This window comes from Cibotium barometz, chromosome 43 (genome assembly GCF_041138505.1).
Source record: "Cibotium barometz isolate CiBa-2024 chromosome 43, ASM4113850v1, whole genome shotgun sequence".
In the NCBI taxonomy this organism is placed as follows: Eukaryota; Viridiplantae; Streptophyta; class Polypodiopsida; order Cyatheales; family Cibotiaceae; genus Cibotium; species Cibotium barometz.
Genome location: NC_141088.1, coordinates 47,064,090 through 47,136,178, shown reverse-complemented (window position 1 = coordinate 47,136,178; position 72,089 = coordinate 47,064,090). Strand labels below are relative to the sequence as shown.

Here is a 72,089-nt window from a genome sequence, read left to right as displayed (position 1 = left end):
TCTCGGTAAGGATTTTTGGTAGGCAAGCATGAGCTTATGCTAGTTGAGGAGCAACACTTCAGTAATACAATATTCTTCCAAAGAGTTTTTAAAGTTTTGTGCTATGAAAGATCTTACTTCTTGTGAGTGTTCTCTTATATACACCGCATGTATTCTGTTATAGGGTGATGTAAGAATGGGTAATGTAACATTGCATGGGAATGTAAGAGTGTGCATGGTGATGTAAGAGGGTGCTTGCTAGTGTGCATGGTGATGTAAGGATGGGAGAGTGCATGGTGAAGTAAGAGGGTGCATGGGAATTTAGGAGTATGCACTAGCCATGGTTATGTAAGAGGGTGCATGGGAATTTAAGGGGATGGGCACAAAGCGGGCATCTCAGAGGGCTTTTCTTGACAACCAATCTCTCTCTATACCCATGTATTCTATCTCTTCTCCCTGCTCCTCCTCCCTAATCCCACCTCAGCCCAACCTAGCCCATCTTGGCCGTGCCAGGCCACCTCCTCCCCTGTCCAACCCACTACAACAAACTCCTCTCTCTCTCTCTCTCTCTCTCTCTCTCTCTCTCTCTCAAACATAGCTTTATTTATGCACAAATACTCAAAATCTTAAATTCAAGGAGAGGAGAACTATTAAAGGAAAAAAACAAATAATACAACTTCATGTACACAATTAAGTATCCTATAGCAGCAGTCTAAGTTTACAAAAAAACACATTTATTAGGAACAAAAAAGTCCATACAAATGAGAGATTTCTAATCAAAATGACCAAGTCCACATATTTACATCTTCTAGTTACCATGATTATTCTCTTTTATTCAATTTGTGGCAGCACTATATGGTTTATTTTACCACTTCTAAACTAGGTTTCTTTTTCTTACACTTTCTTCCCAAGCTCCTCTCGAAGAACATATTCTTCATGTTGTCTCTTATGTAACCATATGCACACCACTCCCTATTGTAGTACTCAATTTCATATTCCATTGATATGCGTCTCCATCTGCAAACGGACCATCTTCATTCAGTTTGTTCCATAGCTTTTTCACTTCTAGATTCCACTACATACGCTCCAACACTTCACATCCATTCTAGCTCTTATCGTTCATCTACACCCTTTACTTAGACGAGACTATGAAGATGGCTTCTTTGATGTTCAGCATAGTGCATCTCGATCTAGACATGTTGGATGATAGAGGTATGGGGTTGATGTGAGAGAGAGACAAAGAGGGAGAGAGGAACAGCTTGTTGAGGGAATATGCATTCAAAGAGAGGGATTATGGTAGATCTAATGAACTCCAAGGCATACATTTATATAGTTTTAAGTTAGTCTAATTATAGTCTCCTCATTTCACTTTCAATAGGGACCTTTCCTTTTTTTTTGTTGCATGCAAAAAGTAGTGATTAAAGGAACACCTATCATTTTTTGGTGCATGCCAAAAAAAAAGTGATTAAAGAAACACCTCTTCTTTTTTTGGTGCTTTCAAACTAGGAGAGAGTGCGGGGGGGAGAGAGAGAGAGAGAGAGAGAGAGAGAGAGAGAGAGAGAGAGAGAGCACGAGTGCGCATGATCCCCCTTATTTTTGACCTAAACACTTGTTATTTCAAAAAGAAAAAGTGAATTCTATTAATATGGTTAATTTAATGAAAGTCAATTATCAATACACTGTTCACAAGGTCGTTTTTGAAAGACATACATTCCCTAATTGTTAGCTTCAAGGTAAAATATTTCAAAAATATTCATTTTTATTTTTTATTTTTTAATCAAAGAACACTTTATAAGTTTTGGATAGTGTGCGAACACATGCATGTCAAGAAATCCAAAACCTTTAAAAAACTTGACATAAACATAAATACAACAAAACCATCCCTGATCGGTTTTGATCATGACACCACAAGCCCTCCCATCATGCCACTCTATGGCATTTTCAAAAAGATATAGACACAACACTTCCCTAGGCATACCATTCTTACATTGACATTGACCTTTTTGCACCCAAAATCTTGTCCATATCTTCCTTTTTGAGATGTAGCTGGTGTATAAACATGTTATTGTTTACATCAAGCCCAAGTACACGTAGATAGACAAAATACATGTGCTTACATGCAACAAACAAACATGTGCTTACACGTAGATAGACAAAATACATGTGCTTACATGCAACAAACAAACATCCGGCACCTGCTCTCATCTGAAAATCTAAACATATTTGTGACATTATACCTCTCACCTTGCATCCTTGAAGAATCAGTATCTACTATAAACACCTCATGTTCCCTTTTCTTCACGACCCTTTCTGCAATGATTGAAGCTAACAAAGTGAAGCATTGTCTATCCTCTTTGCTACTATCTATGACATTCGTATCCTATACCTCAGGGTTATGGTTCTTGTTGTGTTCTCTTCTTGTAAACTCTCCTTCTACTACAGAACAAACCCAACACCTAGAGCTTGCACCTTATCACTCGTAAGGTTAGTGACCTTCTGGACTTACCAAACACTTGGAGGCCGCACAGGTGCATTTGTGATTGTTGAGCATATGGACCATGTGTGGTCCATGCTAGTACTGCAAAACCACATAAACTATCTGCACTACTGACCTATCCAATCATGCATTCTGTAAAAAAGCTCGATGCCAGGACCCATTTTCCTTGACTGTTTGATTTGTTTTCTACATTTCCTTGCTTGGCCACCTGTTAACCCGTAGTTTTATCCTTAGTCATTTAATACTTATCTGCTAAATAGCTATGAGAATCTAACTGACATACTAAATGTATATGTGACGTTTTGTACCACACCTTTTAGCATCTTAAGGTACAAAGCGCTCTACTTATGTATTCACTTATTCATTCATTCAGAGTAGCAGTAATATACGCAGTCACACTGATGGTTTGCCGATTACCTATTCTTCATTTACTTATTTGTACTGTTATCTTTTAATGTTATGTATCTATTGTATGTTAACATGAGTAATTGTCTACATTGGCTTTCTGCCAACACTTTGGCGACCCTGTTGTGTTTGCTTTATGTTTAATTCTCTTTGTTCTTATTGTTTGTTAGCATGTTCTTTTCCATGCATGGATCTTTTACTAGTTGAGAAATTACCTCCCAACAAAACACACAATCATTTTTGGAATTTTAGAGACTGGCAATGTTGAAATTATCCATCACAATGTGGCATCATCGGGTCTGAATGTCCAGTCTGGAAGCACCATCAAGGGGAGTTACAACAAAATCAAGTGGAGGGGTCTACTTCTCAGGCTCTAACAATTAATATGGTTCAAATTGAGCCTTTTTCGGTGGAAGACTATTATAAAGCCCTAGGGCACCGTAAGTCTGAATGTCCAGTCTGGAAGCACCATCAAGGGGAGTTACAGCAAAATCAAGTGGAGGGGGTCTACTTCTCAGGCTCTAACAATTAATATGGTCCAAATTGAGCCTTTTTCGGTGGAAGATGGTCCACCAATGGCTGTACTGGCGATGACACATTCACAAGAGTCAGTGTGACAAAAGAAAAGAATGTTTTGCCAAGGGCAAAGAACAAACCCGCAGATTGTGTGGACCAAAAGCATGTCCCGAGACCAAGTTACAAAGCTAGTGCAAAAAGTACAAGGGGCAGTTTGGAACGATCAGTAGGTCCCATCCCAGATTCCAGTGGCAAGTCTGAATTTGCCGTTAAAGAATGTCGTTCCTTCTTCTGGAAATCATTATGAAGGCCAAAGTAAGAACCCAATTACCAAACATAGTTAATTTGAGAGCTTGTCGAAGAAGATTGTCTTGTTGAGGTTCCAACCACAATGGTCCGTACTCCGAAAGACAAAGATGATCACAGTCTATTTTCAAAGTCTAGCCAACGGATTGGGACGAGGCGGCTCCTGAAGTGATAGTTCAGATATAGGGGAAGACCATCAAAGGTGTGGTTCTGGGGTAAATATTACTACAGATAAAACCCGCCAAGAACTGGACATCCTGGAGAAAGAATTAGAACCAGCTCCATTTCTCATCTTAATGGCAGATCAATGAAGAGTGAAGCCACTTGGGTTAATCTCAAACTTTGAAATCCAGATAGTAGGATCTTACCCCATGATGCGGGTGTACCAGAGGAAGTTCAAGATCTTATCTAGGCAGAAGAAAATCACGAGAGAGCCATGAAACACAGCCCACAGGGTCAATGAGCTGAAACACATAAATTTGGGTGATGTGAAGGATCCAAAGATAGTTTGCATCAGTAGTAGTAAGCTTGATTAAGAATTTAAACAAAAACTCCAGAAATTATTAACATCATATGTGGATGTATTTGCTTGGAGTTATAAAGATATGAAGGGAGTTAATCCTCAATTTTATCAACATCATATCAATCGTAAGGAGGATCACATCAAGCAACAGCGGTACCAAATGAACCTGAATTATGCAAAGCAGGTTAAGGAGGAAATTGATAAACTCTTGAAAGTAGGGTTCATATATCCAGTGGATAGGGTGACTTGGTTGTCACCAATAGTGATTGTACCAAAAAAGAATAGAAAGCTCCATGTTTGTGTGGATTACCGAAATCTCAATGCTACAACACAGACATATCCTTTTTCGCTTTTGTTCACAGATTCAGTGTTAGATGCTGTCATCTTGCATGCCATGAAATGTACACCAATGGACACACTACTAAAATCCGAAATATCCAACAACGTTCGGACATGCCATAGACATAGGTAGAGTGGAAAGTTAAACACAATCTTGCATGCAACAAGTGTCACCACAAAGGTAAGACATGGATGACAAGTTGCTCCAAAATGCACATAGGTTGTTTGAAAAAGAACACACAATAGGGTTAAAGCATGTATTGGTGGTACCACTATTTCCCCTTTTTGGTGTTACCACTTGTGCAACTTTGGAGGGAATTTCAAGTACATTTGGTTTTTCAAATGTCAATAATAAGGACACATTCAACTATGCATGATGGTGTGATGAGGAGTCGAGTAAGTTATGACTAGGAGTGGGGGTATTCATGCATGCGGATTGGTAAAAACGATTGGTGGCTCGCCCCATTCTGTGGTTTGGAGCAACCGAAGAGGAAAACGAGCCGAGAGCTCCCTCACATTCCTTCCTGCCACATTTCCTTTTCCAAGCAAAGCGCAAGCATCCTTCTAGTTGGTTCTCACCACCTTCCTCCCCTCAACACACAACCCGTAGTAGGATGAAGACGACTCCTCGAAAGTCTATGGCCAAGACTGGAGAAGACGACACTGCAGCAGCTGGGAAAACTTCCCCTCAAAAGGTCATGGGAGAAGAACCAAGTGCATCTGCGAAAACAAAACCATCGCCTTCCCCGCCACACATAGCCTACAACAGGATGAAGATGACTCCTCGTAAGTCTCTGGCCAAGACTGGAGAAGACCAAACTTCAACTGGGAACATTCCCCCTCAAAAGTCCATGGCAGGAGAACCAAGTGCATCTCTAGAAACAAAACTACCGCCTCCCACAGCAAAATCTTCCATCAAAGGTGAGCACCCTTTAAGCTTCTAGTTCTCTACGCCCTCTTGCTATATGGATTAAGATGTTCAGTAAAGTGGCAGATTGCATTTGTCTTGCCAGCTCATGTTTGTGATCGTGCAAACCCAAAGTTAATACCGTTTTGTCATTCAATAGAGGAGCTCCATGCAAAGTACGAGCTTAGTCTTGAGGGCAAGTTGCCCATGGATTTGATCAATGACGACGTCCCTAAAGAACAGTGATTGTCAGTTTTCAGGAGTCGCTACCAAAAGAAGATGAAGATATACGTTAACATGGTCAGGTGAGAACTACTTGATGAATGATGACTCCTCTACCAAAAGGTTTATCAACAAGCAGCCCCTTCTAATGGTGAGCTAACAGCAAAGTTTGCACAGGGCTTTGCCTATGAAAAATGTGTAGCAGCTTTAGCTGATCCAGCCAAGCACCGCATTACGTGGGTAAAATTTGGTGGAAATGTCTTGGAGAATTGCAAAACGTAGAAAGGAGGGCTTTAACGAAAGTTTAACAAATTTCGAGCGGACTACAGGCAGAGAATCGTCACTCTTGGATGGTGTAACATCTGTACATACAATGTCGACAACAATGACAAGGCCCTTCAATGGGACTGAAAACCCCCTCTACATGGAGTTGGTAGAGCGGTTGGCAAGAAAAGTCTATGCTAGGGCAGATGCAAAGAAAGAAAAGCTTGATCACTACAAAAGAAGAGGGCCATGTGGCTACACATGAAGGATTGTTTTTTGCCTTCAATGTACTACACAACGAGCTCGAGCAACTGAGCGCACAATTAGCAGAAATGAAGGGAATGGAAAACCCTGATGAAGCAAAGGTATTGAAGATGGAGGTAAAAATAAGTGCAGTTCGCAGACTACTTTCCAGAGTTAGTGTGAATGGATGTGGTGCAGCTAAAGAAGGACGTGCAGTCATTGTAAGCAAGCACTGAAGATGTTGTCAAGTGCCTAAAATGCTTTTTAGAGCTTAGTCACAACCACTTTTCAGAGTGCTTGGTGGTTTCCTAGGCCTAAAGTTTATATTGCAAGCACTTTAAAGTAGTGAAGTTTTTTAAAGTACTTTTTAGGACTTTACTACAAAGTACTTCAAAGTACTTTAAAGCACTTTAAAATAGTTCAAAGTACTTTAAAGTAGTTCAAAGCACTTTAAAGTAGTTCAAAGTACTTCACCATATTAAAGTACACTACTTTAAAGTGGTAAAGTCCTTTAAAGTACTTTCTGTTACTCTCAAGTACTTTCTAGTACTTTAAAGTCCAAGTGTTTTCTGGTACTTTAAAGTCCTTTAAGTGTTTTTTGGTATGGCAAGCACTTTCAAAAGTGCTTGGCACTCCAAGTGCTTTCTGGTGCTAGCAAGCACTTTCAAAAGTTCTCTCTAGTACTTTTTGAGCACTTTCTAAGCACTACTCAAGAACTTTTGGGTACTTTTCAAGTACTCCAAGTGCTCCAAGTGCATTTTGGTACTGTACATGCACTTTTCAAGCACTCTTCAAGTGTTTTTTAATATTCTTCAAGTCATAAGTTGTGTTATGTCGTAAATGATACCCACTTACATTGCTCTCTTCCCTAATTTGTGTAACTTTGGTTGGTGTTTGGTATAACAGGAAAAAAAGATCTTGTAGAATCTAAAGTTGAGGAATTGCCAAACCATAGTACATTTGTTGGAATGGCAATTCAATTCATACGTGAGGAGAGGGCTCTCTTGGTACCCTCACCCACTGCAAGAAGTGCATCTGGTTACAAGTCTGTCTGCGTTGCTAGTGACTGTGCTACGTGTGGGGAATCCTTGTCAAGTGACCACATGACATGACTTTTTATTCTGGCCTGTAGACACAAGTACCACCCTTTTTGCTTTTCGGTACTGTGTATGACAAAATCGATGTGCACTCATAGCAAGTGTAGGGAGGAAATTCTTGAAATTGCGAAGTGCTGGGCGCCCGTATATGTGGTCGCTGAGGGTGAGTTTTTTATTTCTAGTCTTTGCCTCTATGAAGCTACAATGAATTGGTATGTCATGTGACTTATGTGCACACATCCTTTGACTTGTACCACATGCACGAATGTAAATGAAAATGCTCATGAGGAATCGAAAACCACATCTGAGTATCCATGAACTACTAAGTGGAGATGAGATACTCAAAGTTAATAAAGAGCTTGACAAGATTGCAGAAGTTGGTCATAAACAATAGCATGAAGGTATATACTGAACACCTCAGCGGCATTGATGTAGACTGATAACATGCTGAAAAATTGATTGCGTTGTCATGTCAAAAAATGCCCCTGGACATGTGGAAACGACAAGCACAACAAAGGACAAAGATGATGATCAAGTGGAAGAGACCCTATTTGACATTGCTATGCAATATAAGAAGAAGCGTAAGGGTGCACCTGGACAAGTTGAAGGATCACAACCGGCAAAAACCAAAAAAAGTACATCTATTGACCCTCCTAAACCCCATGCATGCAAGAAGCTTTAAGCTACTCCTAACATCTATTGACCCTCCTAAACCCCATGCATGCAAGAAGCTTTAAGCTACTCCTAAACCCTTTTATGCTCCGTTAGTACTTGCATGTTGTACTATTTATGATTGTAAAATTTTTTTCAAGGACCAAGTGCGCATGCATGCAAGAATCTTTAAGCTTCTTACACAATGTACTCCTAAACCCTTTTATTCTCCATTAGTACCTGCATGTTGTACTATTTATGACTGTAAAAAAATTTTCAAGGCATTTGACCAAGTGCCTTTGTTGTTGTAGTTAAAATTCGAGTGATTGGTAGAAAACCTAACCCACCCGTCCAAGAACATGTGCATATCGAAAGGGTGCTACCTAAACCTCAGCCTAAGAACCTTGCAGCAAAAAATGTAGGAAAGCCAGATCTTCCTGCATTGATCTTAGATTTGAACGGTGTTGTAATAGTCACCCATAGCATTCGCAAAAGCAAAGAGCCACCCGACTTATCATATGCCGATTTCGATGTGAGGCAGGACTCCAATGTGGTTCACTATGTGAGGAAGGATGTTGCATTCTTCATCTTGGCTCTGCGAGCCAAACAGAAAAGGTGTTCATATGGAGTTGTTGCAAGCTGGAAAACTTGCAAAGAAGGATTGATTTGTGTTTGCCATCTATAGGACAGGTTGGTCGGGTGCGTGGGCCAAGAAATATGTGGGGTTGCTTCGTTTGAGTACAGGGAAAAACCCATTCTTTTCAAGACCTTGAGGAGATTTTGGGCTCTGTTACTGGAGTTAAGCAACAAGAACACACTGTTGTTGGATGATAGCCACTACAAGTGCTATACAAACCAGGATGGAACATACATTATCCTGCCTACTCTTGAGAAGCAGACAGTGTCACCGTGGATTAATTTTCTAGGAAGGGACGTTTTGGATTTTGTGCATAGGTGGGTGGAGTCAATTGAGCATAGGGCTCTTGCAAAAGAGGATGTTTTCAATGCAAGATCATAGCTTGATCAGGTCCAAGCCATGCAATGCATAGAAGAACGCTTATGCTCTAGAGTTCACATATTGTCCTACGGAGAGTGGATGCACAAGGGAGTTGTTAGAGGGTGATAATGTGGTAGACCAAGTGCCATGTAAAGTCAGCTCCCCTATATCGGCTTATACTTTTGTTGTACATGGAATAACACTTAGTCAGTGAATACTTTTGTTGTCATGGATGTAGTGCTCTACACCACTTTGTCACCAAACATATGTAAATTGTTTACATGGATGTAGTACTATTTGTTTAGCATATTGGTGGTTTTCCTTTATAGTCTCGGTGCAAGTCTAAAAATGGTTCTCCTTTATAGAATTTTTTGTGCATGGATGCTACACTCAGTTCTCGCATTTGTTTTCTTTAACTTCCAGATGTGGTTAAGATCTCTTCAGTGGTGGGTGGATCTTGTTGTTTTCTTCTTAAGCTCCCTTTGAATTACGATACAATTGATTTTGTAGTAAACTTTCTGCAGTAATGACAGGTAAAGTTACTACGTTGATGACAAGTAAACATATTGCCCACAATACAAATGATTCCACTGCATCGATGACAAGTAAACTTAATAGGCACATGCAATTAATTATCTACTCCCTTACACAACTAGAAGGTAGATTACATCGATGGCATGTCTTCAAAAGGGATGTTGTTGTATATGTCCTCGTATACCTCACTAGTTAATCTGTATACATTTGGCTCACCCTCCACATGATGATACAAGGGAAACTTAAGGCATCTAATCAAGTGTGAGTAAAGGATGGCAGGAGGTTTACTATCAAGTAGGATTTATAGGTCACTACGACCCTCCACTCTATCATAGAAATGTCCTTCAACCACAAAGGAGTCCTTTTTGATGTGATTGTGCCATGCATCCTTCTCGGTCATAGTTGTCAACCACTTTGGTGTAGAGTACTTCAGAATGTAGAAGTCCTCGCCCTATTCCTTGGCATTGACTGCAAAGTTATGCCCTATACATAGGGCATTGCTCAGATCATCCTCGTGGTGATGACCAACATACATAGGCACATCAGCACCACCATCATCGCTTGAAACATTATCTACATCTTCATAATGTTCTGTGGGTTGTATCCTCAAGTACTGTCACATTTCCGCATGTGCTTTGTTTTGGTATTTCCTCCACTGACCATGCACACAAGCATCACAAAAACAAGACAAGTTTCTACATCTCAATGCATGCCTATCTATACTTGAGTAACCATTCACACAATGCAAAGAGCATGATCCACTCACGCGCATGCAATCCCAATGTATATCTCTTTGTACATCTCAATGCATGCCTGTCTATACTTGAGTAACCATTCACACAATGCAAAGAGCATGATCCACTCACGCGCATGCAATCCCAATGTATATCTCTTCGTACATCTCCAACCTTGATTTCCCAAAATACCCGATTCACTCCTTTCATGGACGACATGTGGTTTCCACTATTGCTCATTGCATTGAGAAATTCCACCACACTTGCTGCATTCTCTAATGTCCATCCATCTAGCTTCAACTGCTCACTTGTCAGCGCTCTCTTGATTATTGCTCCAGCCCCATCATGCTCGCCCTTGCCATGTCCTTATCCAAACTAGTTATGCATCATCTCAGGACCAATGAGTTCAAAGTACCTCGCAACAAAGCAAAATGGATGCCTTGCTTTAAATTGCGATGCCACACCATCAGACCACACCCAATGTCGCTTTAGATTGCTGCTATGTTCTTTCAACCACCTCTTATGTAAAAGAAAATAGTGCTGCACAAACAAGGTGTCATGGACCTTGTCATCATAGATATAGAAATGGGTGGTCTTTTTTATATCGCCCATTACCCCGCGAGCACACATAAGAGATGTGAGCCAAGATGGTCACTTGGTTTGAATACCAATGCATTGATTGGATATCATTCTCCACTTTGAAAAAGTAACCTGCCATCTGTAAATATAATTATGTTTGATAAAAGTGGTTAGCTTGTCCTTGAACGAAGAAATGAAACTTTTGCACCCTACTTTGCCGAACTACAAGATCCTTTTTTTTTGTGGCCCTCTTCGTGCACTTCTTGTGTCTCCACATCAGCAAAAAGCTTGACAATTACCAAGTATTTGTCATCATGCTCCTTTGAAGCATACAATGCCATCCTTCATGTACCACATTGACCACACATTCCTAAAAAGAATATCTTTGAGTGGAACACCAAATTCTCTGGTCTTGTACATAGAAGGGACTCCCAAAGAGTTGTCAAGATTTGAAATGTGGATTTTGCTGCTGCACATATAATACCACCTATTTCAGGAACATAGATTTTACAATGCAGTTGCAAGCCAATCCATGCTGTCCAAACCTCCCTTGCCGCATTTGATTGAAGGCATCTTTAAGATACACAACCTACAAATGATACTCACAGCAGTAAGTATTTCGGTCCTTCAATTTGCGCACAAAATAAGGCTTGAGACGCTCAAAGCATCTAAGGGAAATCTTCACATCAAGATGTTTGTCTTGAAATCTTCTATAGAATTCCACCTGTTCCAAGACACCATGTAAATTTATAGTTAAAACAAAGAAAGAACCTAAGAGTACTTCCAGAAAGTGCTTGGGAGTGCCTGAGCCCACTTGAAAGTACTCCAAAAAGTGCTTAGGAGTTTTTGGGAGTAGTTGGAAGTACTTTAGAAAGTACCTATGAGTATTTGTAAGTAATCTAGAAAGAACCTAATAGTACTTGAAAGTACTTCAGAAAGTCCCTAAGAGTACTCCAGAAAGTGCTTGTTGTTGGGAGTTCTTAAGAGTACATGGATATAGTTTAGAAAGTACCTAAGAGTACTTGGAAGTTATTTAGAAAGTACCTAAGAGTACTTGGAAGTTCTTTAGAAAGTATCTAAGAGTACTTGTGAGTACCTGAGAGTAGTTGGGAGTACTTTAGAAAATACCTAAGAGTACTTCACAAAGGGCTTGGGAGTGCCTGGGAACGCTAGAAAGAATTCTAGGATGCACTTGACAGCACTCCAAAAAGTGCTTTGGGAGTGGCTGAGATCACTCCCAAAGTAGTCCAAAAAGTGCTTTGGGAGTGGCTGAGATCACTCCAAAGTAGTCCAAAAAGTACCTATGAGTACTCTAGATAGTGGTTGGGAGTGCTTGAGAGTACTTAGAAGGACTTTAGACATTGATTGAGGGTTCTTAGGGGTACTAGGTAGGACTTCAGGAAGTACATAGAAGTCCTTTAGGAAGAACTAAGTGTACTTGTTGAGACTTCCCACGCATACTTAAAAGAAATCCAAAAAGTACTTAAGTACTTAAATGGGAGAAAAAAGTGGATAACAAAGCTGTATGAGCTTTGCAAAGTGCAAAGTAAAACACAATGCCACCTTAGCAAAGTGTTTGAGAGAGGTAACTAAGAGCACATTCAAGGATAGATTGCATACCTGAGGCAAGTCAAGTAGATGCACTGGATGCATCACAAGTAAATGCACTGGATGCATCACAAGAGCCTTTCTACCAATCCTCTTTCGACATATATCCTTTTTTTTGGGAGACACGGGCCTCTATTGCCCAAAAGACAAATACAAGGTCTTTAATCTCAGGTGTGATGCTGGTAGTATGATGCACCTGTCATTGGCATGTAAAAAGTTGGAAGAGTCCATTGTCATCCTCACACTGCAAGCGTGAATTGGCAGAAATGATGTTCCTCCTATGTATACCTAATGCCTTGGCAACTATTCTGCTCCTCAAGAGCTTTACATCCTCTGCATCATTGGCATTGACACAAGCCATCACAGTTGCCCTTTTGAAAAACAACTCGTTACTCGAGTGAGGCACCTTCACTTCGAACAAGGTTTTGCGAATGTTGGAGAAAATTGCCCTCTCCAATTCCATTACTAGTGGTCGTAGCCCAAAGAATGTTGGATGTAGGAGGAGTTGCCCAAGAATATCTGCTTTAATTTCGTCTGTTAGTCTTTGTGTTTCCTTGCGCCAGCACTTGGCCACAGCTCTGCAAATCTTCTTTCTTTGGATTTCATCAACCTGGTCATTTTCTCTCATCCTTTCCACATACTTTGCCCTGCTTCTCTGTTCTCTCTTCTTTGTAGCCCAGTAATCTCTCGTACTTTAGTATAAGTTCTTGTGAAATTTGCACTACAGTGCTCACACGTGGACCCACAATGGCATTGGTGAAACCTACAGAAAACAACCATCCATTGCATCATGACGCAATCATGACGCAAATGCAAAATTAAGGCTATTGACATCTCATTAGCTAAGTACCCATCTCAGTCTGTAGCTCCAATGTGTTTACATCTCTACACCTCAATATCCTAGAACTGACGTCTCTCCATTCTATTGCAACCTCTTGACTTTGTGACTCCATGCACTTGGCTAAGTCCTTGGTACAGTGTAACAAATGGATGTCACTAACCGCAGCTGAAAGACTCTTAGTACTAGGAACCAGCTGAATATTCAGACAGATCTTCCAAATGCTTGGGCTACAGTAGACAACGATGCCTCGTTCAAGAGCCAGGCCGACAACAATGAATGGCATCTAGGCATCAGGTTGTTCTACATGGGATACAGATGGATAAGGAAGGAAGCTACTCTGCATGAGAGAGAGAGAGAGAGAGAGAGAGAGAGAGAGAGAGAGAGAGAGAGAGAGAGAGAGAGAGAGAGAGAGAGAGAGAGAGAGAGAGAGAGAGAGAGAGAGAGATACGCATAATGATGGAAGCTGTCCAGTGTAACAAATGGATGTCATTAACCGCAGCTGAAAGACTCTCAGTACTAGGAACCAGCTAAATATTTGGAGAGATCTTCCAAATGCTTGGGATACGGTAGACGACGATGCCTCATTCAAGAGCCAGGCCGACAACAATGAATGGCATCTAGGCATCGGATTGTTCTACATGGGATACAGATGCATAAGGAAGGAAGCTACTCTGCACGAGAGAGAGAGAGAGAGAGAGAGAGAGAGAGAGAGAGAGAGAGAGAGAGAGAGAGAGAGAGAGAGAGAGAGAGAGAGAGAGAGGAGGGAGGGAGGGTGAGTGAAAGATGGTCATTACCAAGGAGGTCATGGGCACATAGTTTCTTTTCTTTATTTCCATTGTTTCCTTCGAAATACACTACGTGAAAAGGAATTCCCAAGACACTCCTTTTTGGTACCACCAATACATGCTTTAACCCAATATACTTCAAGGCCTGAATCTCAATTATTGCATCGTTAACCAAGAAAGCATTGGTCTCCCAAGATGGATTGTAGTCAACCATCCGATCTCGTAGTGTTGTCAGCTATGTGGTCATTGTTTGAGATGGTCATTCTTGAAGATGTTATGACCCATGCCACAATCTTGCATGCAACAAGTGTCACCACAAAGGTAAGACATGGATGACAAGTTGCTCCAAAATGCACATAGGTTATTTGAAAAAGAACACACAATATACTTCAGGGCCTAAATCTCAATTATTGCATCATTAACGAAGAAAGAATTGGCCTCCCAAGATGGATTGTAGTCAAGCATCCAATCTCGTAGTGTTGTCAGCTATGTGGTCATTGAAATGGTCATTCTTAAAGATGTTACGACCCATGCCACAGGAACACTGTTTTGAAAAGCATCAAATGTTAAAATGGTGTATAAATGCAACTACAAGATTATCTATATTGGTAAGCAAGTGATTTCAATGATAGATTGTTTAGTTCAAAAGGATAAAAGAGAAGTCTACCTTATAAATGGTATATAAATGCAACTACAAGATTATCTGTATTGGTAAGCAAGTGATTTCAATGATAGATTGTTTAGGTCAAAAGGATAAAAGAGAAGTCTACCTTAAAATGGTATATAAATGCAACTACAAGATCATATATATTGGTAAGCAAGTGATTTCAATGATAGATTATTTAGGTCAAAAGGATAAAAGAGAAGTCTACCTTATACTTGTTGGTTCCAAACATGGTATCCATGGCAAGCACACTATTTTGGTTGTACTTGCGCATCATTTCTAGTTGCTAATGTGTTTGAATCCCCAAAATGAATGGTTGCCCCTTTCTATCATCTAAACATTAATAACAAAAGGAGTGGGACTTGTTATCCATGATCCAATTACGGACACTACTTGCATCATTAGGGTCGTAGTGGAAATGAAGTGAAATTTTTAATGCAAAGCTCATGTACTAAGGTTATTGAACGCGCAATCGTTAATGAGGCCCCTGTACAGAATTCAAATCATCAAAACAAGCATAAAAATTGATGGTCTAGAATTGCTAGTTCAGAGAGTTCAGAGTGGTATCAAGTGATTGTTTATTTGGTTTGGAAACCCTCTGGCATACTAGGGAAACCTAACCTGGAGATACTATGATTGCAGGTATCATTGGATGTGAAGCTTAAGTAGCTGAGGTTTGGTCCCAGGACTAGAAGATGGTACTTGAAAGAGAAGATGGTACTTGAAAGAGAAGCAGCTGAGGTTTGGTCCTAGGACTAGAAGATGGTACTTGAAAGAGAAGCAGATGAAATACACTGAAGTGGCTTTTATAGAAAACCCAGTAGGGACTAGACCCACTATAAAGATTTGGTCAGGCAAAGGAGATGTGTTGGAAAAGTAGACTCCAAGAGGATGCACCACAGAGGCTTTAATGGAGGCTTGTGTTTTGCTAGATGATAAAATATCTTGGGAGAAATCTTCTTTTGTAAATGAAGATGAGAGATGGAATTTGCTATGCAGGTTGCTAAGCAATGAAGAATAGAGATGTGAACACTAGGGATAAATAGATGGCAGTAGGGATCTACTTTGATGTAATGATCTTGTGCTAGATTTATATATATATATATATATATATATACATACATACATATATATTTGGTCCCCAAAAAAAAGAATTTAAATCATCAAATCATCGACTACTCTTGTGATTATATGGTTATTGAACCCGCAAAACATTAGATGGTTAATGAGGCCCCTGCTCTATGGAATTTAAATCATCAAATCATTAATTGCTCTTGTGATTCTCTTCATTTGTCTAGCCCTATGCAAGCAAGTCATTCAAGTATTGGGCTTCATCCATAATATCATGCTCTTTCAAGCTGGTTTTCTCCATAGGAGGCACATGCGAGAGGGTGCTTAGGTGTAGCTAGAAGATACCGTCACTGGATTCATCACTCAAATCCTAATGTCACCGTAAATCAATTTTGCAATGTAATGGTATACCCGTGTGGAGACACCTTTGGATAGGCCATTTGATGCTACAATTCTTCAATGGGATACGAGTGTTGATCCCATGTCAAAGTATAACATTATGTCTATTGCTTACATGGATTTGAAAAGGGTTGAAGACTTCATTATGTCTATTGCTTACGTGGATTTGAAAAGGGTTAAAGACTTCATTACTAGTGAAAATAGTAGAGAGGAGACACTAACTAATTTCAAGATCCAATGGATCAAAAAAAGAGATTATGGCTCCTTATATAAACACTACGAGGAGAGCTTCCTATGCTTGACTGTATACGTGCAATGCCATTTACTCTTGGATGCTCTCAAAAGGTTTGGGATTCTTTGCCCTTTATACATTTTTCTTTTCTCATACATGGATTCGTACATGTAGTTATTGGTGTGCTCATGGGCCTAGCGATGAATGTAATGTTAGCCCTGTTGCCATATATATAGGCAGTGATGTGTGTGAACACACTTAGGACCGTCGGGGCACTTTTTCCCTCTTTAGGAGGTTTTTTCCCCTGGCTTGTATATACGCCCATCATTCTAGGGCTAACTTATCTTTTGTACGTTGACACAATCTAATACATTGTGTGTTGTGTGCATTCTTGCTTCTTCTTCTCCAAGCTTTGTGTGCTTTCCTGCAACCCTAATTCCAACATTTGGTATCAGAGCAGGCATCGGCTCCGAGGGCTACGCCGCTAGCACCCTCCGACTCACGTTCTCTAATTGAGGTGAGCTTTCTCGAGTGCTTGCAGGCCCCTATACTCTACAGATCATCCTGTAGGGCTTTGCGATCTCAGAAATTGCATCTGAGGTCATTTCGGGCTCCGTTTTTGCATTTCAAGTTCTACACAGGTGTTTTCGTCATTTTGTGCAGAAATTTTGACAGCGCAGTTTTCTGCAAAATAGGCATATGTATTCTATTGTGGACCGTGTTACATAGCACCAGTTGTTTTCTATTCAATCTTTGCTTCATTACAGGTAGCTTTTGCATCAGTTTCAGTCAGTGGCCATGGCTGATAACAGCAATGATGTATTTCGCATGTTGTCTGCTGATGACAAATTAGATGGAGACAGCAACTACCCACTTTGGGCATACATGATGCAGCATGTTTTGGTTGCAAAAGGAGTGTGGAACATTGTGCAGGGTATGGATGTACGTCCAGGTTATGTGGATGTAGGATCTGTTTTGAGGATGTTGCAGGTTCTAGCAACTCTACTGTTGCTGCTGTTTTACCCATTGCTGAACAAGCTCGTTAAAGATGCGCAGGCTCATGCCTTGATTGCACTTTCTGTCAAACGTAATATCACCCCACATATTCGTTCAGCTAAAACAGCAAAACAGGCTTGGGATATTCTAGCAACTCTACTGTTGCTGCTGTTTTACCCATTGCTGAACAAGCTCGTTAAAGATGCGCAGGCTCATGCCTTGATTGCACTTTCTGTCAAACGTAACATCACCCCACATATTCGTTCAGCTAAAACATCAAAACAGGCTTGGGATATTCTAGCTGGTTTGTATGCAGATCGTAACGAGGTAAAAATCTCTTACCTCCGTAAAGAGCTAGAATCGAAGATTATGCAGGAAGATGATGATATGAATGTTTTTCTTGCTGAGATTAAAGATCTCAAGGAACAGTTGATTTCTGCAGGTGAGATTATTCCTGATCATTCTCTTGTGCAGACTATTCTTGATGCTTTACCTGAGTCATATCAGACTTTTGCTTCCACGTGGAGACTTGTTACAGAGGACAGACCTGATATTGTCAAGTATGATACTTTAGTCAACAAGCTCTTGCAAGAAGTGCAGTTCAGGTAAAACAGGGCTAGGCAGCATGCAGTTGATCAGGCATTTATTGCTGCCTAGTAGAGAAGAAGTGGTAAGGCAGCCCCTTCCACTGTTCTCCTATTAATAGGTCTGCAACTTCTTCTCCTTCCACAGGTAGCAACAATAAGTATGAGAAGGCTCTTGATAAAGGCAAGAAAAAGACCAGGTACAGCTATTGTAAGGCAACTGATCATGTCATTAAGAATTGCCCTAAGCTAAAGGCTAAAGAGGCAAAGAAGAAAGAGTCAAATGCAGCCACAATAGCGAATGCTTCTACAAATGCAGATTCTACAAATGTTGTGCAGGATACAGAATGGGCGTTTAGCGTGTATTGCCAGAATGACCCATCTGTACATGATGCATGTTTGGTAGTTTCTGTTGACTCTGATGTTTGGTATTTTAACAGTGGTGCTACAAAGCACATTACCTCACATCGTGATATGTTCACTTGTCTTGAGGCTGTCCCTAATGGGAATACTGTCACATGTGCCAATAATGCTTCTTACCCAGTGAAGGGCATTGGTAAAATTATGCTTATTGCTGCAAATGGCAGCGCTTTCACACTTTCAGATGCTTTGTATGTGCCATGGATAAAGAAGAATCTATTGTCTGTCTCTGCGCTTGCTAGACTTGGACTTGTAGTTAAATTTGTGGATGACAGATGTACTGTTCACGATTTGACTTCTGGTGATACGATTATTGTATCTGGCACCTTGTTTTGTGGGCTCTATAGGCTCAATTCTTATGACAAGTGTGTGGAAGATTCAGCAAATGTAGTTTCTGATGAAAAGGCAATTTCAGATGCAAAACTATGGCATGCTCGTTTTGGTCATTTGAACTTTGCTAGTTTGCTGCGTTTGCACAAATTTGATATGGTTGCTTCATTGCCCCCTCTTGAGGCACCATTCAAACATGTTTGTGAAGGCTGTATTTTGGGCAAAATGCAACGTTCTGCATTTCCAAAGGATGGTTCTGTGTGGGCCACTCGCAAATTGTAACTTTTACATAGTGATGTATGTGGGCCTATGCAAACTCCGTCATTTGGTAAACACTTGTACTTCGTGACTTTCATTGATGATTATTCAAGGCATGCATGGGTATATCCATTGAAGGCAAAGTCCGAAGTGTTTTTGTGCTTCAAACAGTTTTTGCTTATGGTTGAAATTGTATCCAATTGTAATGTGGGCACCCTCCGTTCTGATCGAGGGGGGGAGTATAAAGAGTTTGATGCATTTCTGGCTACTCGTGGGATAAAACACCAATGTACAGTGCCGTATACCCCTCAACAAAAGGGTGTTGCTGAGAGGAAAAACAGGTCACTTATGGAGATGGCACGATGTATGGTCAAGAGGCAAGCTTTGCCATATGTGTTTTGGCTTGAGGCTGTCATGTGTGCTGTATATGTACTCAACAGGTGTCCCACTAAGGCCTTGCAGTCTATTACTCCATACGAAGCTTGGCATGGCAGGAAGCCTTCTATTGGTCACTTGCGTGTCTTTGGTTGCTTGGCCTATGCTTTAGTGCATGTGCAACAACGCAGAAAATTGGATGATAAGGCTGTCAAATGCATTTTGGTTGGCTACAGTGCTGAGAGCAAGGGTTACAGATTGTATCATCCGCAGTCAAAGTGTATCTTAATTAGTTGAGATGTTGTTTTTGTGGAAGATGTTGTACAGCCTTTGTTATCATGTACCAAAGAGACAGGTGTGAGCTCACGGGATGTATTTGATACGTTGTTGCCTCTATTTACAGGTGGGAATTCAAATGTAAGTCCTAATGAGGCAAATATTCAGCCTATGCAGATTTCAAACGACATCATAGATCAGCCTATTTCTGATGCAGATTTACAGGATGTAATTTATGAGAATAGGGCTGAAAATGAGCAGGCTGGAGGTATGCCTAAATGGCTGGTGCAAACCTTGCGTGATAGTAAAATTAATGCACCTATGTCTAGTCATACTCGTTCAGGTTTTCAGCATGTCTCTTATGCATCAGATTGTTATGTGTTGAAATATACAAGTGAAAAGGGTGTGTGTGGGAACAAGCTCTTGGATAGAGGCTGTAAAAGAGGAGATGTAATTGTGAAAGAACCTGTGAAAAGGTTTGAAGAATCTACTGGGAGAGAATAATGGGTAGCATGAGGGAATTTAGGAGTGTGGAGTTATTCTGGGAGATAATCAGGGAAAAGAGAAGAGGTGGAGAGAATCAGGCAAGAGGTGGAGATATTCAGGGAGTGAATCATGGAGAAATCAAGGGGATTTGATGCTTGATGTAAACACTATAAATTGAGGCATAGCCCTAATGAGAATTTGCTGGTTTTTGAGTATCCATGCCTACATTAATCTATGTGCTAATTATTCACTAATTACGTCTTAATCACTTGCTAATCACTTTGTTAATTATATTGATTCTAGTGTTTGATCCACCATAGCTCATCATTTAGCTCAAATTTCAACATGGTATTAGAGCCATGCCTAGAATCAACCAGATTTACGAGCCCATTAGTGAATTAATCAGGATTAGTAAGTAATTAGCAAAAAAAATCAGTTTTTAGTGAGTTTTTCACTCTTCCCCTTCACCCCCAGCCAGTGGAGGACTCTATTCTCCATGCACAGTCAACATTAGGCTATGCCCTCTTAACACAAGCTAGCTAACACATCTAGCTACAAGCACATCAAACGGCGTAGCAAAACGCGAAAGCGTTTAGGAGAAATCGTCGTTTTCTTCAGCGCTGATTTTTCTGAGTATTCTGCAGATCTTGAGCTCATCAAATCAAATTGAGCTAATTCCTCTTAGCCCCGGGGGTTTTCAAGCATGCTCTACAAGCTGGTGAAGACAGAAATCAATTTCATCAAGTCTACAGTGAGATCCAAGCTCTTCATCAAATTTGCAGGTGACTTTGGTAAAACAGAGATTAAGCTTTCATTATTTGGTCAAATCTTGTGTTTCTTGGCTTAATCCTCTACTAGACTCATTGCTATTGATGCCTTTGAAAGCATTTGAGCTCATTTGAAGTGGAAGGCACCAGATCTGAGCTCCCCGCATACTCTGTTTTCTGCACACAAACCAGAGCATTAATTTGTTAATCAGTGATTAATCAGTGCTAATCATTGTACTTTGGTGCAATTGAGGGTTCAAATTAACCATTAGGTATCTGATACAGATCCCTAAAGCTTCAGATTGCAAATCGGAGTTGGTTTGATACTCCAACCATCCCGTACAAATTGGTTACTGTCAATTTAATGTAATTTCTGGTGATTTTATGCTGATAAAATTGTTGTAATCATCTATTAAACACCAGATTGAGTTGTAAAAGGGTAGACACTGCCCTTGAATCTTGAATTTGGATCAAGAGGTAAGACCCCCTTCACATCACCATGAATTCAGCACAGGAAATAGCCAAATTTAATGGAGAACAGTTTTATACATGGCAAACAAAAACCATGTATTTGCTGATGAGGAAAAATCTGTGGGGATTAGTTGAAGGGAGAGATGAATGCCCAGAGAGAGGGAAAAATGAGTGGAAGAGTAGGAATGAAAAAGCATTGGGGCTTATTGCACTCAGTTTAAATGATGAGATCATTCATCATATCACAGGGATACAGTGGGCAAAAGATGCATGGGATGAACTCAATAAATTATTTGGTACACAAGCAAAAAATTCCAAGATAAATCTATTAATGCAATTCTACAAACTGGACATGAAGGAAAGTGAACCTTTAATCACACACTTGAACAAATATAAAAGCATTAAGCAACAGGTGGCAGCTATTGGCAAAAAGGTAGAAGATGATGAAGCATTAGCTGTACTTTTGAAGAGTGTGGACAAAGGAGATTATGAAAACATTGTAGCAACACTAAAGAATGTACCTGAACTGAAGATACATGAGATAGAAGCAGCTCTACTAGAGCAAGAGAGCAGAGGCAAAGAGAAGAAAGAGCTCGACTCAACAGCAGGAGAGGAAAAAGCATTCTTCACCCGAGGAGGATTCTCTCGAGGACGAGGACGAGGAAGAGGCAGAGTAGGAGGGAGGACCTTCACTTGCCACAAATGTGGAAAGCCAGGACACATGGCAAGAGACTGCTACAGCAAACCCAGTGAAGAAGGAACGACATCGGCAAACTTCATGGAGGCTCCAAGAGAAGTGGAGTCGGATCATCTTTTCTGAGAGAGAGAGAGAGAGAGAACCCACAACCCAATGTAACCTGCCCCAATAAAGTAAAACCACCTTTGAGCCACCGATGATGTAGGCCAAGTGGTAGATGTATGTGTGAGCACTTTAGTCAAGGTCGCGGGCACTTATAGTAGCCTTGGACACATAGAGAGAGAGAGTGTCAAGGACTATGGAGTTTAGGGACTTGAGGCACTGGTCGCGGGCTATCAAGTAAGAGGGAAACTTGATACAGGGTCCAGGTGTGTTAGGATTATTCACTTGAGGGGAGGTGTTGAAATATACAAGTGAAAAGGGTGTGTGTGGGAACAAGCTCTTGGATAGAGGCTGTAAAAGAGGAGATGTAATTGTGAAAGAACCTGTGAAAAGGTTTGAAGAATCTACTGGGAGAGAATAATGGGTAGCATGAGGGAATTTAGGAGTGTGGAGTTATTCTGGGAGATAATCAGGGAAAAGAGAAGAGGTGGAGAGAATCAGGCAAGAGGTGGAGATATTCAGGGAGTGAATCATGGAGAAATCAAGGGGATTTGATGCTTGATGTAAACACTATAAATTGAGGCATAGCCCTAATGAGAATTTGCTGGTTTTTGAGTATCCATGCCTACATTAATCTATGTGCTAATTATTCACTAATTACGTCTTAATCACTTGCTAATCACTTTGTTAATTATGTTGATTCTAGTGTTTGATCCACCATAGCTCATCATTTAGCTCAAATTTCAACATTATGCTTTGGCTGTGTCTAGTATGTGTGAAGAGGAAGAACCTCTTTCATTTGATGAGGTACAAAAATCAGAAAATTGGTTGGCTGCAATGCAAAGTGAATATGATGCTATGTGATGAAGAATGGTACATGGTCTTTGTGTGATTTGCCTATTGGTAAAAAGGCCATTGGATGTAAGTGGGTTTTTAAGTTGAAACGAAAGCCAGATGGTAGTGTTGATCGCTATAACGCTAGACTTGTTGTAAAGGGTTATGCTCAAGAAAAGGGCATTGATTTTGATGAGACCTTTGCTCCCACTTGTTGTATGACTACCATTCGTAGCATTTGTGCATTGGCAGCTCATAATGGTTGGAATGTACATCAGTTGTTTGCATGAGGAGGTGTATGTATCGTAGCCTTGTGGTTTTATTCAAAGAGGGTAGGAAACCAAAGTGTGCAGGTTGAAAAAGGCTCTATATGGTTTAAAGCAAGCTCCACGAGGTATGAAAAGATACATGCATATTTGACTGCACATGGTTTTCAGAATAGTCCAATAGAAAGCACTTTGTATGTTAAACATGTGGATGATGTACATCTAATCATTGCTATCTATGTCGATGACATGCTGCTTACAGGACCAAATGAGAGTCATATTGCTGATTTGAATGCCTCTTTTGAGATGTCAGATTTGGGGCATTTGCATCATTATTTGGGGATACAATTTAAGCAGTGTGATGGAGGTATTGCTTTGCGTCAGACAAAGTATATTGAGACATTGTTGCAGAGATTTGGCCTTGAAGACTGCAAGCCTATTGCTACTCCAATGGAGACAGGTTTGAAGTTGAGTCTTTATGATGCTGGAGATCACTTTGATGTCACACTCTATCAGACAGCTATTGGTTGCCTCATTTATGTATGCATTACGAGGCCGGACATTCAGTTTGCAGTCTCACAGATGAGCAGGTTTATACATAGTCCAGGGTCTCACCATTGGAAGGCAATTAAACGCATCTTTTGCTAAAGGTCCCAAGTGCGATTGTGTTCATAATGAAGAATCATACACTGTCTACATGTCTTCTAGTGACTCCTCTAAACTTCTAGGCTTTTTTACCTTCATTATCTCTTCCATTAATGCATAATTGAAAATGTTAGCTAGGGCCCTCTTGCACTCCTCTTTTCACTTTGATCACAATCAACACATCCATGATGGTGGTCAGTGGTTTACTGCTTTACCAAGTTGAAAAATGGGTGTTCCCTCCTTGGCTCTATAGACTCGTCACTTTCATCATTTGACTTGACCTCTTTTGGGAAATGGGTATAGGAAACCCTTTCTCTTTGGAAGCGAGAGACCACGATGGTGCATCTTACCGTGTTCATGATCTACTGCTTTGTGGATAAAGTGTCCTCCTCCTCCACTTGATGGAGCTGCTCATTCAAGAAATGCCATATCATCACAACTTAATATGACTTTCCTTACGTTAGGGTCATAAAGTTTGGCTCCACCCTAAAAAGATGCACTTATGGCTCTTTGAATCTCATTTGGTCCTTGAGTTTGGAACATGTAAATGTTCTAAAATATGAAATTGTTGGTTTGTGGTGTTATCTCCTTCACTTCCCTAAAGTAGCTTTTGTTGAGGATGGTGTTGATTGCCTCGGCCCAGAAAGTGTTTAGTAACCCTTTCGCCCTTGAGCATACTCAAATCCATCTCCACGATTGTGATGTTCTTTCTTCTTGAACAACCTTTACATGATGATAATTTTCAAGAAACACTACATCTCGGCTCACTATGATCTTCCTTGCCTTGAGGTGTTTTAGCAAGTCTAGGTACGCTTTCAGAACAATTACAGTATTGTTCTCTTTCTTTATTATTATGCAATTTGAATTAAAGCTTTATGTTTTGAAATATCCTTTTTCTTGTGAGTGTTGCATGCATACACCGCATGTGTATCCTCTTATAATGACCCATTATCTTAGGGAGGTTCTTTAGAGACTATTATAGAAAGAGACACAACTTATTTATGCTAAGAACTTTACTCACTAGGTAAATACAAATATCCTTTACTGGGTACTTTGCTTTAATGGACAATATATGTAAGGTACTAGTGGCATTCAAGAGTTCATTATAACTTGAGTCCATTTTAGGGCAAGTTGGTAAGTGAATATAAAAATAAGGGTGGGTTACCCTTGCTTTTCTTTAAGGTGTGACAAGATCTCTCTTTTGTAGCCATGCAAAAGAACGTGGCTACTTGAAGGGGTGTGCTTTTGGACTTGCAACCCTGTCTAGATGAGAGAGTGAAAGTAGAATTACCATTGGGTTTGAGGAATGGCTATTGAAGATGAGACAGAGTGAAAGTAGAATTGCCGTTGGGTTTGAGGAATGTCTATTGAAGCAAGAAACCCTCTAAGCCATCACAATACGAACATACATAAATGAGGGCTAGGATTTTAGAGGGTGATGCGAAAAATACAAAGGACTCCATACTTGAGTATACACAAGATTTGAATGACTAAGGTTTCACCCATCTGTCTTATATTTGCACCCTAGCATACAATTTTTAGAGCAAGTTTTGCCCTTGCACAGCATTTTCTTTGAAGGGTCCTCGTATTTGTGGAGGTGGGCATTTGGTTTGGTGGGGATTCGGTAGAAGAGTTAAATGATGCCATGTGAGTCCATAACATTTTTCGCAACGCAAGATGTGAATGGGAAGAGGAAGAGAAATTTACAGTTTTATTACACGATCCGCAAGTTCATTAGGAATTGAATATTATGGTCGAAGACCTAGGCAAGCCGTTTGGAAATGCAAAGGCACGAGATCTCAAAGTGTGTGTGAGGGGATTGATCATTGATTGGCAATTTGATTCGTAAGGATTGCAAGGGACAAGTAAATCTTGACCTATCTTATTTAAGCTTGTTATTAACTCCCTTAAACTTTCGATTTGATTGAGGGGGACCGTGCTGGCTATTATATTAACTGCTAACTATGAGCGCCATAGACGTGATTAAGGAAGCTGTCTGGCTAGATCGGAATAAAGCAAATTTTGAAGTTTAATGCTTAAGCCTTAAATAACTAAAGAGACAAGTTTTTGAGCTTTTGCCACTTGAATAGAGATGACGGCGAGCTCATTAAGAGGCCGGAATCTTCTGTCCACACTTCTGCTGAATCTGACGCATCTGTGTGAATGGGGCCAATGGGCCATTGGGTATGCCCTCCGACACACGTGAAGCCCTCTCGTTGGCAGGTAACGGAATTCATGCGCGGTTAAAAATATGGCGTTAACGGTAAAATCTATGCAAACATTGGTGCTCTTGGACGGACGGCACGCTTTACGTCCGTCCGCTTGACGACGGATCTGATGGGGCGATTGGAAGCGCCCGACAGCTGGGCCGACGGGTCCAATGCCTCGATGGCCGATTGGAACCGGGGCGATTTGAAAATGCTCGGCAACTTGGGTTCGACCCATCGGCGGCACCGGAGGGCGCGGGGGCAGTTTCCCGGCGACGGCGTTGGAGGCAGTCTACCGGCGCCGGGATAAATGGACAGTTTTCCACGACGGCGTTTTGTTGGGCGCGGCTCTAAGTAGGCGCGGCTGGCGCCCATCAAATCAGCTGCGAAATCAGTCTCTCAGCTTCGGACCGCCCTCGCCGCTGCTAGAGTAGTAAATACTTAAAGGTTGATTCTAACGACAAAAACTTGATGGAAGGGAGTCTGGTAGGCCCCCCCCCGTCTAACCCCGACGAATCTCGATTCAACATCCGTCGTCGTACTTGAGCAAGTCGCATCGATGATCGGCAAAAAAGACCCGTCGCCCGTCCCCACCAGATGCACATGCCCTCGTCCAACGACACAGACGTACGTCGTACGGCAACGGAGGGATTAGGTAGGGTTTTATAGCTACGACATCGTTCGCCGATGAGCTCACAATTCCGGCGACACGAATTGGGTCCTCTTTTCTGCATCTTGTAACGGAAATCATTGATGGGTCTTTTCCCTGTGCTTCTTTTTTCTGGGCCAAAAGGAAGAATTTTTTGAAAAGATTAGGCAAACCTTAATCTATGTTTAGGCCAGCTCAACAGCCTAACTTCTCCCCTTCGAACCACAGTTAAGCATGTTTTCTCCATGATTAGGCAGGTTCTAACTTCCCCTCCTTAGTGCAATCAGTATCGGAGGTTGACACGCGTTTTCCCTCTTTTCAAATTTCCAGGAGAGAGAGAGAGAGAGAGAGAGAGAGAGAGAGAGAGAGAGAGTGCCAAGAAAGAGGCACTGTAGCCTGTTCATCAAAGGGGCCTCTTGTTGGGTCCCCTTACAGCTAGCTAGCACTGTCTTAATCCACACCCCCCTCCCTTCTGTCTTCCTAGTGCTTGCTGTCAGAATGCAACAGTTGACGGAAGGGGCTTCAAAGGCATGGTAGACCATTGAAGGAGATAGAGAGAGCCCAACTCAAAACTGGGGCCTGCGGTCAGACAAAGAAAACAAGAAGAAATCAAAACAAGCCTCCCCTCTGTCTCTCTTGCCAGCGCAGTGAAGAGTGTCTCTATTCGAAGAGTCTTCGTCAGATTGGCTTCTGCCTAGGTGTTGATTTCTTTCTGCTCCTGCTTTACTTACCCCCTTCCTTCCCCTCCCCTCCCCTCCCCTCCCCTCCCCTCTCCTCCTCACGAAACATCTTCTTGCTTTTTGTTCCGGACCTTGCAGCCTACTCCACTCTCTTGCTGATGGCCAGCATGTGCATAATGTGTTCATGTATAGTGCATTCTCGGCTAACCTCCATGGATGGTCAATATTCTCATTGGTAGCACAGCAGGGACTGGGCTTGCAAGAAACACAGGAAAATGGGCTTGCAAAGACAGAAACGCCTGAATTGGGTTTGAACGGGCAGATGGACTCCCACGTGCAGCTTCCCAAGGTGGTGCTCGTGATGAACTGAGGAAATCATAGCACCACAGAGATTGGTTGATGCACACCTTTTGTTCAAAATCTTCTTTCTTGTGGGCTCCAGGCTATGGGATGGCACAATGCAGAATACAGCATTGTATGCTGTAACTTCTGCAAATGCTTAAATTGTAGCAGATATCAGCTTCAATTGGTTGCCACCTCGTGTGTATTTCATGACCAGGTAACATGTAGCCTTTTCTCTTGTTACTTTTAGCATCTACCCCCTCCAAGATGCAGGAGGAATCTATGGAAAGGCACGTTTTTGCTTCTCCAAGCTCCTGCTGCCCAGTCTCTTTCTTGGGCTCCTCTCCCTCTCCCGCAAGAGCTCGAGCTGCAGACTCCATCTTCAACTATGATATTGGGCTCTTGCGCCAGGAACAAGCTGTCCTTGACATGCCATGGGGCCCTAGCTTATCTGAGGCTATGGAGAAAGAACACCACACTGAGAAGAAGCTCACTGAAGAAGAACAAGATGAAGATGAAGACATGCATGACTGCTCTGGATGGGAGCGTCTGAATTGCTGGAAAGGCAATGCTTCTACCCGCTCTTTCTGTGGAGTCATGTGCAATCCCCTCCTCACTTCCAGGCTGGCTTTGATGGTACGGCAAAAACCTAGCGTCAATGTCAGTTCAATTGTGATGTGCCCTTATGTCTAAAATATGCATGTTGTCTTGTTATATCTTGGAAATCATGCTTGAGCAAGCAAGGTTTGGTTGCTTGATTTGTGCTCTTATGATTATAAATGCATGTTGCCATGAAGGCATCACATGCATGGACCCTGAAGATACAAAACATTTCTCTTTTTCTGTACACAGGGGCTGCTGGCCGTTCTGTTGATTGTGATGACCGTGCTCACATGGGTGTTCACATCCACCAATGTGCAGCATTCTGTGAGTTCTGTCGCAGCAAAATTCCGTCGTGAGTTGCTTTTTCACACCGAGGACAGTGTGAATGCTGTGCTTCAAGGGAACGATGCATCTGCGGTTTCCCTAGCCACGTTTCTGAGTTCACACACCCAGGGCAGCCTGTCCTCCTTTGCAAATCTACAAGATCAGGTATCTCCACACCCTGACAAATTTCAAGTTTTCTTTGGCTTGCGGGTGCTCTCTTAACTTACCCTGTTTTTGCTTGGGGCTGATGGCCAAGGCGGACCACTTCTGTGTTGTTTCAGGTGAGGCCTGTTCTATTTCTGATTTTCTCAGTACTTGCAAAGAAAGCACAAGCCACATTCTTTGGTGCAAATGGGTCATTGCTATCATATGTAGCAGATGCGACAGGGACATATCTAACTTATGCTAACTCATCATATCTCTCTCCAGTTTCTTCCAACTTCTCAAATGCAATGGAAACTCCTTGGAAAACTGATGAGAATTTGACACTTACTCGCCCTTGGTATCAGTGGTATCGTCAAAAAGTTGATGACAGCACAGGTCACCCAACTGGAAAAGCCGTGCGAGTAACCCCCGTCCCATATTGGGACATTCAGCCATTGAAAAGCTCATTGCAGGGTCAAGATGGGACTACAAGCTGGGGTCTTTCATTAATGGATTCTGGAAAGATTTCATTCTCATTCCTGTCTCCTGTTCAACAAAGCCTTTCTGCAAATCCGGTGGCTGCTATTTCAATTGGAGTGCCCACACCAGACATTGGAAACCTTCTTGACCAGTTTGATCTTCGAGGTGGTGCAATTTACCTTTCAACTACAGATGGCCAATTGGTGGCTCAAACAGGGCCTAGCTTCCCAACATTGAAGAGTGACAATGCCACTCAATCATCACCTTTAGCAACACAATCCAACAATGCCATCGTAGCTGGTGCTGCAGAATATTTGATGCCACACCTTCCTTCTATTTTAGCCATGGCAAACCAATCCTTCACTGCAGTCAATGTTGATATTCATGGAACACAGTACATGGTTGACAGCGCCCCTCTTCATCTGGCCGGAGCAACATTGGTATGTCTGTTTTGCTAAACTTGCACTCAATGTAAACCCTCCGGGACTCTCCAAAAAGCCTAAAAAAATATAAAGATAAGCCCTAAAAGCTCTCTGCCCTAAAAGAAGGACATGTCCTATGACCTTAGCAACAATTCTTGCCAAGCAGTACTGGGGATGCCATTATCAACCAACCTTACTGCATATCATTCTCTCATTCAGTGAAATAAAATGCGTTTCTTTTTGGTTTAGGACTTCAATTTTGACACTAGTATATGATGTACATGCAGGTCTGTACAGTAATAATTCCTTATAGCAATGTTTGGGGTTTGACAGAGAAGTGGAGCCACACAACCTTAGCTGTACTGGTTGCATTGTCTACTTGTATGGGGATAATAGGGTGTTTTTTTGTCATGCTTCTGACTAAAGGCGTCAGCAACGAGATGCGACTACGGGCAGCATTGATTCAGCAGCTGGAAGAGACAAAAAGGGCTGAGACAAAGAGTAGCCACAAGAGCCTTGTGTTTGCCAACATGAGCCATGATCTTCGTACTCCTTTGGCAGCCATTCTTGGGCTTATCGACCTATGTCTTTGTGATGCCTCTGAATTTTCGGAACTGGGGTCTAACTTGATACAAATGAAATCCTGTGCTACCAACCTGCTGGGTGGGTTCATCTGCTTAAAGCTTGTTTTCAAAGTAATTCAAGTGGCTGATGCGCTCTCCTTGCATCATCTTTTTATTGTTCTGCCCCACAAGTTATTTGTGTCTTTTGCAGGCATCTTAAACTCAATCCTGGACATGAGCAAGATTGAGGCAGGAAAGCTTCTGTTACAAGAGTCCGGTTTTGATTTGGTGAGCGCTCTTGAAGAAGTCATAGACACCTTCTCTGTTGTGGGTCTGAAAAAGGGGGTAGAAATTGCCCTAGACCTATCAGATGGCTTTGTGGAGAAGGCTTCTTGGGTCATAGGGGATGTAGGACGTGTCAAGCAGATCATGGCCAACCTTCTTAGCAATGGTGTCAAGTTTACCTCCGAGGGGCATGTTGTCTTACGAGCATGGGTGAAGCCACGTGGCATTTTCAGTGCTAGACCACAGTTCAGTTATCGAGGGAGGCTTTTGGCTTGGCCATGGAATCAACTCCTAAGGTCCCCATCAAGAGAGAAGGAGTTACGCAAACTGATTCAGGGTTTCTCTGAGCAAGACCATGATGAGAACTACATACAAATAGAGTTCGAGGTGGATGACACTGGAAGGGGCATACCAAAAGAACGCTGGAGGTCGGTGTTTGAAAACTTTGTACAGGTTGAATCATCTGGACCGCGGAACTATGATGGAACAGGCCTTGGCCTTGGCATAGTGAGATCATTGGTAAGATTCTATCATTTCCATTGAGTGCATGTTGTGCCTCATGTTCAACATTTATGATAAATCTGACTTTTGAGTGCATCTCTTACAGCTGGTTCATGTGCTTTTCTGACAGGTAAGGTTGATGGGAGGAGACATTAATATCATTGACAAAGATGAACCTGGTGAACCTGGAACTCGTTTTCGATTCAATCTGGTCTTCAAGTGCAGCAAGCAGCCTGCTAAACAAGAGGCTGAAGACAGCCATACCCAAGACATCCAATTGCAGAATGGGGCTTCTTTACAGGCAACATTTGGTGTCAGCAGTGACTCAATTTCTCCCGGATGGCAGCTAGATTCCACTGGAGCCTTTGTGTTCCCTCATGGTTTAGGGGAAACTGGCTTCAATTCACCTCCCATTATGGAAGGTGTCCACGTTTTGCTTGCCATGCAGGGTCAGGCAGGGAAAAGGGTAGTTAAAAAATGGATGGAGAGGAGGGGTTTACAAGTGTGGACTATTGGAAACTGGGAGGAGTTTGCACCAGCTATTGAGAGAATCAAACATGAGATTTTTTCCGCAAGCTTTAGTATTTCAGAAAGGCTGGGTCAAAGATCACCTGAGAGTCGCATATATGACTCATGGGTAGATGAACTTGATGCAAAAAGCCTTGCAAGAACCCGAACCAGCATCGATACTTGCTTGCAGGGTTTTCCCACATCTGATGGTACTGGATCTGCTCACCTGCATGGAGCACAGGCACACCTTCTTTTGATTGTGGATGTAACCATGGCTATGGTGTCTTTAAATACTTTGTGCTCAGATTTGGAGGAAATTCTGGGGGACGTTGATCAGCCAGTTCCCTTCAAGGTTGCTTGGCTAGTGAATGCAAACACTCCCAGCACTGATATCCAGTACTTGAGAAGGCAAACTAGTGTTTGCGATCTCATTTTGCATAAGCCGCTATATGCTTCTCGCTTGAAGTGTGTTTGGGGTCTGCTACAAGAACTGATTGGCAATGGAGTGCGGGACTCGTTTGAAGGTGAAGCTCCACACTTGCCTTCAGGAAATCGTGAGAAAGTGGATTTGAGTGCAGCAAACTCATTGTACACATCTCTCTCTTGCATGAGCACTTTTCAGCAAGAAGCAGCAAGTCTGCATTCTAGCCTGGCAACAAAAACGACCCTCAAGGCGCGTGAAGTCTCTCTTGCAGAGAAGAATGAATCCAACTTTGTTCCTAGCTTACCGAATTTAGTAACCTTGGAGCTCCAAGTAGGTAAACAGGTGGATCATTCTGGCAATGCTGCCAAAGATAAAAAATCAGGAAGAAAAGACCTTGAAAGGCAGCCACTCCCATCAACACCTGACCGCCTGTCCCATAGGAGTCTAGAGAATGTTGCAACTCCAAGAGGTAGATCTCAGCATGCTCTGTCAGCAATGCACATACTAGTGGCTGAAGACAATCCAATCCTCCAGCGGCTAACTAAGACACAGCTAATTCGTCTCGGGGCCACTGTTGAGTGTGTTGATAATGGTGCCGAAGCTGCTCGCCTAGTTCTAGAAAACTTGTATAGGAGTAAAGTCTCTTCCCCCGAGGATGATGGTAAGTTGCATGCAACGCTGTCAGGGGAGTTGATAAATGCTCAGAAGAATCAACCTTTCAACCTGGTTCTTATGGACTGTGAGGTATGTTTTTCAGTTTTAAATTATACTTATCATTAATCAAAGGCTGCCCAGGCTTTGTAGAGCATTGCTGTATGTATGACTGTAATAAGTGTTTACCTTTTCCTAGGTTGCAAGTCTTTTTCAACTGTAAGCTACATCATAAATTTGTTTGTGCATTTCCAGTTTTGCAATTCCTATGAATCCCCATGTGTTGGGAGGATTAGAGTATGCCAAGCTACCCTTGCCCTTGCATTTTTGCCAGAAGTCTCCTAAAATGTCCCCTGATCTCCACTGGCCATAACAAATCTTTCCAGGCATGTTCCTATGCTGCCATTGTGTGTCAATTGAAACTCGTGGAGTGAGCTCTGCTGTACATCTCCAAATTTAGAATTCTTAGTTCCCCTCCATTTGGAAGGAGTATCCTAAGTTACCTTGGCCCTTGCATTTTTTCTGTGATTCTCTAGAAAGGAGTTGCGGAATAATCTGGGCACTTCCCATGCGGTTGTGCAGAAAGCATGAGCAAGAGATAAGGGACTAAAGAATCTCATTTAGTGAGTCAATTCACCAACATGAACTCCTGCGCCAGAGTTTCTGTCACGTGCATCCCGCACTTGGATGCCACGTAGACATTTCTGTACAGTAGGTGCAGGACCTGGGATGGTGAACTGGTCCCATGTGAGCCCAATCCGGGACGAGTCAGCCAGGGATCCATCTCAGTCGTCCGAGGTCAGGTGTGCATTGTCCTGCACATGAGTCCAAGGTCAGGTGTGCATTGTCCTGCACATGAAGCAGTGCCAGTCCGCGCTGTGAGTCTCCCTCTGGAATGATGTCAGATGTGCTGTGTATCTGGTTTGCAACTGGATGCCAGGCCTCTGTAGGCATGTAGTTTGCATGTAGAGATGGGGCCAGCCCATAGGGCTACCCCAGTGCAAGGATTTGCAGCTTGCATACTTAGTCTGGGCATGGGGGAGGTGTAGAACCACCCCCAAGGGGCCAGGAGGGCCCAAGCCTTGCCCACCAGCCAAGGCAAGGGCTGGGAGGGGCTGTCGGCCAGATGTACTACTGCTGGACAGGCAGTCGTCTGGGTCCAAAGCCCTAAACAGCAGGCGGCCAGGTGTAGGGAACTGTCCCACACCTCTGCGGAGCATGCCCAGCAGCCAGGGTGCTGCCCAGAAGCATGCGCAGGCTGGACAGGGTCTAATATAGTGTGAAAACAGCATTATTTAAAGTGTGTGAGTATTTTATTAAAATACTCAGTCGTGGGCTGTCCTGAAGCCAGCCGACTGCATGAAGGGAGGGGTATAAAAGCCCAGCCAAGATCTCATTCATCTCATCTCATAATTCACCAAGAGCTCCAAGCAACCAAGGGCCAGGACAGCCAAGAACATTGCTAAAGCTAAGGGGTGAAGGACTGAAGGTCAAGGGCCGGTTTTCCAGCCAAGAAAAGGTCAAGTACTTTGTATTTGTTTCAGATTTACATCATTCTAATAAAGCAAATACACCATCCGTGGTGGGGGCCCTACAGAGGGTAATTGGGACCCAATACTGTGTCCTTCTCCATCTCCCCCTTCTCTCTCTATTTTCTGCACATCGTCTTTCAGTTTTGTGCGTTAATTCCGTCGCGAAAAGAGTGCTGTTTTCTGAGTTTCGAAGTACCGATCCTTCTCCGAAGTTTCCGCATATTACAGTGGTATCAGAGCTCACTTCAAGGACAAAGATTCAGCAAAGAAAACCAGAAAATTTTTTCGCTCGTGTGGTTGGTTTTTAGACGCCGGTGGACTACCCCTTTCGGAGTGACTCCTGTCCCTCGAAGGACGGTTGGTTTTTAGCCTCCGGAAGCCTCCGGAAGTCTCCCACACAGATAGTGGATGGTCAGATTGCGTTCCGGAAAGGAACTGCATTTTCCCGCTATGGCGAACTTCGGCGACGAGAGAGAACCAGAACCATTGGACCAGAGTGCACCAGGCAGCCCAGCTAGGGCACCCGGCTTGAGTGTACAAGACATGTTCCAGCAGATGATGCGAGCAATCGCAGACCAGACAACCAAGTTGGATGAGCAGAAGGCGCGGATTTTGGCTCTGGAGGAGCGTTCTCGCTCTCTAGCGTCGCGTTTTCCATCTCCTCCTCCCTCTCCTTCCGTACCCCAGATACCAGATCCTCGTCACAGGGACCCTCTCGAGGGGTCAGAGCCGCAGCCAAGCTCCTTGCTTGAGATGCAGTTGCGCGCATTGGAGATTCGACAATGCGAAGACGACGCCATGCGATGAGTGGAACACGAGCGTTACCTCAGAGCCTTGGACGCCAGATTAACACCGGCGGCGCCCTCGAATCATTTTCCCGAGAAAATGAATTTCAGTAAGTATAATGGTAAACTCGATCCCACTACTTTGTATTCATGGTTACATTAATTTGAAGCTTACTTTGCCGCAGTTAGGAAATCAGATATTGACAAAGTGATCTTAGCCAGTTGGTATTTGGAAGGTGAGGCCATTCCTTGGTGGACTCAGTGGGCTCATGCCCACACCAGATCAGGTATGGCAGCTTATGGGTGGGACGAGTTCGTCCGTGACCTTAAGCAGCGGTTTTTACCGCCCCACTACCTTGAGCGACTCGAAGACGAGTTCAGGGGTGCGCGTCAGAATGCGCAACCAGTCCTTCAGTTTGCCAATAGAATTTCGACCTTGTGTCTACAATTAGGCTTATCTGATGCGGACAAGAAAGGGCAGTTTTTGTATGGCCTGGACACGCACATCCAATGGGAGGTGCGTATGTTTAGACCAGCCACCTTTGAGGACGCACTCTCGCTTGCGCAGAGTGCAGAAATGAAACACAATGGTGGCAAGCCCAAGACTTCCCAGCCGGCTTCTCCCAAGGCTAACGCTTCGGGGGGCAAAAGCCAGAACCAGATGGGGTCTTCCCCAGGACAGAGCCTGGGAGCCTCTGGCTCCAAGAACTCGAACAATGCGTCTAAGCTTACTCCAGACCAGAAAGCGGAGGCAGGCAAGACAGGTGGCAAGTTGAGTGCTGAGGAGCTTTCTCAGTACAGGAAGGAGGGTAGATGTTACTTTTGTCACACAAAAGGACATACTTCTCGGGATTGTTCGAAGAAGCCTCCAAAGGCCGCCGCCGCCTCCACAGCTTCCGTGGTGAGCACTGTTCCCCCACAGATCCCAGCGGCTACCCCTTCTTCAACCCCCGGTGCTTCAGTTGGAGCAATTATTAGCCGGGAGCTCGAAGATAAGCAGAAGGGCGCCCATGACCAGGAGTATGAGCGCAACGAATTGCTCAAGTCCTTTGGCTACATAGGTGGCCAGAGAGTAGTCGTCTTGTTTGACAGCGGCAGCACGGAGGATGTGATCACGGAAGAGGCCGCTAGGCGTGCCCGTTTCGAGCTAACTCCGGTGGACAAACAAGTTGAGGGTTTTAGCACAGGTATGACAACGAGCGTCAAGTATGAAGCTCTAGGTGCTAAGTTAGTAATTCAGGGCATAGAGTTTGTGCGTGACTTTATGGTTGCCCCTCTTGTAGGAGCAGACATAATTTTGGGTATCCAGTGGTTTCACAAGTTTCTTCCTGATGTCAAGTGGGACAAGCACACGTTCCAGATTGATCGGAATGTGTCAAACACCCCGGTGACCATTAAGTGTGAGCCAGGTATTCCAAACTTTCCGCTCATAAGCCACTTGCAGGCTAAGCGAGCAGTCAGGAAAGGCGCACAGTGTGCGATGATTTACATCCAGACAGCCCAGACGGTGGCCAGTGCTTCCGAGAAGCACTCGGTTCTCCATGAAAAGTTCCAGAAGATTTTTCTTCGGGACAATCTCCCTCCCCAGCTTCCCCCGTCCAGACCGGAGGATCACAAGATTGACCTCCTCCCAGGCTCGGAACCCCCGAGCAAGTTTCCGTATCGCCTTTCTAAGGCAATGGAGTCGGAGTTGGACCGCCAACTCCAAGAATTGTTGCAAGCTGGCGTCATCCGCCCCAGCGTGTCGCCATTTGCAGCACCGATCTTATTTGTCAAGAAGAAAGATGGGTCTTCTCGGTTGTGTGTCGATTATCATGCACTCAACAAGCTGACTATCAAGAGCAGATTCCCGATGCCTCGAATTGATTATATTCTTGAGAGGCTGAATGGAGCTAAGGTGTTCTCTAAATTGGATTTAAAGAGTGGGTACCACCAGGTTCGGATTGTTGAGGGGGACATCCCCAAGACAGCTTTCCGTACAGAACGGGCCCACTATGAATTTGTGGTCATGCCATTTGGTTTGACGAACGCCCCAGCTACATTTAACCGCATGATAATGCGTATTTTCCGGGAGTTGATTGGAGTGTGTGTGTTCATATTTCTGGACGACATACTCATATTTTCAGCTACAGTTGAGCAGCATGACATTGATGTGGAGAAAGTCCTTAAGTTGCTGGAAAGCAACGAGCTCTATGTCAATGAAAAGAAGTCAGAATTTTATCTGTTCCAGGTACATTACTTGGGATATATAATCAGTGCCGAAGGCATTCGACTTGATCCGGCTAAAGTGGCCGAGATTGTTAACTGGGAAGTACCTCAGACTGCTTATGACATTAGATCATTTGTGGGTATATGCCAGGCATATTCCACTCACATTGACAAGTTTTCTGATCTCTCGGCAGACCTCACCGATCTGCTAAAGGGAGTGAAAACAAGGAGGCAAAAGATTCGAATGACTCCACGAGCGTTGGAGGCATTCCAGAACCTCAAGGTGGCTTTGTCAGAAGCGCCTTGTTTAGCCCTTGCCTCGTGGGACGAACCATTTCAGGTGATCACCGATGCGAGTAACATCGCAATTGGAGGTGTATTGCAACAGAATGGTCATCCGGTAGCTTACATGTCTCGTAAGTTACTGCCCGCCGAAAAGAATTACTCAGTCTATGATCGTGAACTCCTAGCAGTCATTCAGGCCTTGAAACATTGGAAACATTTCCTGTATGGCCGTGATTTCGAGGTTCGCACTGACCATCAGGCATTGCGCTGGATTCAGACGATGCCAAGTGCACAGTGGAGTGATCGACAACACCGCTGGAGTCAGATATTCCAGCAGTTCGGTGGCATGATTGAGTACCTTCCAGGAAAGGCCAATCCAATGGCCGATGCTTTGAGCAGGAAGGGACAAGTATCTGCGATTCAGACCACTAGACTGGACCTTGTTGGTACAGGACTAGAAGACATGAAGCACACGTACGCGGATTTCGAGGAATTCGGTACTCAGTGGGAACAGACATTGGATGCCACAGGACCATGCCATTTTCTGATACGCGATGGTTGGCTTTACTACAAAGGCCGACTGTGTGTCATGAAATCATTCCGGGCAGCTCTTCTCCATGATGTCCATGACGCCATTACAGGTGGTCATAGGGGCATGAATTCGACTCTGGAGAAATTAGAACGGCAATACTATTGGCCAAAGATGAGGTGTGATGTGTTTACATATGTACAATGCTGTGACATTTGTCAAAAGGTGAAAGCTCCTCGTGGAAAGAAGATAGGGTTGTTACAGTCTTTGCCAATTCTTGAGGGTCCTTTCCAAGACATTTCGATGGACTTTGTCACAAATCTGCCTCCCAGTCCGAGTAAGCGTAATACACAGTGTTTGACTATTGTTGACAGGTTCAGCAAATTTGTTATGCTTATTCCTTGCAGGGCCAATGTGACCGCCGAGGATGTTGCCCAGCTATTCGTTCGGCACTGGTACCCGATTGGTGGGATTCCTAGGACCATAGTGTCAGACCGAGATGCCAAGTTTACCAGTCATTTTTGGAGGGCATTGTTTCATAATTTTGGTACTAAGTTGAATTTTTCCAGTGCATTCCATCCACAGACAGATGGCCAGACAGAGATATACAACCAGTTGGCCTTTGATGTGCTGAAGTGTTATGTCCACGATCAGCAAGGTAAGTGGGAATCATTTTTGCCTTTAGTTCAAGCTGTTTTAAATGACTCTTTTTCTTCAGCTATTGGCAGGACTCCATATGAGGCAGCGTTTGGAAGACCTTTCCAGTCGTTGTTAACCAAGACTTCGTCTTCAGTACCGGAGGCGAACAGAGTGACGGAGTCTTACCAGGAGATCCTAGAGTCCGTTAAAGACAGATTGGCTAAAGCGCAAGAGGCCTACACTCGACAGGCCAATAAAGACCGAAGGGACATGAAGTTTTCGGAAGGAGATTGGGTATATCTTCGGATTATGAAGCAAAGATTGAAGCAGGTGGGCAAGCGATGCCCAAAGCTGTCTTTCAGGAGCTTCGGACCATTCCCCATCCGGAAAAAGGTTAATGAGGTGTCTATGCAGTTAAAGCTACCTCCGAGTTGGACTATGCACGATGTATTTCATGTCAGTTGGTTAAAGCCATATGCAGGTCCACCCCCTTCAGAGGTCAAAGACGAAGCGGAACCAGACATCATTGATGAAGCAGAAGTAATGGTTCCAGAACAGATCCTTCTGCACCGTTTCAAGCATGGCTCAGGCCGAAGGCTACGACAGTTTCTCACGAAGTTTCAGGACCGAGGAACTCATGAAGCGGTATGGCTCGACAAAGAATTTTTCGAGGACTATCCGGCATTATTGACGGATTATTTGGAGGCTATGCAGCTTCCGTCAAGTTAAGCAGAAGGGGATGTCACGTGCATCCCGCACTTGGATGCCACGTAGACATTTCTGTACAGTAGGTGCAGGACCTGTGATGGTGAACTGGTCCCATGTGAGCCCAGTCCGGGACGAGTCAGCCAGGGATCCATCTCAGTCGTCCGAGGTCAGGTGTGCATTGTCCTGCACATGAGTCCAAGGTCAGGTGTGCATTGTCCTGCACATGAAGCAGTGCCAGTCCGCGCTGTGAGTCTCCCTCTGGAATGATGTCAGATGTGCTGTGTATCTGGTTTGCAACTGGATGCCAGGCCTCTGTAGGCATGTAGTTTGCATGTAGAGATGGGGCCAGCCCATAGGGCTACCCCAGTGCAAGGATTTGCAGCTTGCATACTTAGTCTGGGCATGGGGGAGGTGTAGAACCACCCCCAAGGGGCCAGGAGGGCCCAAGCCTTGCCCACCAGCCAAGGCAAGGGCTGGGAGGGGCTGTCAGCCAGATGTACTACTGCTGGACAGGCAGTCGTCTGGGTCCAAAGCCCTAAACAGCAGGCGGCCAGGTGTAGGGAACTGTCCCACACCTCTGCGCAGCATGCCCAGCAGCCAGGGTGCTGCCCAGAAGCATGCGCAGGCTGGACAGGGTCTAATATAGTGTGAAAACAGCATTATTTAAAGTGTGTGAGTATTTTATTAAAATACTCAGTCGTGGGCTGTCCTGAAGCCAGCTGACTGCATGAAGGGAGGGGTATAAAAGCCCAGCCAAGATCTCATTCATCTCATCTCATAATTCACCAAGAGCTCCAAGCAACCAAGGGCCATGACAGCCAAGAACATTGCTAAAGCTAAGGGGTGAAGGACTGAAGGTCAAGGGCCGGTTTTCCAGCCAAGAAAAGGTCAAGTACTTTGTATTTGTTTCAGATTTACATCATTCTAATAAAGCAAATACACCATCCGTGGTGGGGGCCCTACAGAGGGTAATTGGGACCCAATACTGTGTCCTTCTCCATCTCCCCCTTCTCTCTCTATTTTCTGCACATCGTCTTTCAGTTTTGTGCGTTAATTCCGTCGCGAAAAGAGTGCTGTTTTCTGAGTTTTGAAGTACCGATCCTTCTCCGAAGTTTCCGCATATTACAGTTTCATCTATTCCAACTGTTAGCACATTCATCTCTAGTTTCTGCTCATGTTTGGAGTCCCCTTTTGGTCCCTTTTCATGGCCCTTGGTTGTGGGTGGCCACCCTATTTTTCCATTTTTTTTTGGCATTTTTCCCAGGTCGGGTGACTGATGTCCAGTCGGCCAGCCCTCTTTACCTATTTATAGGTGGGCTTGCCTCCCTCACTTTTCATAGTCTAGTCTTCCTTTGTATCCCTCACTTATGAGACCTTTTATGTCTCTTGCTCGGGACTGTTTCATTGCAGTATATTCAGCATAGTTGCTTCATATTTCTCTCTGTCTTGAACTCTCTCTCAGCACACTCTAGTGCTTGTATGCTTCGGCTGCTCTGTTTCAGGGTAGCAACACTTGTGCTGTGTTTTTTCCTCTACAGTTGTTTCTTGCTGTTGATGGTGTTTTGATTTGAGGATTGGTGGCATCCGGTACCTGTGGTGGACACTTCTTTTGAGATTGTGCATTTTTCTTTTGAGATTGAGCCCGAGCTTTTGTGATGGCTGCCTCGACTACTCTTCATATGTTCTCTGAGTCTGCAAAGTTGGATGGTTCCAACTACACTTTGTGGAAGGTGAAGGTTAAATTAGCCTTGCGTGGAGTTGTAACACGCGGAAGCTCTGGGAGTCTTCTTTCAGCCCTAAACACTATTGAGAACATTCTGATGCAAAAACGCAGACAGAAGGGAGAGTAGAGAGAGAGAGAGAGAGAGAGAGAGAGAGAGAGAGAGAGAGAGAGAGAGAGAGAGAGAGAGAAATGCTGGAAATTCAGTATATTTCTGATGAAACAAAAAGGTACCTACAATCTACAGCCTTAGGCTGCCTTCTTGAAAAGGTGAACATCACCAAAACAGTCCTAGTCTAGTGACCCTAAGGACCCACTCCTTATGGGAGTGAATGCCTAAAACAATGAGCACTCTATGCCTTATATAGTCTCTTGGACCCTAGAAGAGCTGGTTGACTGCTGTCGGCCAGCCGACTCGGCATAAATGAAACGCCTGCTGCTGCCTTTGTGTTGATTCAGCCGATAGCCCCTTGTATTTTAGCTGACAGCTTCTGCTTAGCTCTGGTACAGCCGACAGGCTCTGCCCTTGCTTCTAGTCCACGCTAGCCTTTTCTGCACCTTGTGCTCCAAGTCCTATCTCTAATGATCTTTTTCTTGGCTGCCCCTTCTGGATTAGCTCTGGGAATGTTCATGGCAATGCTTGCACATGACATCCCCCTTTGCTAAACTTGATGACGGGCTTCCAACTTGTTCCTTGGATGACTGTCATCATCCCAATCTTTTCCTGAAGTCCCTCTGTCATCCATCCATCCCTGGCAGCCATCATCCCAATCTTTTCCTGAAGTCCCTCTGTCATCCATCCATCCCTGGCAACCCTTTTCTCTGAAAACCCGGCCCGGTCTCCAAAATCACTCTGACTCTGAGTAATATCTATGCATCTGTTCCATCCAATCCCCAATCCATTCCTGCTCTGACTTTGAACACTGTCTTGGTCTTCATTCGTGAGAAATGAGTCTGGCTCTCTCACATCACCCCTTGGAGGATAATCCTCCCCTGGGACCGTTGCCCGAGAATCTATCTGGCTCACAGGACTGCCATCCCCTCTGGCTTTGTGGAACACCACCAACAAACCTCCTGGGAGCTCTTCCCGTTGCTGTGTTCCTTGCCTTGGGCTTCGTATTCGTGCACTTTCCTGTACCTTGGACGTGTACACCTTCATATGGGATTGAAACAACGTTTAGCCTTGCTGAGCCTGATGCTCTGATACCAATGTAACACGCGGAAGCTCTGGGAGTCTTCTTTCAGCCCTAAACACTACTGAGAACATGCTGATGCAAAAACGCAGACAGAAGGGAGAGTAGAGAGAGAGAAATGCTGGAAATTCAGTATATTTTTGATGGTACAAAAAGGTACCTACAATCTACAACCTTAGGCTGCCTTCTTGTTGAAAAGGTGAACATCACCAAAACAGTCCTAGTCTAGTGACCCTAAGCACTACTGAGAACATGCTGATGCAAAAACGTAGACAGAAGGGAGAGTAGAGAGAGAGAGAGAGAGAAATGTTGGAAATTCAGTATATTTCTGATGGTACAAAAAGGTACCTACAATCTACAGCCTTAGGCTGCCTTCTTGAAAAGGTGAATATCACCAAAACAGTCCTAGTCTAGTGACCCTAAGGACCCACTCCTTATGGGAGTGAATGCCTAAAACAATGAGCACTCTATGCTTTATATAGTCTCTTGGACCCTAGAAGAGCTGGCCGACTGCTATCGGTCAGCCGACTTGGCATAAATGAAATGTGTCACGATTGTGACGTATGTATGTATCAGATACTCTCTTCATTGCTGATTCCTGTTGCAGATGCAAAGAGTAACGAGCCAAGTGAACCCCTACCCTCGATTGGTTGCGACTCTTCGCCAAAGGATGTACCTCTTCATCGAATAGCCACATCCCTTCGACGAATGGTTGTATCCCTTGATGAATGGTTGTGCCTCCACATCGAATAGACACATCCCTTAGCCTAAAGTTGTATGCTTTCGTCTATGGTCATGTCCTTTCATCTAAGGACATGCCTCTTCAAATGTGTCTCTTCATCTCCTATATAAGAGACCTTTTGTACTCAGTTTAATCAATTCAAGTCAATTCAATCTTCTCTCAAGTGTTCTCTTGAAGGTTCTTGTTCTCTAAGTTAAGTACTTAAGTAGTAATTAGTACACAATATGAGGGATTAACAACATAATCCTCACAGTGATATCAAAGCAAAATTTTTTCCTACCCGTGGGTTGTGAAGCCCTCACCCTCCCCGTGGCACTCCCTCATCCACCCCTCTTCTCGGTGTTGTATGGAAGCAGCGGAGCGATGGTGGACTTGGCGTAAATCTTTGCCCATGGTGATGTAAATCTAAAAAAAAATAAAAAATAAAATAAAAATTCCACACCCATGCACACGCATCGTGTGTGTTTCAGAGAGGGAACCCTTGCTGCATACCTGGATTACCCTCCTCCCTGTTGCCGGTGGTGGTAGTCGTTCGCTGCATGGCATGAACCCCCCCTCTCTCTGCTGAGTATGGAACACCCCCCCCTCCTCGCTTCGTTCGCTGTTGCTGCAGGCCATGAGCCCTAGCTCGCTTTGTGCAGCTGCCGGCCCTGAGCCCCTCGCCGCCGAATATCGACCGCCCTCCCCCTCTTCGCATAGTCGCTGGCGGCGCCTTTTCGAAGCGGCGCACCTTTTTCTCCGGTCGGCTACGTGATCCAGGCCCCGTCACCTTTACACCATTAAAAAAAAAAAAATCAATAACATTGGCACTTGGGTCTCTCTAATAAAAAAAAAAAAAAGAGCGTGCGCTAGTGTGAACCGAACCCCCCCCTTCCGTTGGCGATTCAACACGGGTGTGAAGCGCCCCCCTTTCCGTTGGTGATTCGGCGACCATCCTCCCTCGACTGTCATGATGCCGCCAACTACACGCTCACTTGCATCTCCTCTCCCGGCTCTGCCCACGCCACACTGTGTGTGCGCTCTCACCATCTACGTGCATGCTTCATGGACAACTTGCCGGAGGAGCCCGACATGCACATCTCCTACCTGAGTTACATCGACGAGATCCCCGAGGCTCTTCTTCCCGAACACAACCCTCCTCATGTCCCCACTCCGGGACCGGTGCCACTTTCCGTCGATGCTGGGTGGATTCCAAGTCTCCCGGACTCTCCTATCCCAGTAGCCTCGGCCTCCAGGTACACCGCATACATGTCAGTACCCCGCATGTAACCGAACTTGACACTTGGGCGATTTGGACTATTTTCCTCACCTGCGAGCCACGACACCTTACTCATTTCGAGTACTTTCTGTCACGGTACCCTCAGTTGGCACACTTTCTTCCAGAGTGCAGTGTGGATGGCCTCTGCAATATCTCCTCCACGCGCCCTTCTGTGACATTCTACTGCGAGATCTTCGTCCTCGATTATACTCCATTATCTCCGGTGCCCAGCTCTTTGGCGGAACCAAACGAAGAAGTGGAAGCAAATGAAGTAACCTCCGAGGACGATCCCGAGGAAGTGGAAGACACCGACTTCGAGTACGAGGATCCCGTTATTGCCTCTCCAGCAGCTGGTACTTCCATCCTACATTTCGGGTGGACCTTTCCTGCTTCACCTCAATACTCTCTCTGAGTTCTCCAGATGTCGACTTTGCACGACAACGTGCCACCCGCCGATCCTCAGATGGAGGCCTTGCAGATGACCACTCTTCAACAACAGATGGAGGACTTGCAACGGGCCCTTTTCAACGGTATGGCATCAATGCGATCACAAACGGAAGAAATGCAACAACGGCACCAACACCAGCGCGAGGGATCCAGGAAGTCACAGCGAGTGCGTCGTTCGCGTTCTCCAACATCATCATCATCATCCTCGGTGGGCCAGCAGGACGATCCCTCAACTTCTTCCGATCCGACCCCCGAGGTAGACAATGTTGAACTCAAACTTTTGTATAAATTAATGACCACAGCACAAACAAGGAAGATGGATATCAAGTTACCTGAGCCCTACAATGGCCGTCGCGATAAGCGGTTAATCGATCACTGGCTCTACAAGATGGAGTTTTATTTCTCAAACACCGAATTGCCCGAAAATAAAAAGGTGGCGTTGGTCAGTACCCTCTTGAAAGATACCGCTTTCCTTTGGTGGCGATGCAGGATTTCACATGGCAAGTCTACTCCGACGTGGGATAAATTCCGGCGTGCTCTTCGCAAGGCTTTTGAGCCTGCCAATGCGAACTTTCATGCCAGGTCTTCTCTCCGCCGCCTGAGTCAAACTGGCTTCGTGGCCGGGTACATCTCAGAGTTTCAAAAACTGGCTCTCGAGATAGAGACACTCAGCCCCACTAACCAGCTTCACAGCTTCATTGACGGGCTTGAATCCACGATCCAAGACGAAGTCCATAAGTACAATCCTGCCACCCTGGATGAAGCAATCTCGTATGTCGAGCGCATTAGTGATTACAGGCGTCCTCCCAGGAACTTTTCCTCCGGCGCCCGTTCTTACCAGCGGAATTGACCCAATGGGACTAGCCAACCCCAGCGTCCCAATCCTGGACAACCAAACTCTCGGCGACCATATTCTGGACAACAGTCCTTCCGGTCGCGCTTCTCCAAGGCAAGCTCCCGCGTCAAACGCAGGATCCTCTTAGACCGAATCCTCTGGCAGCAAAAACCGAGATCGGTCCCGACAGGACCGTCGCAGCAATGATCGGCGCAACTTCAAGTGAGAAACCTCTTCAGGACAGCAAACCTCTTCCTCGACTGCCACTTCATCCCAACCTAGTCGTTCAGGTCTCTGTACAATTTGTTTTGGCGATCATCGGTGGTATGAATGTCCTCAGCGCCCTAAACCATCCAACACTCGGCGCAATTCTCAGGTGGACAGTTGCCACCATGCTGATGATGACCCGTCTCCTGTGAAAGACAAAAACAAACAAATAGCTTGTTCTGTTCGCGTTTCTGAAGTTGTCAGTACCCTGATGCTTAATGGCCAAAGTACCAACCTTGTTCCGGTGAATCTTTCCAAGTAGGTCCTTAGTCTTCTGGTTTCATTGGCGACCATCCCATCAATGTGCTGGTGGACAGTGGTTGTTCCACTAATTTTGTGGGCACTTCTTTGGTTCACAAGCTTCGCCTACAGACCCGACATTTTGTGGATGCTTTTCAAGTAGAGCTTGCTGATGGTTCCTTCCTTAATTGTAACAAAAAGGTGCAACAGCTTCAGTTCCAGATTCAAGATTACCAAGATCACCTTAATTTTTCAGTGATGCCGTTGTCACATTATGACATGATACTGGGACAATCTTGGCTGTATCGATATGATCAAGTGATCAGCTTTCATTCTCATTCAATCTAGTTATACCATGATGGTCGAGAGCTGAAACTTCGTGGCCTTTTCAGTGCCAAACCCATCACTGTTGTTTCTGCCCTGCAAGTCAAACGCCTCGTCCGCAAACGTGACTGTACAACATCCTTGGTCATGTTACGGGAGATTGAAGCAGAAACTAGTGAGCAATCTCAAGCCTCGTCATCAACAACTGTTTACTTGGAGCAACCCTTCTTCAGGCCTTTTCAGGATCTGTTTCCGAATGATCTTCTGACGACATTGCATCCTCGTCGTCTTGTGGATCACCCGATTGATCTTATCCCAGGTCGACCTCCTCCAACCCGAGCTGCATACCGTGTTTCTTACTCTGAATCTCAGGAGATACAAAAACAATTACAGGAGTTGCTAGACAAAGGTCACGTCCGTCCCAGCAAAAGTCCCTTCGGAGCCCCGGTTTTGCTTGTCAAAAAGGATGGATCAATGCGGCTTTGCATTGATTACCGTGCTCTCAACAAGCTGACAATCAAGAACAAATTCCCTTTGCCTCGCATCGATGAGTTGTTCGACCAACTGCTTGGTGCAAAGGTGTTTTTCAAGATTGATTTGAAGTCCGGCTATCATCAAATTCATATCCGTAATGGTGATGAATACAAGACAGTCTTTCGGACAAAATATGGCCATTATGAATTCTTGGTCATACCTTTTGGGTTAACCAATGGCCTGGCCACTTTCATGACCCTGATGAATGAAATTTTTGGGCCGTATTTGGACAAGTTTGTGATCGTTTATCTCGATGATATTCTGGTTTTTAGCCGATCTATAGTCGATCACAAAGAGCATTTACAGATTGTCTTTGAAGTACTACGCACCAATATGCTGTACATCAACCAGAAGAAGAGCGAATTTTTCAAGAACCATGTGGAATATCTTGGTCACAGCATTTCTGCTAATGGGATTGCAGTAGATCCTAAGAAGATTCAGGCGATTGTGGATTGGCCTTTGCCTCTCACCATTTTAGATGTTCGATCTTTCTTGGGACTTGCTAACTTTTATCACAACAAGGTGCATAGGTTTTCACAGATTGCTGCCCCTTTGATAGAATTGACAAAGCTGGACAAACTTCAGTGGTCTTCTGAAGCTAAGCAATCCTTCAATGATCTCAAGCATGCCTTGACGACAACCCTGGTCTTGGCCATTGCAGATCCCACCCAGCCCTTTGACGTAATGACAGATGCCTCAGATCGTGCTTTTGGTGGAGTTTTGATGCAGAATGATCGTGTCATTGCTTTTGACAGTAGGAAGTTTTCAGCCATTCAAAGCAGGTATCCTGTGTATGATAAGGAGTTTTTGGCAATCGTGCATGCTTATCGAACTTGGAGACATTATCTTCTTGGAGCAAATTCAGTCAGATCATCAATCTCTGACGTAGATTTTCACTCAACCTGATATGAACTCTCGACAAGGCCGATGGGTTGAATTCTTGGCTGATTTCCACACGATTATCTAGTATGCTCCTGGTCTTCAGAATGTGGTTGCAGATGCTTTGAGCCGCATGCCTCGAGTCACTAATTTTGCCATCACAGATGTACAAATGGAAATCCCTGCTTGTTTCAAAAATGAGTATTTGACTGATAGAGATTTTGGAGATGCGTTCCGTGCTCTCAAATCTTCTAATCCCAGTCCTGCGGAAATGAACATGTTCGCAGCCTACACCATCATGTATGAGTTGCTGTTCTTTTCTGATCGCATTTGTGTGCCTCACAATATTTCATTGCGGAAGATTCTCATTCAAGAGCATCATGAAGTTCCTTATGCGGCTCATCCTGGTATCAACAAGACATATCGGCTTTTGTCTACTACATACTTCTGGTCTCAGATGCAGCAAGATGTTATCAAATTTGTCAAAGCTTGTCATTCATGTCAGATAATGAAAGCCTCTCGACAACTTCCTCAAGGGTTACTTCAACCGTTGCCAGTTCCCAATGAGAGATGGGAAAGTATCAGTATGGATTTTATTACCACTTTGCCTCGTTCATCCAAAGGCAATGCTCAGATTCTTGTGGTGGTTGATTGATTTTCCAAAATGGCGCATTTCATTCCTTGCAAGAAAGCTGCCGTCTTTGTCTTGATTCAGCTGATAGCCCCTTGTGTCTTAGTCGACAGCTTTTGCTTAGCTCTGGTATAGCCAACAGCCAACAGGCCTTCCTGTCCTTGCTTCTAGTCCACACTAGCCTTTTCTGCACCTTGTGCTCCAAGTCTTATCTCTAATGATCTTTTTCTTTGCTCCCCCTTCTAGATTAGCTCTGGGAATGTTCATGGCAATGCTCGAACATGACAGGAGTCGATCTCTGGGATTGGCTTGTTACAGGTGCCAATGCCACCCCTCCCACCCTTGCTACCATTGGTGTGACTCAGGCATAGATTGATATTTGGCGAGCAAATGATCGTCGTGTTTTCTCTTTTTTGATGTTGAATTGTCAAGATTCTGTTCTCTCTCATGTGCGTACAACAGATGCTGCACATGAAGTTTCGAAGGCATTTGCAAATCTTTACGAGATTAAGTCACCGGGTCGGATTTTGGTTTTGGAAAATCAGCTTATGAATTTGTCAGTTTCTGCCTTTCCATCTTTATCTGCTTTCATCTCGAAGATGAATGTCATGTGCTTGAAATGCCATGGACATTCTCAGAGCTAATCCAGAAGGGGCAGCCGAGAAAAAGACCATTAAAGCTAGGATTTGGAGCACAAGGTGCAGAAAGTGGCTAGTGTGGACTTGGAGAGGAACCAAAGACTCTGTCGGCTGCAAGTATGACAGGCGCATTAGTATCGACTGCAAGAGAAGGACTATCGGCTGCAAGCATGACAGGCGCATCACTTTTGATGGATTTTTGGTCTAGTCGGCTGGCCGACAGCTCTCCATGAAGTCCAAGAGACTATATAAGGCAAGGGTGCTCCTCATTGTATTCATTCAACTCTTTAGGAGTTGGGTCCTAGTATAGGAGTAGATTTTGGTGATGTTCACCTTTTGTATGAAGGCAGCCTAGGGCTGTAGAAGGGTACCTTTTTGTACCATCAGAAATATACTGAATTTCTAGCATATCTCTCTCTCTCTACTCTCCCTTCTGTCTGCGTTTTTGCATCAGCATGTTCTTAGTAGTGTTTAGGGCTAAAAGAAGACTCTCAGAGCTTCTGCGTGTTACAATGAAAGATCTCCGGGATGAGCTTGTTGTTTGTGGCAAGGATATCTCTACAAAGGATATGGCTATTCGGCTTCTCTCCAAGCTTCTAGAGAGGTTTGATGCTTACTTTCAGTCTCGGGTTTCTTCCCTCCATTATGCAGATTGAGTCTTGCTTTGACGAGAGGACTGGCACCTTTGGTGGTTCTGATGGAGCTTTGGCTGCATGAGATAAAGAGAAGAATCAACAAAAGAAAGGGAAAGAGGGTTCTGACAAGAACTACAAGGATAATGACAAGGATAAAGACAGACAAAACAAATCTTCTAAAAACAAGGACATTGAGTGTCACTACTGTGGCAAGAAGGGTCATAAATCACCCCAATGTCACAAGAAGAAGCGGGATGAAGAAGCAAAGAACTCTACCTCTACAGCGGTGTCTCAGATGATGGTATTCTTCTATTAGCAGGTACACGTCGTATACTTGCTCTTGTGACTTCTTAGTCGCGGTCGTGGATTGTGGATAGCAATGCTATTGTGACTTCTTAGTCGCGGTCGTGGATTGTGGATAGCAATGCTATTGCTGACATGACATCTCATCAAGATTGGTTCGAGGACTTTACTGCCAAGATAGGTGATATCACTTTGGGTGATTCTTCTTCTTTGTCAGTTCATGGACATGGCACTATCCCCATCTTCTGCTCCTCCGAGGACAAGAGGTACTTCTTTGACGTTCTATACATAGTCTCCTACAGTGCATGATCTGCGATCGACTTTGTATAGGTTCACATTACCACTATAGGGGGGGATTTATTGGCATATATGATATGAGTAGTAACCAAGGGCACATTTTCCCTTTGGATTTTTTCCCTTGGAGATTTGGTGTCAAAGGACACCATTCACTTTATTTGTATTATGATATTATGGAGTTGAAACTTGACCTACATGCTCCACACATTCCAATGCAATCCATACATTTGCATCTCCATCTCTCACCATCTTTGTGTGATCTGTGTGCTGTGTACTTTTGTGTAGCTGCACCAGCTGCCCTCTTGGGCCAATAGTCCCAGACTAGGGTTCACAATGGGGCCGTGGCATACGACAAAATATTCCTAAAAGAGGTAATCCTAATGTATACATGTTACAGTGATGTAGAGCCAGTGTGTCACATAGTATTCTAGTGCAAGGTCCAAGTGACACTTCACATGTGATGCGCTTTGTACTAATGATGTATAATGTTACATTGAATGCTGAACCAAAGTGTCCTGTCACATGCCTCCCTCACTTGGATGCCACGTGGACATATCTGTAGGACTTGGAGTGGTAACTGGTTCCTTGTGAGCCCTAGTTGGGGGCGGTCAGCTAGGGTTCCACTCTAAGCATCCAAGGTTAGGCGTACAAGTCTTGTTCATGGTCTTGGTTAGGTGTGCAAGTCCCACACATGGAGCAGTTCCAGTCCGTACTGTGAGTCACCCTTAGGAATGATGTAGAGGTGTATTGGGCTTTGCCCGGGACACCGGTTGTAGGATTAGAGGTCTTGTAGCATACCTCTTTTGGATATGTGTGCAGGTAGGCAAAGGGGAAGCCCCGTGGGCCATCCCAAAAGGGCTAGCTTCTTGCATGGCTGTCCGCTTCTTGAACAGCGTCTTGTACAACATGTGGAGTAATAGGTTGATTTGGGGGCTGGTTTTCAGTACCCATAGGCTTTTTGACAAGGTGTCTTCACGTCCTTGAGTAGATCTGGAAGAGGTGTTGCAAGGTCGATAAATTTGTCCATGTGGGTGTTGTAGGCCTAGCAAAGACCCACAAACGATTTGATTTCCTAGACAGTCTTGGGTAAATCCCAATCCAGTATAGCTTGTATCTTGTCTGGGTCCAAGTGAATACAAAACTCACTGATCAGATAATGGACCTCTAAGAGGCCAAATGTGCTCTCTTCTTCTCATTAATGTATAGCTCATTGTCTCGCAAAAGTTGCAAAACCTTCTCCACATCTCATTCATGTTGCTCTGTTGTGGTAGAAAAGACTAATATATCATGCAAGAAGATGAATACACACTTTCCAATTAGCTCAATAAATGTTAGTCTTTGGCCTCTAGAAGTCCTGGTGTGAACAGTCTTACACACGGGCACTTTTTACCTTGTGCTGGCAAGGGTTTTTCCCCATTTGAACACACTCTAGTGTGTTGGGCACTTTAGTCCTAGGACTATGAGTACTTTGTACTTCATGTTATTATTATCATTGAGTATTTTCTAGCACATTTTTGCCTTGTACGTCTCTCTCTCTCTCTCTCTCTCTCTCTCTCTCTCTCTCTCTCTCTCTCTCTATTTGCTGTTCGTGCTGTTGCTTGCTTCTCGCCGACCCTCCTCGCCCTCCCCTCTCGCCCACCCTTTCGCCCTCCCCCCTCGCCCTTGCCCTCGCCCCCTCGCCCTTCCCTTCGCCTACCCTCCTCGCACTCCCCTCTCGCACCCCCCCCCCCTCCCCCCCCTCTCGCCCTTTCCCCTAGTCGTGCCAGCCCTCTCTCCTCTCGCACACAAGCACTCTTGCCTCGCCTGCTATGCCAGCTCTCTCTCTCTCTCTCTCTCTCTCTCTCTCTCTCTCTCTCTCTCTCTCTCGCGGAGCCGCCAACGTTGAAGAGGAGCAGCCAATGCTGAGGAAGTAACAACATGGACGAAGAGGAGATTGCCGCCGAACTCGGAGGAGCCGCTGATGCTGCATTTCATACACCAGTAAAGTCCCCTTCTGTTAAGAAGTTTTATGTGAGAAAAGGTAGGGAATGGACACTCTCTTTGGGTCAAAGCGACTGGGGAAGACATCCAAGAGAATCGATGAAGCAATGTATGATGACATACACAGATTGTGTTGGGGTAAAGGCGTTATGCCCACCCTTATAGTGTGTACAAGCCCATAAGTTATAGTACATAGTACACTTAGTACTTTTAATGTACTAAGTGCACTATGTGTACTAGTGCAATATACATGTGTGATAGGGGAGTCACACACTCATGCCTCATGAGTTGACTTATCCCCACAACTCTCTCTCTCTCTCTCTCTCTCCCTTGTTCTCTCTATGTATGTCTCCCACATGAATACTCTAACCTAACCCTAATTCTTGTTTCTCCCACACAACTGGTATCAGAGCTTGTTGAGCTTTATGCTTCTGTACAGGGATCATTGTTGCCCCATCCTTTACCCATGCGCTTGTTTTCATTAACAGCTTGATTCGAGCTGATCATGGTAATTAGCGACTGTGGTGCAAGAAGCTTTAAGGTTGATGAGAAGTGCGCCAAGTAGACAGCCGAGTGGAGCACCCGCTTTCACTCTTCAAAGTCGTCAGCTGGCGCTAGGCGAAACATAAGCGAAGGCGAGCGAAGAAGCGTCGGCTGGCTGGGCGTCAACACAACAGCTACGTGAGCGAAGGCGTAAGATACGCAGGTGAAGGCGGTGGAAGCTGGGCGATTTCAACTGTCACGTGGGATCTTCTTCGACGGCTTGGTTGGGCAGTGTCAACAACTTGAGATGCCAACTCTCCCTCAGGAGTCGTATTCACCCAGTCTAGCTTCGACGAGTTGGCGTCTGTCCCGGCTTAGTTGTGCTGTCGTGGAAGAGTTGGCGCCATGAGGATACAGCCATCGCTATCACCAACGTCTGGTCCTTCGCCTTCCCAAACAGGGCCACATCTGTGACCAGCCCAAGCCCAACTACAAAATCAGCAGCAGCTTCGTACAACTGCAGCAGCAACTGCATCAGCATCAGCATCAGCATCAGAAGCGCCCCCCCCCTCTCTGCATCACGATTCCTGCAACAACTGAAATTCAGCCTGCAGATCAGAGAAATTCAAAAATTACGAGGTATTTGCCTTCAATTTTGAGAATTTCTTATCAATTCAACAATTGAGCAGGTAAAGGTGCCCAATTGCTCAATTTTTGAGCAAAATTGGCAAAATTGGGTGACATTGGTCACAATCAGGATCAATTTGCAGGAAATTGGTCACAATCAAGATCAATTTGCAGGAAATTGGATGTCGAAATTTGGGGCTTTTGATGTAATTGTGCAATTAAGCACTCATACATGCTGTATGATGTGAAAAATCGCACATTTGGGCAAAATTGCAGCAAATTGCAGTGCAAATCAAGGGGCTTTTGTGCCGATTTGGTTGATTTGCATGCAGGCAATCGCATTTGATGCTGTGGATAATGTGCTGATGCCTTACAAGCACAATGTGCCTGTAAATCAAGGGGCTTTCATTATTTGGATGTATATGTGGCCAGGGGGAAGCATCGTGAACACTCTGGATGCCTTCATGTGCGTCAATGTACCATGTATGATCAGAAATTGATCTTAAATCAAGGGGCTTTTCAAGTTCGTATGCTTGTTGAGCTTGGCAAAGCAGCAGGCAAGACATTTATGCCTTGAATCCTCAAAAATCAGCTTGCAGTCAAGGGGCTTTTGCCCAATTTCTGTTCGGGACTGTTGTATGCAGTGTACAGGATTGTAAAAGTCTGATTTTCACTCATTTGGACAGCCAGGAGAGCATTTATTGCTATTGTACCTACTGGTACAGATTTGGCACAGCTTTGTGCAAGTTTTGGCATGGCTGTACACTGTTTTGAGTGACCAAAAGGTTCAATTTCAGCTGCTGTACTTGCCGGTACAGGTTTGGTACATCATTGGTGAGCACTTGGTACTGCTGTACAGTACTTTGGAAGGGCAACAGAGCACATTTAAGGTGCTGTCCAAAATCTGCAGCAACCAGATTTTGGTGATTTCATCACATAAAGTGGGAGAAAAGTTGCATTTGTGCTTCCGCAGTGAAAGATAAAGCTTGGGAGAAAAACTGTGAGCACTTTGTGTGCTTTTGGTGCAGTGTTTGCACATTTTTGCAGGGAGTCAGGCATTGACAGGTTGCATTTTGCTATGGCAACCACAGGTGAGAGCTCTTCATTGCTTCACATCAAGAAGCTTGAAGGCTCGCATAATTATGATATTTGGCAAACCCAGTGCTACAATGTGTTGCTCCAGAAAAAGCAGCACAAGCCTATCAAAGAAAGGGGTGTAATGCCCGCTTCTCTTACTGCTGAAGAGTGGGAAGATATGGATGAGCTGGCAAGATCTACTTTCATGTTGTCTGTGTCGGACTCATTACTTTTCAGCATTCGTGAAGAGAAGACAGCTTGGGGAATGTGGCAGAGATTGCAGGACTTGTATGCCCAACAAAGTGCCTCAAGCAAAGTGTATTGGTTGAAGAAACTCATAGGTCTTCAGATGAAGGAAGGGGCGTCTATGACAGCCCATCTAAATGAGTTTAATGGTATTGTCAGCCAGGTCATTAATCAAAAGTTGGCAATGGACGATGAGTTCAAAGCTACTTTTCTGTTATGCACTTTGCCAGAGAGTTGGGACACATTCAGGACAGCCACTAGCAATTCGAATGCTATGCTGTCATATGCAGATGTTGAGGGTGCTCTTCTTCAAGAAGAGATAAACAGGAATTAGGGTTAGGTTAGAGTATTCATGTGGGAGACATACACAGAGAGAACAAGGGAGAGAGAGAGAGAGAGAGAGAGAGAGAGAGTTGTGGGGATAAGTCAACTCATGAGGCATGAGTGTGTGACTCCCCTATCACACATGTATATTGCACTAGTACACATAGTGCACTTAGTACATTAAAAGTACTAAGTGTACTATGTACTATAACTTATGGGCTTGTACACACTATAAGGGTGGGCATAACGCCTTTACCCCAACAACCTCCCACTTAAAGGCAAAGTGCCCTATAACGCCTTTACCCCAACAACCTCCCACTTAAAGGCAAAGTGCCCTTAAGTAAAGGAAAAGAAAAATCAGCATGTACATGATAATATACAAGGCCGTATCAAGGTTGAAACTGGCCTCATCCAATGCCCATCAAGTGTCTGCAATGAGCAAACCGCTCCGGAGGCAAACTCTTTGTCAACAGATCAGCCGGGTTGTCATCCGTATGAATCTTAACAAGCTGAATTTGCTTGTTCTCTATCACCTCTCTGATGAAGTGATACTTCACATCCACATGCTTCGTCTTTGCATGAAAGACAGGGTTCTTTGCCAACTGGATGGCACTCTGACTGTCACAATGCAACAATGGAATATCCCCTGTATAACCCAAATCAACCACTAGCCGAGATAGCCATAATGCCTCCTTGCAAGCCTCTGTGGCTGCAATATACTCGGCCTCTGTAGTAGATAAGGCTGTGCACTTCTGCATCCTGGATATCCATGACACAGCACCTCCTGTGAATGTAAATACATAACCGGTAATAGACTTCCGGTTATCTGGATGACCGGCATAATCCGAATCCGTGTAACCATGCACTAATGCATCCTGTTTGCCAAAGCAAATGCACAAATCCTGTGTGCCCTTCAGGTATCTCATGACACCTTTCACTGCTTCCCAATGCTTCTTGCCAGGGTTGGCCATGTATCTAGAAACCACTCCCACTGCAAATGCAATGTCCGGCCTAGTAGCAACCATGGCATACATGAGACTGCCACAAGCTGAAGCATACGGAATCTTGGCCATATCAGCCCTGTCTCTATCCGACTGTGGGCTGTCCATAGCACTGAGTTTCACATATGGAGGCAAAGGAGTACTAGTGTTGTATTTGTCTCAGAAGGAATACATTGGCAAAGTCTTGCAGAGGTTCAATATGGACGGGGGGAAGAAGACTAGTACTCCTTTGCCTCCATATGTGAAACTCAGTGCTATGGACATTTGGTAGTGGAAAGTGGAAAATTAGTAAGGGCTCACTGGTTGTTGCCAGAGGCTCTAAGGTGGACACTCTTTACTTCATGCATGCAGGTGTTTGTCACCATGCTAATGTAAATGCAATCGAGCTGCCGGAAATCTCTACGTGGCATAGCCGGTTGGGACACATGAGTGTCAAAGGAATGGAGCAATTGTCTCGTTTGGGTTACTTGCCTTCTCTAAAGTTTTCAAGTTTTCAGTTTTGTGAGCATTGTATATATGGTAGGCAACTACAGTGCCCCCACAAGAAAGCTCTTGGACAGAAAGATGCTCAGTTAGAGCTTGTGCATACAGATGTATGTGAGATGCCTCAGCTTTCTTTGGGAGGGGCAAAATACTTTGTGTCTTTTATTGATGATGCCACACGTAAGGTGTGGGTTTATCCTCTTCGTTTGAAGAGTGATACATTCTCAGTGTTTCAGAAGTTTGTTGCTCATGTTGAGAATCAAACTGGCAAAACACTGAAGGCTTTGCGTTCCGACAATGGTGGAGAGTATATGTCCAAACAGTTTCAGGACTTTTGTGATGCTAAAGGCATCAAGAGGGAGCTCTCTACTCCTTATGATCCTCCACAAAACGGGACAGCAGAGAGGATGAACAGGACCATTCAGGAGAAGGTCCGTTCTATGTTGTTACATGCTGCATTACCTCATGGTTTTTGGGCTGAAGCTGTTATGACAGCCGTTCACCTTATAAACAGGTCACCTAACACGAGGCTTGGTGGGAAAGTGCCAGAAGAAGTATGGACAGGGAAGCCTCCGTCATACAAGCACTTGAGAGTGTTTGGTTGCGTTGCGTACGTGCACATACGCAGGGAAATGCGCACCAAACTTGATCCTAAGTCTCACAAATGCATATTCCTAGGATATGGTGACAGAGGTGAAATGGGGTATAGACTTTGGGATCCCATGAATAGAAAGATCATACGCAGCAATGATGTCATTTTTGATGAAACATGCATGTATAAGGAGCCTGCAAGGCAACAGGAGCCTGGCAGAGTCATCTTTGATGATGATGGACATCATAGACAACAACCAAGGGCTGTAAATCAGCCATTACAGCAGGAAAACCAGCCCTTAAATGGTGCTGAAAATGGTCCAAATGGACAGCCAGAGATGGCAGAAGATATCCCTATGGATATACCACAGTTAGAGGATATACCGGGCATTATATTTCAGCCTTATGGCATGGAACAGGAGCCACCAATAGGTGATATGCAGGCTGGACAGCAACCTGCAAATGATGGTCATTGGGTACGGAGGTCCACTAGACCCTCCAGAGCCCCTGACAGGTTTGTTCCAGGGGTTGACTACTTGATGCTCACTGACTGTGGGGAGCCCTCATGTTATAAGGAGGCTTTACAGAGGGCAAACAAAGCTCTATGGGAGCGTGCCATGAAGTCAGAGATGGATTCTCTGCATAAAAATGGAACTTGGAAGTTGGTGCATTTGCCTGCAGGCAAGAAGGTTTTGCCATGCAAGTGGGTTTATAGGCTCAAAGTTTCACCAGATGCAAAGCCAAGATACAAAGCCAGGTTAGTGGCTAAGGGCTTCAAGCAGGAATATGGTGTGGACTTTGATGAGATCTTCTCTCCAGTGGTCAAAATGACCACACTTAGAGCTGTGTTGGCTTTGGTTGCACATGATGATCTGGACTTGATTCAGATGGATGTGAAGACTGCTTTTCTTCACGGTGATCTCCATGAGGAGATATATATGCAGCAGCCAGAGGGTTATGCAGTGAGTGGAAAGGAGAAGCTTGTATGCAAGCTGAAAAAGAGTCTTTATGGGCTCAAACAGGCACCAAGAGAATGGTATCATAAATTTGATACATTCATGAAATCTCAGAAATTCAGGAGAAGTGACATAGATCACTGCTTGTACACCAAGAAAGCTTTGGATGGCAATCTATTGATCCTCATCTTGTATGTTGATGATATGTTGATTGCCGGGAAATCTCGTAAAGAGATGGATGCCTTGAAGCAGAGGCTGCATCAAACCTTTGATATGAAGGATTTGGGTGATGCTAATCACATCTTGGGTATGCGGATACTTCGGGACAGAAATCAGCATGTGTTGTATTTGTCTCAGAAGGAATACATTGGCAAAGTCTTGCAGAGGTTCAATATGGACGGGGGGAAGAAGACTAGTACTCCTTTGCCTCCATATGTGAAACTCAGTGCTATGGACAGCCCACAGTCGGTTAGAGACAGGGAGATTCCGTATGCTTCAGCTTGTGGCAGTCTCATGTATGCCATGGTTGCTACTAGGCCGGACATTGCATTTGCAGTGGGAGTGGTTTCTAGATACATGGCCAACCCTGGCAAGAAGCATTGGGAAGCAGTGAAAGGTGTCATGAGATACCTGAAGGGCACACAGGATTTGTGCATTTGCTTTGGCAAACAGGATGCATTAGTGCATGGTTACACGGATTCGGATTATGCCGGTCATCCAGATAACCGGAAGTCTACTACCGGTTATGTATTTACATTCACAGGAGGTGCTGTGTCATGGATATCCAGGATGCAGAAGTGCACAGCCTTATCTACTACAGAGGTCGAGTATATTGCAGCCACAGAGGCTTGCAAGGAGGCATTATGGCTATCTCGGCTAGTGGTTGATTTGGGTTATACAGGGGATATTCCATTGTTGCATTGTGACAGTCAGAGTGCCATCCAGTTGGCAAAGAACCCTGTCTTTCATGCAAAGACGAAGCATGTGGATGTGAAGTATCACTTCATCAGAGAGGTGATAGAGAACAAGCAAATTCAGCTTGTTAAGATTCATACGGATGACAACCCGGCTGATCTGTTGACAAAGAGTTTGCCTCCGGAGCGGTTTGCTCATTGCAGACACTTGATGGGCATTGGATGAGGCCAGTTTCAGCCTTGATATGGCCTTGTATATTATCATGTACATGCTGATTTTTCTTTTCCTTTACTTAAGGGCACTTTGCCTTTAAGTGGGAGGTTGTTGGGGTAAAGGCGTTATGCCCACCCTTATAGTGTGTACAAGCCCATAAGTTATAGTACATAGTACACTTAGTACTTTTAATGTACTAAGTGCACTATGTGTACTAGTGCAATATACATGTGTGATAGGGGAGTCACACACTCATGCCTCATGAGTTGACTTATCCCCACAACTCTCTCTCTCTCTCTCTCTCCCTTGTTCTCTCTGTGTATGTCTCCCACATGAATACTCTAACCTAACCCTAATTCCTGTTTCTCCCACACAGATTGGTCAGGACAAAGATACGCATCCTGCATAAGGAAGTTAAGCAAGAAATACAGCAAGAAACACATGCCTGTTTGGCTGAAACGTATGCAAAGATGAAGGGCGAGATGCAGGCCTAAGTATGGGCGGAACTGCAAGTTGTACAAACTCTCATGCAAGCTGAAATCAGAAAAGAATTGCAAGAGGAAATGCATGCAATGATTGCAGAGAAAGACAATATGATCTTGGAATTAAGGGTAGAGCCGAATGCATGCAAGGAAAAGTTAGACCATCAAAATAAGGGACAAGGCATGGCTGCAGCACCTCAAATGCAGGAGGAAATAAAAGAACAAAAAATACAGGTGGAGAAGGAGATAAAAACCTTCGCCGAGGTTGCACAGCGCACCAAGGTGGAGGTGGAAGAACATGCTAAGTGGATTGATGTGGTAAAAAAGCACAAGGGAATGCCTGACAATAAAGTGGAGGTGATGAATGCAACCCTCGAAGAAGAGACTAAAGGGTGAGCCAGAGCCCTACATGTACGGGTTATAGGGTGGGGGGAGAAAGGTACTCCTCAAGAAGATGCTAAGACACTGAGTACAAAGATAGGAGCCATAGAGATTCCTATAGCAGAGGCCTGGAGAGTGGGAAAGGATGCCACCAGAGCACGAGCATTGATATTGAAATTTGCAGATATGGATAAGAAGAAGGCCTTTCTCGCTAAGAGGGCTGCACTTAAGGGAGAGAAAATTTATCTAGATGAGGATCTTACGCCGGCCCAGGTAGCACACTGGAAGGAAAACATGCCTTGAGTGTTCGAAGCACGTAAGGAGGGGAAGTGGGCTGTATATAGAGATGGGCAAGTGTTCATCCGGTAGTGCCTATCATCTTGACGGGATGCGGCGTATGGGACCTTGAAGTTATCGGTGTGGAACTCCAATGGAGCCCTACGGGTAGATGCAGGGTACTTCAAGGACACTTTCAAAGGCCGGGATATTTTCATGTATACAGAGACACACCAATGTGCAGGGAGTAAATTACCGGAGGTTCCTGGGTATAGATGGGAATCAGTATGTCGACCCCAACCACGCATAGCAGGGGGGACTAGAGGAAGTGGGGGGGTAGCTGTACTGTTAAGGGAGGACTTACGGGAGGCACTACATGTGATGCATAGAGGTGCATACGCACGCTACATGTGGATCAAAGTGAGCACAAATAGACCTCGGGACATTTACATTGCAGTATGCTACTTCCCACCGGCACATTCTAGATACGCTACGTCGGGAGAATCACCATATATGCCACTGTACGAGGACATCATGAGATTTGCGAGCTTGGGAGATGTACTACTAATGGGGGACTTTAATGCATGTACAGGCCAGGAACAATCAGCTCTCTATGCTACGGATGAGCCATGTACCGCGAGCTAGCAGTGGATGAGATAGGGATGCAGAGATCTACCCAGGACACAGGAGAGGTGATAGAATATGGGAGACACTTCCTAGCTTTGGGGAGTGCACATGGGCTAGTTATCTATAATGGCCTATCCCGTTGGCCAGGTTTAGATGCTCTCACATGCTGGAACAAAAAGGGAGGAGCTAGTACAGTGGATTACCTGATGGGCTCGCCTACCTTGATACATGATATACAGGATCTCTCCATTTCGGGCAGACCCATTGGGATAGCAGCAGACCATGCAAATTTGACATTTTCTGTGACTTGTGGATATGTTAGAGGCACACCACCCTCTAGTCATACTAGATACCCAAGATATCACTTTACTCGGGAAACCTGTAGGGTATATGGCAGTGCAGTATATGATGGTTTGTTCGCTCTTGACCCGAGCAGTCCACTTGATGAGCTTATGAAAGAGTTGGCAGATGTATTACATGGTTCAGCAGCATATGCTCTCCCGTATACCCCCCCCTCTTTCTACCCCTCCTTGCCATACGGCCCCACACAATGGTTGGTACGATGATGAATGTCGTGAGACTCGTGACCGCCTGCAGCGCGAGATCACCCTTGGCATCCACACACACAAACAGGCCAAAACGCTCTTCAAACGCCTTGTGCGGAAGAAGCGAGATTACCTAGCCAAGCTTGAGATGGAGATATACCAACTATTTTTGGGGCAGGACAGCAAGAGGGCGTGGAAGATGTTCCATGAGCGACAGCCACCCATACCTATCACAGCACCTGAGGCATGGCATGAATATGCAAGAACTTTATATGAAGTACCAGGGCAACCCCCCATCCCTCATACGTCAGCGACTCGCCCGGATCATAGTACTTTTGTCACCATTCGGATGGTTTTGGATGCTATTGACAGACTACGTAATGGAAGAGCCCAAGACCAGGATGGTCTGTTGGCAGAATATTTTTCACATGCCAAAGATGTATTTGCACCACTGCTAGTACACATGTTTAATAGGGCCATTTGCGAAGGTTTCCCAGACAGTTGGTCGGCACATACTATTGTACCTCTATTTAAGAGTGGTGACCCCATGATACCAGGGAACTACAGGACCATCATGATTGGCCATTGCTTGGCCAAGATATTCAGATCTATTTTGGATCGAGAGTTGAGTAGATGGGTTGAGACACATGGACTCAGAGCACCTGGGCAGGCAGGTTTTAGACGAGGTTTCACGACTTTGGATCACATATTTACCCTCAGGGCTCTCATTGAGGAGGGACGAGCACGGGAGAAGAGGATATATTGCTGCTTTGTGGACTTCCGCAAAGCCTTTGACACTGTGCCACATGCCAGACTCATGAGGAGATTGCATGACATTGGTGTTCCCGAGGAGATGCAGTGGGGCATTTATGCATTATATGAGGCGGTGATAGGCAGAGTACGGACTCCCGGAGGCATGTTGGATATAGTGACTAGCACCATTGGGGTGAAGCAGGGATGCCCACTGGCAAATTCTTGCTTTTGAGCATGCATCTCGCCATTTCCATATGTGTACGATTACGGCGCTCAGCCACCATTCTGCTGTGGTGTATAAGTAGTACACTGATGAGAAATACCACGTGACTGCATAAAAGCTCTAAACTCATGTGACAAATATTCCCCCTACGATCTATACACAATGTCATGAGCTTATGGATGCAAGCATTTTCAGCCATAGAGAGAAACTAATGGAAAGTTGAAAATGCATCTAATTGAGCTTTCAAACCATATACCCAACAAAAATGAGTGTGATCGTCAATGAAAATCATAAAGTATAGATGTCTTGCAAAAGATGATACCCTCATAGGGCCACATAAATCACTATGTACGAGCTGCAATGGCCGAGTAGCTCGCACAGTGCCATCCTTTGGAAAGGACTAACGATGCATTTTTCCCAATATACATCTCTCGCATACATGCTTGTGTGAAAGTTGCATAGGTGGCAACTCGTGAACCATCGACTGACATTGTAAACGCATAAGAGAAGGGAAATTAAGGTGACCCAACCGAGCATGCTATAGCTTAATGTCACGCATAATCTGTGATGTGGAAGCAACCATAGCATAATCATGAGAATCACTACTCCTGTTATACATGTCAAGCTAGTAAAGGCCATTGCGCAATGTACCAGAGAGCATAAGTACATCAGAATCTGTTCTGTCATAAATGGAGCAGCAATGATCTCAGAAAACTACATTTTGAGACCAGCTTTTGCAAGTGTTGAGACAGAAATAAGTTTTTTGCGAATTCCAGGTACATACAAAGTATCTGCAAGAGTAAACATGCCTCCACTACATGACGTTAACTCCACATTGCCAATGCCGTTAATGGCATATGATGCATTATTAGCACACAAAATTGTACCACTTGATGGTGTATCTCTCAAGGTAGCAAAAACTTCTTGCACAAAGTGATGTGCTTTGTAACATTTGAATCAAAATACCAATTAGCATCCGACAATGACAAACAAGAGGCAGGCAAATCACAGTATGTGACTGTTAGGGCATAGCCATCACGTGCAAAATTTGCTTCCTCGGCATTGTCACCTGTAGTTGCAGCAAGACCTTGCTGCTGCTTCTTTTTCTCACTCTCTTTACGCTTCTTGCATTCCTCAATTAAATGACCAAGTTTCCGACAATAGTCTTCTTCTCAGTCTTCTCCTCTTTGGACTTAGGAGGATCTGAATGGGCTTGTGCTTTGCCCTTACGTTTAGCACTAGAACCAGTCCCAAATTTTCCTTTGTCATGATAGGAGGTAGCAAAAGCCTGATCTGTAGCAATCATGTTGTTCCGGCTGGAACGAGATTGCTCTTTTCCTGTAACAAGAGAGCTACCAAATCATCAAATGTGTACAAATTTGTATTTCTCTTCGTCAGGAGGCAAAGAGTGCTAGTAAATCCTTGATAGGATTCAATCAAAGCATTTAGAACTGTAGAGATGAGTGAACTGCCAGGTATCACCTCATTAATATTGTTTAACTCCTCTCGCAAATCCTTAGCACGGGTGAGAAATCCATCCATAGAATCACCCTCAATTATATGCTCTAAGTCAAGCCTTTTCCGTAGATAAGCTACACAAGCTTCATTGCGGATCTGATATAAAGAGACAAGTATATCCCATGCACTTTTAGAAGAAGTACATGAACGGATATAAGGTATGACTTGCTGTTTAAATAGGAGAGCGATCAAGGCATGAGCATGTGCATCTTTAGCATCCCATTTGAGTTGTTCTTGTGTAGGAGAAACAAGTGCAGGTGGTGCACTTCCACTGGAGCCAACTCGTTCCAAAAGTGGATCACCCTAACGTGCTAGCTCCAGATACGGGACCAACATGCCTAACTCAGCACCAGATACATACACCCACAAATTCTTTGCAACCAGTACGTGCTTCATCACCACTTAAGTGCTTGGTGGTTTGTTTTTACTGTGAAGACTTGTTCATAAAAAAAGGCTTCCAATGTTTGAGCATTGTGATCACACCCAAAAGCTCTTTGTCATAAACCGAATATTTCTTTTCGACAACATCCAACTTTCTACTGTAGTATGCCACGGGTCTATTGTCCTGCTGGAGAACTGCACCTATGGCTACATTGCTTGCATCGGTAATGACCTCGAAAGGTTCATCCCAAGATGCTAACTTCAAAACAGGTGCTTCTGAGGCAGCTTTCTGGAGTACATGGAATGCATCAAGCGCCTTGACTGTGACTGAGACTTTTTGTTTCCGAGTCTACAAGGTTGGAAAACTGGTGAACATGGGTGCTGTAGGCTTGACAAATCGGATCTCTTGGGCGGTCTAAGGGATGTCCCAATCTAAGATCTCCTGAACCTTTGAGGGGTCCAATCGAATCCCATCGGAACTGATGATACAGCCTAAGTATTGAACTTCCTTAACATCGAAGATAGAGGCGGTTCTTGAAGAACAACCAACCGTTCTGTACTGAATAATGGCCAGGCTCAGAAGTGAGGGCCAAATTATACCGAGTACCAAACTCAGGGGAGTCGACATATTGGTCTTTCATGCTATCCAAGTCCTTTCCCATGATTTCGAGAGTGGTAGACTCGTGGACTGCCTGGATGTTGGTCCTTTGACTACTGGGTTATGCTTACCAGGGATGTACTCAATCATTCTTCCAAATTGTTGGAGTTGACTCCACCCCTGGCTTGCTGATCACTCCACTGGGCACTTGGCATGGTTTGAAGCTACTTAAGTGCTTGGTGGTTTGTTTTTACTGTGAAGACTTGTCCATAAAAAAAAGGCTTCCAATGTTTAAGCATTGTGATCACACCCAAAAGCTCTTTGTCATAAACCGAATAATTCTTTTCGGCAACATCCAACTTTCTACTGTAGTATGCCACGGGTCTATTGTCCTGCTGCTGGAGAACTGCACCTATGGCTACATTGCTTGCATCGGTAATGACCTCGAAAGGCTCATCCCAAGATGCTAACTTCAAAATAGGTGCTTCTGAGGTAGCTTTCTGGAGCACACGGAATGCATCAAGCGCCTTGCCTGTGACTGAGACTTTTTGTTTCCGAGTCTGCAAGGTTGGAAAACTGGTGAACATGGGTGCTGTAGGCTTGACAAATCGGATCTCTTGGGCAGTCTGAGGGATGTCCCAATCTAAGATCTCCTGAACCTTTGAGGGGTCCAATCGAATTCCATCGGAACTGATGATATAGCCTAAGTATTGAACTTCGTTAACATCCAAAGATAGACTTTTTGACATTTATGTAGAGCCCATTATCTCGCAAAAGTTGCAAGACTTTCTCCACATCTTTCTCATGCTGCTCCGCAGTGGTGGCTGAGAATACAAGTATGTCATCACCTGCGACCTTCAAAATGTCGAGGACTGCGAAAATCCTGGACATCATCTTATTGAGGTCGCGGGTGCATTTGTAAGCCCAAAAGGCATGACTACGAACTCGTTAGTGACCAAGCTCTATCTGGAAAGCTGTTTTTGGGATGTGAGCTTCGAAAATGCAGACCTGATGGTAACCACTCTTGAGATCGATCTTAGTGAAAAATTTTGCATCGTCTAAACGCTCCAAAATGTACTCAATCCTTGGCATAGGAAACTTATTCTTAATGGTGGTGAGCTTATTCAATGCCTTGTAGTCTACACAAAGGCGTGCAGACTTGTCCTTCTTTTGGACAAATAGGATGGGTGCAATAAATGGTGAGGAAGAAGGCCGAATGAATCTGGCTCGGAGGAGCTCAGATAACTGTCGTTCTAGCTCGCCCTCTAAAGTCTTGGAAAGATGATATGGAAACCTGCTAGGAGATTCTGATCCAGGGACCAAATCAATATGATGGTCCTCAGGACGAGATGGAGGGAGACTGGGTGGAAGGTCGTCCTGATGTCTGGACAGGAGGTCTGCTAAGTGTGGGACAGAAGATGAGATAGATGCTACCGACGAGGTAGAGACTGTCTGAGTACGAATATAAAGGAGTGCTCCTTCCGCTCCCTTGCGGATAGCTCGTCGGGCGTGGAGATGCGAAATCAATGGAATGCCGAGAATGCTTCTATCCCCACGAATCAGGAGGGGCTCAGGAAAACCTTTACTGATAGTTAAAGTGTCTTGTCCCCAATTGGGAATAGGCCCATATTGGCGAAACCACTGGATTCCTAAGATCATGTCGCATCCCAAAAGAGGCGAGACAATGAAATCTCGTTGGAATGACGCCTTCTGAACTTCAAAGGCAAACTGATGTGCCTTCTGAGATATGTGGGTGCGGAGACCAGGTGTGAACCCATCCACATCCAAATGATATGGTACTTATGTGCATCTCATCTTGTTAGCCAACTAGGGAGAGATGGCGTCTTCAGAACTGTCCATGTTGAATAGGACTACAAATTGTCAGCCCTTTGCAGAGCTATAAGCTCAGATGAGGCTTTTTTGTGCAGCATCGCTCTCACTCTCTTGCTTAGCATCAAATACCACGGATGGCATAGGATGCATAGAAGGTAAAAGTTGAACCGCATTGGTGGTAGTAGGCAGGGCTGGAGAAGCTAGAGATGTTGTGGCAACTGTGGTAGCAAGTGCTTTGGCGGCTTGTTTAGCTTGCCATTTGTGGCAATCCTTCTTACCATGCCCTATGATATGACAGAAAAAACATCTGTTTTCTGACTGGTATTTCTTTTGCTCCTCTAGAGGAAGATAACCTCCAGTAATGTCTGCTTTAGCCTTTTCATCGGGGGTTTTCTTAGGCTTAGATTCTTTATCCTTCTTACCCCTAGCATCTTTAAAAGATGCATTACCTTTTCTTGGCTGTGTAGCAGATTGCTGCTGGGGTTTGGTATTGGACTGGGATGACTGCTTGGGCTTGCCTCCGTTCATCTTCATTTCTTCATTTTGAGCGAGAGTCAAAGCTCGGTCATATGTATTGGGTTCAAAGTTGCGAACTATGAACCGGAGGTTGGGATCCAATCCACGAATGAATTGCTCCATCTTGGCTTGCGCAGATAGCCCTAATTGCTGTGCTAAAGTAATAACCTTTTCAGAAAACTGAAGCACTGGAGACCCGTTCTGTCTGAGTCCATAGAACTCATATGCCAGATCGGTCATATACTAGGGCAGGAGAAATCTAGTCTTTAGGTCATGAACAAACGTATCCAAGCTAAAAGCTATGACACTTGTGGTCTGGTCTGTATGAGGACTAGACCAATGCTGCCAGCAACTGACTGTCTCACCTGTAAGGTGGGGAGCCGCTACGTAGACTCTTATCCTGAGGACCTGTGATCCTAGCTAATGGAAAATGGGCAGTAAATTGATGAATAAACTGATTAATTGCTAAATGATCACACTTACCATCATACTTACTAAAATTTGGTTGACTTCGAATGACGGTAGTTGATGCTGCGGACTGCTGGCTGTGGCACTTGAGGCTAGGGAAGCTGAAGAGAGGTGCTGGTATCTAAGATGCATTGCCTCCTTTTTCCTTTGGTGCCTGAGTAACATACGTTCTCGATCGAGCTCTCATTGGTGCTACCGAGCGGCGAGTTCAGCTTGACGCTGGTCTTCTTCAATCCTGCATTGGGTTTCTCATAGTCCCGTCTATCTGCTTTTTCTTGTTGTTTTTTTGCTTCTGCTTCTGCTTTTTCTTCTCTTCGTCTGGCCTCATCTTTTCTTCTTTGTTGTTCCATCTGAAAGAAGAGGGAGATGTAGTCGGGGGTTGCTAGAGGCGGAGGAGGACATGCTGTTGTTGCCTCCAAGAGTTGGAGACGCTCCATGAGAAGCTAGTTCTGAGCTCTAAGTAGAGCTATGGTGTCTGCTGTAGTTGGAAGCGCAAGGTCTCCTTTGGGGGGACTTCTTCCAGCTGATGGGTACTCTCCTCTGTAGACATGATGCTGAAGTCGGTGGTCGTGCCAGAACGCAATTTGACCATCCAAGGATGCCCTCACGCTAGGATACGGTGTGTGTGGACAAGCTGAATCTGATACCAATGTAACATGTACCAGCTATTGATCTATCAATTGTAGTTCGAAGTTGAAGAGCTTCTTGTACAGTTGAGCATGGCATTGCTCTTCAAGGCGCAACAAGTCTCCTCTTGGCCTTTCTGAGCAGTTGACAGGGTATTGTGGCCTCCGCTAGAGCGTGCCATCTTTCTATTTCACAAAGCCAGCTATTGATCTTTCAATTCCATGTCTTAAAGCATCTAGATTCTGTTCACTTCTGCTTCCATGCTCTGCTGCCATGTGATTGGAGCTTCTAGGTTCCTTTTTAGCACTAAATCTGTGCTTCCAAGGCTTGTATCATGGCTGTCTTCATCCTGAAGAAAGATAAGGGACTTTGTGCTGGGATATGAGAAGGCACATGTCTAGGCCCAAACTCTTTGGGCAACCACTGTAAGTTCTGGGTTTTTGGATTCGGTAATGAAGAGCTTTGGGACCACTTTAGTAACATAGAATGGAGGTTTATTGGGCCAAAACCATTGGAAATAGAGACACTTAAAGAAATTGTGTCAAAGAGTCAGTCGGCTGTCCTGGCTGTTTTGAATGCAGTGCCTACGGCCCAAACGATTAAAGGCTAGAAGCATCACTCAGATTTGATCTACAAGTCTAATCCTGCTATGATATTAGTGTCATGGAGTTGCGGCAGTAGGGTTATTAAGTTGACAAGTCTATGGGGAGACACTTAAAGAGAGGGTGTCAAAGAGTCAGTCAGCTGTCCTGGCTGTTTTGAATGCAGTGCTATTGGCCAAAACCATTGGAAATAGAGACACTTAAAGAGGGTGTCAAAGAGTCAGTTGGCTGTCCTGGCTGTTTTGAATGCAGTGCCTAAGGCCCAAACGATTAAAGGCTAGAAGCATCACTCAGATTTGATCTACAAGTCTAATCCTGCTATAATATTAGTGTCATGGAGTTGCGGCAGTAGTGTTATTAAGTTGACAAGTCTATGGGGAGACTGTCAACCCAAAACACTGAATACAACAATAAATAGCACGCATGTGAGACTAGGACCAAGCAACAGCACACACCTGCTATGATATTAGTGTCATGGAGTTGTGGTGGTAGTGTTATTAAAGTTGACAAGTCTATGGGGAGAATGTCAACCCAAAACGCTCAATACAAGCACCCATGTGAGACTAGGACCAAGAAATAGCACACACCTGCTCTGATACCAATGCAAGGTAGTTCCATTGATGATCGGAGCTGTGGGTAAATTTAATGATTTCATTGTGACCAAGTTAACCAAGTTGCTCAGGACAACAATAGATAGCAGACATGAGAGTAGATCTAAGAAACTGTATATGGCACACCCTCATTGGGTTCAATGGCCTGTCGGCCACCCAAATCTCCCCCTTAATGCAGTGTTTGCTTTGCCAATAGGAGAAAAGGTAGAAAGGATGAATTCATCACTATCCTATGAATTGACGCCAGAGAGTGGTGCACTTATACAGGCCAACACCTTACTGTGTTGGATTTGGAAGTGTTGCAAGGTTGTGGGGTCTGCCTGTTCTACTGGTTCTCTGTTAAAAGTGAAGTCTCTGTTCTTTGCTGCAAAATCCCAAGTTTCATATGAAATGAGTGGGGAGAGCCTTGAACCTTTTTATAATCATGGGGCTAACTGGTAGGTCCGATGGATTTCTGGTTGAAATAAAACTTCTGCCTTTTTTTTGGAATGGTGCTTACAGCATTGTTTGTCAGAGTGCACATTGGTATATTCATAAGCACCCTGTAACTTTTTGCTGCACAATTTGTTTTTTTTTGTATTTTAAGTTGAAATAGAAACTCAATAAACGAACTTTGTATTTCAGATGCCCATTTTGAATGGATATGAAGCTACCCAGCGCATTCGCAGCGAAGAAAGCAGGTATGGTGTTCGAACACCTGTCATTGCTTTGACAGCTCATGCAATGGCTCAAGATGAGAAGAAATGCATTGAGGCAGGGATGGATTTCTACTTAACCAAACCACTGGCAATAGAAGCTTTACTTAATGTGGTCACCAAACTACTGGGGAAGAGTTCTGAGATCACATGATAGCTGTTGGGAAACAGCCCTCCTCTCTGTCAGTTGACGTGGTATCCAAGGAGAACATGAAGGAGAAGACAGCCTCATGAATGTGCATGTGTTATCTTGTCAGCTTTTTAGTGGTGTGGTACACATGGGCTCTTTCTGATGCATTGGATACTATGCTCGCATCCTTGTTAACACATCTATGTGTATAAAGCCCTTCAAGTGTGCGAATTAGTTCCCCTTCTCCTTGGAGTCAAAAGAGCATTTCCTAGAAGGGGGTCATGTCACATGAATTGCCATCAATTGACTTGAAAATCAGTGAGAACTCAGCAGGACGGCTACTCAATGGAAGTATTATATGTTAAAACATCCAAGATATACTGCAGCTCCATGGTTTGAAGCAGTCAGAATGTCTTCATGGAAGAAGATGGTATGTTTATCAGTAAAAGTAAATTGCACTGCATGGTAAGAAGCAGTCGAAGTACAAGAAAGCTGAGGAAGAGCATAATCAATTGCAATTTCGCATCAAAAGCACCCTAATCACAATGCAGCGACATCCATGTGTGCTCTACAGATCCACTACCTCAAGTGGCTCTACGGTTAGCTCTCCATTGTTATTTAAGCTAGGGAAAGTACATAACATCAAACCATTGATCATCAAATCCTGAATGTCTGCTTGCAGCAATCCCTTTTTTCCCCACTTTTCTTAATTGATGAAAAGTGGGGCTGCCCAGGTAATTCCTGCTCTTGAGATTTATAGCATCCCCCTTTTACCCCCACTTTTCTTAAATTGAGGAAAAATGGGGTTATCCAGGTTGTTCCTGTTCTTGAGGTTGGTGTTCACTTATCCCCTCATTATACAGAGTAAAAAAATTCCTTTCTCCACTCTTTTTTTTGAGATTATATTAGCTGTTTAGTGATAGGCATCATACCATTGATCACATCCAGTGGGGTGTAGCTAGGGAGGTTCGAACTTGGGTCCGTAACCTAGAAGAAGACTAACTCGACCGCCATGCCTGCTCACGCTGGTCTCTTTGCTATCATCTTTTATGTGGACAGACATTTCTCATTTCACTCTTAGAACCACATTTTCTATGTGGTTTATATGAACAGGTCATCACTAAACATTATGAGGTGCTTTCCATCATTTGCATTGATTATGTTCATCACATTTTAGTTGACCTGCACTCTACAAGCGTAGGTTTAAGCCCGTAATCAGGTGGTTACTTGCCATTGATGAAATGTAGATGCTGCTCTTACTGCTGCCCGTTTGATCAAAACCAAAAGTGAATCAATCTTGGCTATGGTACCACCTTGTCTAAAAGAGGATGTGAGTATGAATACCTACACCCCTAGTATAGTGTAGTATGTAACCCACCCAAAAAGATGACCTTTGGGAACTCTCTAATACAGTCAGTGGCAGAGTAATGATCTTCATTAGGTGAAAGCTGCACCTTGAAAGTGCTGGATTCATTGCAAAATATTATTGACTTTTGATGGAAAGGAGGTTAAGTAGATTGGAAGAGGATCCATATAGAGCTGGGAAAAGTGTTTCCCCTTTGATTTTCTGTGAAACAAATCCACCCAGTTTGGGGAGGGGGCTATGGGTTGTT

General features: G+C 44.3%; 1 protein-coding gene across 3 annotated transcripts; it reads left to right on the top strand.

Annotated features, from left to right (window-relative positions):
- The first annotated feature begins 25,443 nt into the window (after positions 1-25,443).
- LOC147613984 (putative histidine kinase 2) lies at positions 25,444-71,361 on the top strand. 3 transcript variants are annotated; one of them, XM_086781974.1, is made up of 7 exons: positions 25,444-25,547; positions 28,631-28,870; positions 28,987-29,769; positions 30,039-30,414; positions 30,526-31,118; positions 31,231-32,778; positions 70,276-71,361. In XM_086781974.1, the coding sequence occupies exons 2-7, from the start codon at positions 28,658-28,660 to the stop codon at positions 70,498-70,500; spliced, it is 3,738 nt and encodes a 1,245-aa protein (XP_086638100.1). In that variant the 5' UTR covers positions 25,444-25,547; positions 28,631-28,657; the 3' UTR covers positions 70,501-71,361. The 3 variants fall into 3 exon arrangements, with proteins under 3 accessions (XP_086638100.1, XP_086638101.1, XP_086638099.1); XM_086781975.1 differs by lacking the exon at positions 25,444-25,547 and adding an exon at positions 26,752-28,414 and having other exon boundaries at positions 29,135-29,769; XM_086781973.1 differs by lacking the exon at positions 25,444-25,547 and adding an exon at positions 26,803-28,414.
- Positions 71,362-72,089: the final 728 nt, after the last annotated feature.

Excerpts from the sequence above, each read along its gene's own strand:
- LOC147613984 (XM_086781973.1), top strand. The coding sequence starts at position 28,046 with ATGCAGGAGGAATCTATGGAAAGGCACGTTTTTGCTTCTCCAAGCTCC. Across the intron at positions 28,415-28,630 it reads CTTCCAGGCTGGCTTTGATG|GGGCTGCTGGCCGTTCTGTT; the intron begins GTACGGCAAAAA and ends TTCTGTACACAG. Across the intron at positions 29,770-30,038 it reads ATCTGGCCGGAGCAACATTG|GTCTGTACAGTAATAATTCC; the intron begins GTATGTCTGTTT and ends ATGTACATGCAG.